The 69,359-nt window shown below is 44.0% G+C and overlaps 9 protein-coding genes and 1 pseudogene across 9 annotated transcripts in view; 5 read left to right on the top strand and 5 right to left on the bottom strand.

Annotated features, from left to right (window-relative positions):
* The first annotated feature begins 2,787 nt into the window (after positions 1-2,787).
* Positions 2,788-7,693, top strand: LOC101784281 (ribulose-1,5 bisphosphate carboxylase/oxygenase large subunit N-methyltransferase, chloroplastic). Its single transcript, XM_004960664.4, has 13 exons — positions 2,788-3,232; positions 3,322-3,397; positions 4,358-4,563; positions 4,681-4,767; positions 4,856-4,948; positions 5,598-5,752; positions 5,897-5,981; positions 6,057-6,143; positions 6,216-6,335; positions 6,679-6,780; positions 6,870-7,038; positions 7,116-7,301; positions 7,408-7,693. Exons 1-11 carry the CDS (start codon positions 2,867-2,869, stop codon positions 7,035-7,037), a joined length of 1,545 nt encoding a protein of 514 aa, XP_004960721.1. The 5' UTR covers positions 2,788-2,866; the 3' UTR covers position 7,038; positions 7,116-7,301; positions 7,408-7,693.
* A 613-nt stretch (positions 7,694-8,306) lies between these two features.
* Positions 8,307-9,543, bottom strand: LOC101783872 (thioredoxin H2-2). Its single transcript, XM_004960663.3, has 3 exons — positions 9,127-9,543; positions 8,814-8,954; positions 8,307-8,723 (listed from the first exon to the last, which is right to left on the bottom strand). Exons 1-3 carry the CDS (start codon positions 9,205-9,207, stop codon positions 8,589-8,591), a joined length of 357 nt encoding a protein of 118 aa, XP_004960720.1. The 5' UTR covers positions 9,208-9,543; the 3' UTR covers positions 8,307-8,588.
* Positions 9,544-13,919: 4,376 nt separating this feature from the next.
* On the bottom strand, positions 13,920-16,702 carry LOC111256718. The gene is made up of 2 exons (XM_022825192.1): positions 14,619-16,702; positions 13,920-13,956 (listed from the first exon to the last, which is right to left on the bottom strand). Exons 1-2 carry the CDS (start codon positions 16,700-16,702, stop codon positions 13,920-13,922), a joined length of 2,121 nt encoding a protein of 706 aa, XP_022680927.1.
* Positions 16,703-20,666: 3,964 nt separating this feature from the next.
* On the top strand, positions 20,667-26,374 carry LOC101783471 (protein ZINC INDUCED FACILITATOR-LIKE 1). The gene is made up of 17 exons (XM_004960662.2): positions 20,667-20,878; positions 21,426-21,466; positions 22,219-22,279; positions 22,389-22,491; positions 22,582-22,684; positions 22,780-22,833; positions 22,938-23,000; positions 23,108-23,157; positions 23,254-23,329; positions 23,820-23,996; positions 24,108-24,195; positions 24,542-24,627; positions 24,703-24,810; positions 25,275-25,319; positions 25,397-25,485; positions 25,848-25,891; positions 26,009-26,374. The coding sequence occupies exons 1-17, from the start codon at positions 20,707-20,709 to the stop codon at positions 26,110-26,112; spliced, it is 1,464 nt and encodes a 487-aa protein (XP_004960719.1). The 5' UTR covers positions 20,667-20,706; the 3' UTR covers positions 26,113-26,374.
* Positions 26,375-27,371: 997 nt separating this feature from the next.
* On the top strand, positions 27,372-28,727 carry LOC101783070 (mugineic-acid 3-dioxygenase). The gene is made up of 3 exons (XM_004960661.2): positions 27,372-27,569; positions 27,676-28,245; positions 28,373-28,727. The coding sequence occupies exons 1-3, from the start codon at positions 27,375-27,377 to the stop codon at positions 28,631-28,633; spliced, it is 1,026 nt and encodes a 341-aa protein (XP_004960718.2). The 5' UTR covers positions 27,372-27,374; the 3' UTR covers positions 28,634-28,727.
* Positions 28,728-33,350: 4,623 nt separating this feature from the next.
* LOC101776184 (mugineic-acid 3-dioxygenase-like) lies at positions 33,351-39,278 on the top strand. Its single transcript, XM_022825191.1, is given in 3 exon segments — positions 33,351-33,514; positions 33,517-33,970; positions 38,896-39,278. Coding segments are annotated over 3 exon segments (771 nt in total). The 5' UTR covers positions 33,351-33,375; the 3' UTR covers positions 39,074-39,278.
* A 2,314-nt stretch (positions 39,279-41,592) lies between these two features.
* Positions 41,593-43,190, bottom strand: LOC101782653 (annotated as a pseudogene).
* Positions 43,191-45,553: 2,363 nt separating this feature from the next.
* On the top strand, positions 45,554-46,662 carry LOC101782246 (mugineic-acid 3-dioxygenase). Its single transcript, XM_004960660.2, has one exon. It carries the CDS (start codon positions 45,554-45,556, stop codon positions 46,574-46,576), a length of 1,023 nt encoding a protein of 340 aa, XP_004960717.1. The 3' UTR covers positions 46,577-46,662.
* Positions 46,663-50,024: 3,362 nt separating this feature from the next.
* On the bottom strand, positions 50,025-52,686 carry LOC101775785 (putative receptor protein kinase ZmPK1). Its single transcript, XM_004963435.2, has one exon. The coding sequence runs from the start codon at positions 52,682-52,684 to the stop codon at positions 50,219-50,221; it is 2,466 nt and encodes an 821-aa protein (XP_004963492.1). The 5' UTR covers positions 52,685-52,686; the 3' UTR covers positions 50,025-50,218.
* Positions 52,687-60,408: 7,722 nt separating this feature from the next.
* The window catches only part of LOC101781848 (exocyst complex component 5), a 9,612-nt gene continuing 661 nt past the window's right edge, over positions 60,409-69,359 (bottom strand). The window contains exons 3-24 of the mRNA XM_004960659.4: positions 68,672-68,746; positions 67,653-67,754; positions 67,472-67,522; positions 67,274-67,379; positions 66,917-67,030; positions 66,750-66,841; positions 65,886-66,054; positions 65,714-65,790; positions 65,533-65,631; positions 65,353-65,443; positions 64,860-64,945; positions 64,582-64,758; positions 64,033-64,086; positions 63,823-63,951; positions 63,562-63,654; positions 63,317-63,463; positions 63,067-63,164; positions 62,913-62,997; positions 62,287-62,345; positions 61,083-61,181; positions 60,925-61,008; positions 60,409-60,827 (exon numbers count right to left, since the gene is read on the bottom strand). Of these exons, the coding sequence (XP_004960716.1) occupies positions 60,755-60,827; positions 60,925-61,008; positions 61,083-61,181; positions 62,287-62,345; positions 62,913-62,997; positions 63,067-63,164; positions 63,317-63,463; positions 63,562-63,654; positions 63,823-63,951; positions 64,033-64,086; positions 64,582-64,758; positions 64,860-64,945; positions 65,353-65,443; positions 65,533-65,631; positions 65,714-65,790; positions 65,886-66,054; positions 66,750-66,841; positions 66,917-67,030; positions 67,274-67,379; positions 67,472-67,522; positions 67,653-67,754; positions 68,672-68,746 (2,160 nt within the window). The 3' untranslated portion in view covers positions 60,409-60,754. The remainder of the gene's footprint in view (positions 60,828-60,924; positions 61,009-61,082; positions 61,182-62,286; positions 62,346-62,912; positions 62,998-63,066; positions 63,165-63,316; positions 63,464-63,561; positions 63,655-63,822; positions 63,952-64,032; positions 64,087-64,581; positions 64,759-64,859; positions 64,946-65,352; positions 65,444-65,532; positions 65,632-65,713; positions 65,791-65,885; positions 66,055-66,749; positions 66,842-66,916; positions 67,031-67,273; positions 67,380-67,471; positions 67,523-67,652; positions 67,755-68,671; positions 68,747-69,359) is intronic.

Here is a 69,359-nt window from a genome sequence, read left to right as displayed (position 1 = left end):
ATTGTCGGCGTTGGGTGCCGGGACGGCGGGGTCGTCGGGAAGGAAAAGATTTTTGGAGGTTCAACGGGCGAAAAGATTTTGAAACAAATTTTTAGCGGGTTATTTGAGTTAGTAATTTTTATGGATGTTACACTCTTGGAGTTGGGTGGAAATTACCCACTAATGCCACTGTTTACACACGTACCGCTTCGAGGGAAAAAAAACCAACACCTCCTTCGTGATATCCTGTTCCGCCGCCGCCCCCTCTCCCTCGCGACGCCTCTGCTTCCGCCGCCGCCGCCATCTCCCCTTCCTTCGATAGTTCCACCCGCCGGTGCCCATGGCCAGGCGCGGCCTGGCTGACGGCATGCACCCCCTGGCCGATGCTAAACCTGACCTCGAAGAGGTCGTGGCCGGAGGTCTGGTCGGGTTCTGCACTGCCACATCCCCTCCCGATATAGCTTCCCTGCCCTACCTCCCCGCGCTCCCGCTAGTCACCCCGTCCCCCGCCACCGATGAGCTCGCGCGCCTCCTCCTCGCGCACCACAACCCCTTCCACCTCGGCCGAGTTGCCGTTCCAGCTTATCTCCGGCGGCGGCGTTGCTCTCTCGGGGGACCTCCTTGTCCAGCTCCTCCTCCGCCTCCACGGCGCGTCCAAGCTCGCGCTCTCACTCCTCCACGCTGGATGCCTCCACCCGTCCATGGCCTCCGCGCAGGTCCCTACGACGCCGTTGTGGATGCGTTGGGCCGCGCGCGCCAGTTCGATGCCACATGGCGGGTCGTTGTGGATGCCTCAGCCGATGGCGCTGCCTCTCCACGCATGGTCGTGGTGCTGGAAACGAGGTACGTTACCGCGGGTATGACGCGACAGGCCATTCGAACCTTCGACAACATGGAGGCATTCGTCGGGAGGGAGCTCGACGCCAGTGAGTTCGCCACACTGCTTGAGACACTCTGCAAGTACAAGTCCCCCAAGGTTCGTGATGATGAAACCTGTAGTTGCATGCTTGCTGATAAGATTATTATTTGATTGATTTGCACTTGCTTCATTGTTGTGTTTGGACTTTGGAAAAACCTGAAGGTAAACCACTCCTGGTTGCTTCTCTTTAAATATTCCTTGGAGTACTGCAGGACCAGCTCTGAACCATTTCATCAGTCTTTTGCAGGAATAAGTTAGCTTGGGAGGCTAGATTTTACTGAACAGGTGAAGATTATTCTGCAGTGTTGTTAGGAATGCAATCCTACAAATAAAAGTTTTCCTTCCAATTGTGCAATATAACTTTGGTGTTTCCACTTTAGCCGATGTTGCTGGCATGACATGAAGCTTTGTAAAGGCAATGCTGGATCAAACATGTCCAAACTTTATGTTTCATTTTTTTAATATGTAGGCCTTTGATTGTGATACCTGTTTTATTGGAGAATTGAGAAAGGCACTAGAATTTGCTTTATGGGAGGATTCATGTTCTTTTCAATCAGACCGTTTGCCCGTTCATTCCCTCACGCATATGTGCAATGGTACAGCAAACTGAGATAACATATTGGAACGACGGGTACTGTCTAGCTGTAGCAACGGGTAATGTAGCAGCGCGGGAAAAAACCACCCAAGGGCAAGAGTGAATGTTCCCATTAGGTCCTACAATTCCTGGAGCTGAATTTGCATCCGGTAGCCAAACAGGTACATAGCTCCCTATTTTCCTGGAGTTGGTGGAGTGGAGCTAAAAAGGTGAAGCTAGTGGAGTGAAGCTGTTTTTTTAGCGGAGTAGTCGCAAACAGGCCCTTAAAAGAAGACATGAGTCGAATATTGATTCTCTCGAATTGGTGCGTATTTGAAACTTTATTTGGGTTTAAAACAGCTCTACATCAACTTCCATCTGTTCCAAATTATAAGTTGCTTTGGATTTTACATCTAGATATAATATATTACATTTATGTACATAGTAAAATCTATAAGCCGGTCTCAGTGCACAGTTTCATAGCGCAGTTATCAAAGCTGGGAACTTGTAACTGTGTCTGCTGGGTTTTATGGTGATGAAAGTCCTCTCATGTATGATGAAACTTCCTCTCCTCTTTCATCATAATGACTTTATCACGTCACCAAAATTGTTGATATGGTATTTTATTTAATGTCATGAATTTTTTTATGAAACCTCTACTGAGACTTTATGAAACCTCTACTGAGACTGGCCTAACTTTAAAAAAGTCAAAATGACTTATAATTTGAATAATTTGAGATGGAGACATTATCCATATGACAAGCACATCTATTTGCTCAAATTAGTTTGAGAATATTTATATTCCTTTCTCATTTCTGTTTGTAATTTGAGATGTGTGTTGTCTTGCTTATTGCTGATGTCTTCGTGCATATAGAGATGTAAAATATTTATAAATTAAACTAGATTCCGTAGCCCTCTATTTACAAGGCAGGATGGATGTCGTTCGATTGAGATAGTAGCACTCTCTTATACGAACATGTAGCATCGAATTAAGTGCATTCGTATTTTCGCACTTTATTACGTGGCATTCATCATAGCTTGTAACTTATTTCTTATTTTTTTTGCGAAGCTTGTAATTTATTTCTTGTGATTTTGCTAGAAATACAATATACATGTACGACCTATTTTTATAATTATCACTATTAGTTAGGTTTTTATCGTTTAACATTTCGCCATGAGCACAAATCACATCACAATCAAACTTCGGATACAAACATTTTTTCGAGAGAAATACAATCGACATGAAACCTACGACAAAAAATATCTGTCCACCTGGCCCAATCGTGGCCCTCCCCTCATCCGCACGGCCGCGCACCACCAAACCTCCGCCCCGCCACTCCTCTCCCCCATCCCAACCGTCGCCTCGCCGCTCCACGCCCGAATCCCTAACGCCCATGGCCTCCGTCTCCCCGGCCGCCGCCGCCGCCGCCGTCTCCGGCCCTCACCACGGCCGCCTCCTCCTCCCCTCCTCCCCACGCCGCCTCCCCCGGCCCCGCCGGCGCCCCCGCGCGCGTCTCCGCCTCGCCGCCTGCCACGCCGACACCCTGCTCCCCTCCTCCTCCTCCCCAGCGGAGGCCCGCGCTCCGCCGGCACCCGCGGTGGGGCCCTCCGCCGAATCTGCCACCGACTGTTTCGTCGACTGGCTGCGCGCGAGCGGGCTGCCCGGGGCCAAAGTGGATATCCGGGAGCGGCCGGTCCCCTGCCTGCGCGAGGGCAAGGATCGCCCGCTGCGCTACGTCGCCGCCGGCGACGCCCTCCAGGTTAGTGTGGCAGGGCGTGGGTTTTGATTCCGGTAGCAATGACGCGATCATGACCTGGATTTGGTTGGGCTGGCTCGTTCGTTACGCAGGCGGGGGATGTGGCGTTCGAGGTGCCCATGTCATTCGTCGTCACGCTGGAGCGGGTGCTTGGGGACGAATCAGTCGGTGAGATAGCCTCTTGCTCTACTCTAATACTCTCTGTGTGTGGTTGTATTGAGCTCTGCAACGCCCTAGGAATGGGGGAATTCCAATTCTTAGATGTACATTTGGCTATAATAATTGATTTAGCATCTCAGTAAATTGATACATGCGCTTTTAGACAATTATATGCTGATGGCAGGCTTACTTTGCTCCAAAGACTATATGCCCCTCTCATTCCGGTCTTGACTCTTGAGTAGATATCCTGAACACGGGTCTGTTGTATCTCTCTACATTCAGAGGCATGCTTAGAATAATCAAATATAAGAGAGACTGGGTTAGATTTTTAGGGCTTCCCCCCAAAATGTTGGCTGCTCATCTGATTGTTATGTTTTTTATTACTTAACATTCTAGTTTGCAGCCGCTGGTATTTTACATTTATCATATTTCCAAAAAAATAGGTTTGCATTTTTTTACCTTGACTTGGAAGCTGATTAGAAATGCAAAACGGCTTTAGCTCCTTTTGACCTGTTTCTTCTTTCATAGATCTTTTCATGACATTGCATTTGTTATCTGCCACTTTCACTAATGTTTTGTTGTGTAGTCAGGGTTGCAGAAAATTGATGTGATAGTTCTGTTTCATCTGTATTAATGCATTGTGTGCTCTTTGTATATTTTGCTGTGTGATATGCAAATCCACTACTGATTCTGGCTTGGCAATTCTTCTTGGCTTTTTATGTTCATGATGTTTCTCTATTTAACCTGGGTATCCCTAAAAGGGAACAGCTACTTAGAAAGGGTAACAATTGCTCACCCTTTTACCACAGTGGGGGCCTCCCCCGCTGTACAGTTTTTTTTTAAAACAATTACTCACCCACGGCATTACATTATAGTAATGCTGTTTTTGCACAGACATGAAGATATAAGTAATTAATCTATATGTTATAGATATGCTTTTCAGTTTGTTGATACTTCTGCATCATGCAGCTGAGTTGTTGACAAACAACAAGTTGTCTGAGCTAGCATGCTTGGCATTATATCTCATGTATGAGAAAAAGCAAGGAAAGGATTCCATTTGGTACCCCTACATTAAGGAGCTCGACCGACACCGAGGAAGGGGGCAGCTAGCTGTTGAATCACCACTTTTATGGACTGAAAGTGAACTTGATTACCTGACTGGAAGCCCCTTAAAGGTTTGTGATTTTACTCCTTTGTATCTCAATATGCATGATTACCTTTTTGCTGTGGAAAGGATTAATCAATATTCTGTAAGAAAAATTAATACCCTAACATAGATGATATCTGTTTAGGATGAAGTTATTGCTAGAGATGAGGCAGTAAGGAGAGAGTATAATGAGCTTGACACATTGTGGTTCATGGCAGGTTCACTGTTTCAGGTATTCTTTAATCTTCCAAACATATTTTCTTTCCAGGACAGTCTAATTGGTAAATTGATTTTTTTTCACACTGATTCTTGTTGTGCAGCAATACCCTTTTGATATACCTACTGAGGCTTTTCCATTTGAGATATTCAAGCAAGCTTTTGTTGCAGTACAGTCTTGTGTGGTCCATTTGCAGGTAATGTGTTGTGTTATGGACTTAGGTATTATCTAAACAAGTATTGTTCTGGAACCTGTTTACTGTGCATTTATTTTATTTCTTCCTTATTGTTAAACTCAACGCTTTAAGTGTGGGAAAATTTAGTGCTGATGAACTGCTGAGCATCCTGGCCACACTGATACTGTCAGTTGTAAAAACCTGACACTGAAATCGTCGGTTGTAAAAACCTGACAATGTTTTTATACCACTCACTACTTTCTTAATGTGCTTCTCTGGTTTCTGTAGACATGTTCTTCGCATGCATTCTATTTGTACCCATAGATTTTATAGACTGAAAATACAGGTCATTTAGCTTTGGGCCCAAAAATTATGGTCTAACCTACAATGACCTTGGTGCGCAATATAATTTCAAATTTTATCATTTATGTTGGAAGAAGGGAGCCTTGGAAAGATGCTTCATCTGCTGTTAGTGTAGTATACATATCATTTAAGAACTGTCTAATAGGAAGAAGTGAGATGATGCACTGCAAAGTTTAGAGGAAAGTTCATAGGGCTTATTCAACTTATAACACCATTAACACGAGAAAGTAGTATGTGTATATTTAACATTTTTTGTATGAGATCAGCAGTGTTTCCTATTGACGTATTTGTTCTTATTCAAGGACAGAAAGTTAGTTTAGCTCGAAGATTTGCGCTAGTTCCTTTGGGGCCACCACTATTGACCTACAAAAGCAACTGCAAAGCAATGTTGACAGCTGATGGTGATTCTGTTCGGTTGGTGGTGGATCGGCCTTATAAGGCTGGGGAGCCAATAATTGTCTGGTACTATGTTTTCTTCAGCGTTTATTAACATTCGTGTTCTTCCTCATGATATTTTGCAATCTGAGATGCTTATCGCTTAGCACAGATTTTGTGCATTGTTTTGATACATGCATTCAAGAACCTCAAATTATGTAGATTATACAGGTGTGGACCACAAACAAACTCCAGGCTGGTTCTGAACTATGGTTTTGTTGATGAAGACAATCCCTTTGATCGCATATCAATTGAGGTAAACAATCTTTATCATCCGCCTTTCTTCTTTATGCTTCGGTTGGTGTAACTCTTAACTGAATCACTGTTACAGGCATCCTTAAATACAGAAGATCCTCAATTCCAAGAAAAGAGAATGGTTGCTCAGAGGAATGGAAAGCTTGCTATCCAAAATTTTAATGTTAGTTTTCTTCCCACTTCCTTTTGTAGTGTAACCAGAAGTTTTGTATATTGATTTGCCTCGTTGAATCAGGTCTATGTAGGTAAAGAGAAAGAAACTGTTGCAGAAATGCTGCCTTACCTGAGATTAGGATACATTTCAGATCCGGATGAAATGCGGTCCATACTCTCATCTGATGGAGAAACATGTCCAGTAAGTCTGCCTACCCTTCCTCGATCTAGCTGCTTATTGCTTTATTGATTTGCCTGGGTGCTTCTAAAATATGATGGATACAATCATAAGAACCTTTGCCTCAATACTTTATTTATACTGGCCTTCTGTCTAACTGACCTGGGTCATGGTTGAGTGCCTGTGCGCTGTTACTTGCTGTAGATGTTAGCTTGGGTTTGTTGAGTACCTATGTATTATTTATTTCCTTTTGTCAAATGAAGCAAGATGTTTAATGAAAATTTCCGCACATTAATCTTACTGCATGATTTTTTTTGTCTAGAATATAAGCAACATTTTGCTTACACCTGCTGTATATATTCTCTAGGTTAGTCCATGTACAGAGCGAGCTGTACTTGATCAACTTGTTGGTTACTTGGAATCTCGATTGGCTGGTTATCCAACAACTCTGGATCAGGATGAAGCTATGGTAATGAGCTTTGTGGATTTTTATAAAGTGTTTCTTGACTAACTCTATGAACTTGCTGAATCATTTATCGTTGCTTTGGTCGTCGCCAGTTGGCAGATGGCAGTTTGGAACCAAAGAAGGAAGTTGCTACTAGGCTTGTAAGGTTGGAGAAGAAGATGCTCCATGCCTGTCTCCAGGCAGCTAAGGAGTTCATAAACGACTTGCCTGACCACACAGTATCACCTTGCCCTGCTCCATATGCCCCTGAATTGAAATGAGGTACCACCGTCAACGCTCTACATGCCAGTTTTTCAAGTATAATATTTTAGAACGTAACTTCATCATCTATCTTGTAGGTTGCCTGTTGTTTTCTTTTCCCTGGTGGTCATATCATCAAGACTGTCAGAATTTGGCCAATGCGCAGAGAAGCATGCTCTATATGAGACCATTATATGTTGCAAGGTGGAAATGATATTTGAAAAGAGTCTGCTACATGTTTTCTGTAGAGATCACAGATATGTTAATTGCATCGCCGCTAGAAGGTAAATGAGATCTCTTTCAGCAAATCAAAGTTATTTTTCACTAATATGTTACACCAGAGAATTCATCTAAGGTACGCCGCTTATAGTCACAACTTTCTTGTTGCAGGGATTCACAAATCTGGCTGTTCAAGTGTAATAAGGATATCGGTCTGGCCTTGAGCGGATGTGGTAGCTAATTGCAATGCATAGAAGCGTGCATGGATTTCTTTTGTTAATCAAGCAGGGATTGTATTCATAATGTAGATTCTTTATCTCTATTCTGATAATCATGGGTTAGGAGTGCCAATCATGAATCTTGTACATTGACTGCTGACTCACTTCCTTTGGTCCTGAGACATGGCTTTCTGTCTTCAGGATTTACTGAAAACAGTGAATCTTCGCCTGGTTTAACATGGTAGGCTCTCCTCATGTAGCACCTAAGGGAATTTACTCTTGTGAGAGTCATTTCATCGCACCTCATCTATCAACTAAACACATGGAAAAATGGGGTGGGATGATCCCATCCTACCGCATGCATGAACCAAACACTTAGGAGTATGTTCCTGGTGCTTGTACCCAGCTGATACTGATAGAGTTGATAATAAAAAAGCCTTCGGAGAAATAGGAGCCCCTCCCTCAAAACAAAGGACCAAGGCGATCCTGGAAAGAATTGGGGAGTGGCTAATAAGCAACTTCAAGCCAAACACTATCTACAGTTTCTTTTGTGGACTCGCTTGGTTAAGCTGGTGTTCCAAGCCGGTCGTGACTTGCAGCAGAAAGAGAAATAGGAGTATGGGGATGAAGTTAATAATGGCATGATTGGAGGAACTTGATTTTTTTGATGACGTGGATTAGTGATACTGTGCGAGCTCGAGGTTAATAAGTGATTACGACTCATGCCGACGTCGTTACAGATTATATAAGCACATCAATGTTAATGACTGCACACAGGGAAGTATATATTCTGCAAAATATATGATATATATATATATATATATATATATATATATATATATATATTCGAAATACTCCAAACCGTCATTTTTGTATTCCATTTCTCCATGGCATCAAGGTGGGACCATCGATCTTGTACTGTTGCCCGAAGAAATCAAAGAGAGGTACGCACACGGACCGTATATATGACCCCACATGAACTAGGCATATACATGCAGGTAGATATAGGTGTGTGTAAACTCAAACTTACATGTACAATAATGTGTCATGCATGCATGTGTGTGTGTGTGTGTGTGTGTCATGCTTTAATTTGTGTCTGGATCGTCACGCCGACTGATCTGATCAATATCAATTTTAGGGTTCAAAGGCTGCGTTGATGGCGGTCATGAGCTCGTCTTTATCGGTTGTGACGAGGCGGTTCACCTGCTTGCCGTTCTTCACCATCACGAAGTCCGGCAGCGCCTGGACCTTCCACTTCGTCTTGAAACCCTGCAATGCATGCACGCACGCACGCACGCACGTTAATTGTCAATCCCAGCCATATGCCAACGTCCACATATGTTTATCAGCTATACATACCTTGAACTCGTGGTTGTCGACGTCGAGCTTATAGAAGTAGGCACTGCCTCCGAACGCGGGGACGATCTTACCATCCAGAATCGGCCTCATGAACTCGCACGTCGTGGTGTAGTTCACCGATCCCATAAGCTCCAGCACCAGCTGAGAGAGAGATCGAGAGGAAGAGAGAGACTTAATTAGTATCACATTTTATTTGCTTTGAGTAAACAAAATGAAGTAATTAATTAGCAGCCTGTTCTAAACATCATATATATATATATATATATATATATATATATATATATATATTAAGAAAATGAAGAGATCAGTATACCAGCTTGGAGTCCTTCTTAGCCATGGCCAGAACCTCCTGCAGGTGATTCATATCTTTGACGGCCATCACGGACGAACTCATGGTGCCTTGATCACTTGTTCAGAAAGTTGCTGTGGATCGGAGGCCAGTCGGGGCGTAATAAGTTGCTATGTGTAATTTACGAGGAATGAAGAAAGAACTGTTACCCACAAGCTGCTGTTGTGGTGAGCACAGACCTGTGGGGAAGGCCGTGCAACGGGTTGGCTTTTTATAGCTGGACTGGACGCTGGTGGCCTGAGCCGATGTCTTAGCTTACTTGCAACAATGGGTGCTTGCCAGTTTCTCGGAAATTGTGGGAAAGCCGGTGGCGCAGTGCAAGCGAAAGGCAGTAGTGCCCTGTCGAAAGAATAGATGCGCTTGCCGATTTCTCAGAAGTTTCTACAGTTTTAATTTTCTATTCGATATGGCAGTTCAGTTTTTGCAATAAGGTGACTCCAAGCTTTGTTTTGCTCAACATTATTGTAGCTAAAAAAAAGGAGAACGGCAAGTATATATGAACATTTGTTATCTATATATCTTCACTCTTATTAATTTTTGAATTTTAGAGTTTATAAAGTCGGTATGCATCCTAATATTTTTAACACATACTGAGCCTCCTTTTGTTCAATTTATCTTACAGTACTTTACCATAGGAATTCTCCAAGAACTTGACGGCTTGGCCAACCGCATCCTCAAAAGAAGGGCTGTAAACGCAAAGGCTTTAAAACCATCAATCTGATTTGTGTTTCTTTAGTTCAGCTTTCGTTGACTCCAAGTAGTCCCTCGCAAGATCAACGCCTAAAGCTCCCAGGGCGGTCCTGTATCCAGCTGTAAACGTAAATAAAGGCAGTTAACACACCAATCTGATTGGTTTCTTTAACTCAACTTTCGGCGGCTCCAATTTGTCCCTGGCAAGATGAACGGCAAAGTAAGTATCCCAGCTGGTTGGCCGATCGATGTGAACACGACGAGTATGCAGCACGTTGGTCAACAGAGCCAAAACAGTGCTACAATCGTCGTCGAGACTTGCACGGATGCACACCTTTATTTTTGCGGAGAGGATCTCGGAGAAACAGAGGCAAGTGGCGTAGTTTTTGATCTAGCTGCGATTCTGATCATTTCGAGTAGGCAGTAGCCACGGTCGTGTAAAAAGTGGCCAAGACAAGGATGAAGGATCTGGCTAATGCGGCGTCAGTAGGGCACCGGAATAATTGTGCTTAGAACTGCACAATACATGAATTGTAAGATGTTTTAGTTTGGTCGTAAATTAAAATCTTTTAATTCTAACTAATATTATAGAAAAATGCACAAATATTTATAACACCGGACTAGTTTCATTATAGACACTGTGAAATATATTTATTTGATGTTGTAGATGCTAATATATGTTTCTACAAATTTAGCTAAATTTAGATAAATTTGAATTATGACAAAACTAAACAATTTATAATTTGGAAGGAGGGAGCAGAAGCAAAGCACTTTACCATGTGGCACTGATGGAAAACTCACATTTAGTCCGGGTTGGATATGGTCACAGATCCCGAAAATCCAACCGAGACTATCTATTCGGGATAAAAGGGGCTATCTTTAGTCCGGGTCATTCACCAACCGGGACTAAAGGGGCCTCCAGCAGGCGCTAGCACGTGCCCCATGCACGTACCCCCTTTAGTCGTGGTTGGTATTTCGAACCGGGACTAAAGAATTTTTTTTTTAAATTCTTTTCTATGTTAATACTAATTGTTGCTTCACATGTATATATATATATGTATACATCCTTAGCGTACACTACTTACACGTATACACTCGTATTGTATGCAAGTCATATATATATAATTCTTAGTATATTATACACATCAAACTAGTATTTATACAATTACTATATATACAATAATTTGCCCTCTTCATTCATAGGATCCTCCCGTTGTGGTGTTGCTCCGTTCGACTACTGAATATCCGTCGTAATAAAATTCTTCTTCAGAATTTATCACCTCGTCCACCAGAAATCCTATGAGACCTTCTTGGATTGCCAAAAGGCTCTCCTTCTCCAAGAGTTTTTCTTTAATCTGCAACATCTGTAATCTGAAAATATGTGAATGTTACACGAACAATGCAGCGGGCACTACTAGATACAAAATGATTATTTTTTAGAGGCAGCTAAATAGCATTTGTATAAGGTGGCTATATGAGCCCGTCTCTGAGCAAAAGCATGTGGAATCGACACATTTCCACAAGGAGCATGTGGAAATGTATTTTTAGAGGCAGTTCTATTATCATAGACTCCTCTATAAATATATTTTTAGAGGCGACTAGGTTAAGAGAATCACATCTACAAATGCATTTTAAAATTTGAATGTTTCCTGGTAATTTTAAATATTTATTTTCACCGCATATTTAATATTTATTTCCTACAAAAAACTAAAATGTTTGTTCATCCTATATTTCAATTAGTTTAGATACTTCTGGGATGTAGGATTAATCATGTGAATTTACCCGACTGAAGTAAGATTGGTCATAAATTTGAGTTAGTTTGATGTCTAAATGGACAAAACGCTATGCCCTTTGTGCATCACATCAAACATTAATTAAGCCATAAATTTTGATAGAAACTTCAAAAAAGGATACGGGAATGCCATAAGTTTACCTGAGCCAATTCCCCCAAGGAATTTAAGATTCAAATCTCCCATTGCATTTTGGCATGCATTTTCTGTCCGCTTCAAAGCTGTTAGCCTAACTTTGTATATATAATATGGAAGTACTTGTAGAGGGGGATGCTGAAGACGCCGTCTCTGGAAGTACCCTATAGTTTTAGATGCAGGCCTCTTGGGCGGTCGCCTATGAAACCTGTGGGTATCCCTGGCCTATTGTACAAGCGGTTGCTTGTGCGGATTGCTTGTGTAAAAGAGGTGGTGTGTTGGTGTCTAAACTAGAGGTTGGGTGATTTGCCATGGCTAAATTGACCTAAAACACTGGAATGTCTGTAAGCACAAGATTTTGTTTTTCTCAAAAGATCAGAACGACATTGATTCCAACATGTATTAACAAGAAGAGAAATGGCTTACCAATTTATAAGGAAACCAAGCTTGAAATCCGTACAAACATTATCTACTAACTACAACTCCACTGCGTATAATTTTTTTAGATAATGGATAGTAGTTCCGGCTTCAGTCCCGTCCGGAGAGGAGCTTCAGTCCAAATTTATTATAGAATGTAACACACTGCTACTTGTCACAACAAGTTCAAACAAATACAAACTATTCAAAAACTAATTCTTGAAGGACCATCCATTAGAACTAAAGAAACGCAACGCCGCCATTTCCAAAGAATGGCATTCAGAAATAATAAATTCTTGGTCGCTCTCACTTTGCTGCAACTTTGCCTAGAGACAGAGCCAGTGTGTTACCATGAATAGTACGTGCAAAAAAAATTTCGGTCGACATTTGTCAAAAACCACCTCATTTCTAGTTAACCATATCGCCTAGCAAAAAGTTGCACTCCACGTGCATAAATAATGATTTGGCTTGGATCCCCCTTGTTTAGCCCATTGATTAAACATATCACTTATATTAATTGGTGGAGATAAGCCAAATACCATATGAACAGCACGTCAGAGAAATTTGGCACAATGACACTCGAAGAACTTTAAAGATGGTCGATGGACTCCACTGAACTACAAAAAGATATAATGTTTATCCCCATTCCAATTTCTCCAAGCAAGGTTATCTTTTGTTAAAATAACACCATTTTTTAGATACCACATGAAGATCAGATTAAAGGTATTCTCATATGCCAAATTTCCTATGTGACTCTAACCCCATTGCTGACGATGTGTTTATACATATAGAACATATGGTGAATTATAAAATAGAACATACAATGAATGAGCCATTTTTATGAAGGGACCAACGAAAAGCATCTCTCTTTGTCTAGGTTGACATGTATATTTTTGCCCTATCAGGTTGTGCTATTTAAGTAGCTTAATCCCCACTAGTGATCTCCTCAAGGAAATATCTAGTGGTGTAACACTGAAGGCATCAACAACTGTAGTGTGTTTCTTTCACGCTATGTGGTACAAGTTAGGATACCGAGACTTTAACATCACGTTTCCTAACCATGTGTCGTCCCAAATTCTAGTTTGTGCCGCAGCAATAACCTCAAAGCGCCCCTATTAAACCATCCAACGTTGTTAGAGCGTCGTAAGTCATCGTTAACGAACTTGCCACCCTTGCAACACAGCAGCTCCCACTCCAAAGCAACGGAAAATTTTATGGAAGATATATAGGAATTCTTGTTTGCGCACACAACCTTTCCTAAAACTTTCTGATCTGATCCCGGTCCAGCGCTCTTCGGCTGAGCTTAGTGCGTGGGCCGAGACGATGGGATTAGGCGTGTGGATGTTACGTGGGCTGCAGGTTGGGCCTCTGATGCCCGAGTCATTTCTCTTCCCATCCTCCTTTTTCTTCATATTTCCTTTATGCTCTTTTAACATTTCATGGTGGATGTTTGTTTATGTACTTGTTTGTGGCTGTGCCATGTATGTTTTCTTTGTTGTATTTGTAGCATTTTCCTATAAATAATGAATGACATTACCATCATTGTTGGACACAGTGAAGTTGTACATGCCGTTGTATTGTCAGACACAATGATGTTAGTCACCAGATGAAAGGGCGTGTAGAAGGCTGAGTGGGAGGCCATCAGCCACGTGGAGGATTTTGCACGCGCTGTATGATACGATGCAAAGCTCCACCCAAACTCTATTTCTTACCAACAATTACAACTCAAGTGTGGAACTGCGGAATGTAACCACAATTATGCCTGCACATATTGAACACTTGCAGTTATATATTGAATGATCTGGTCCAGCTTGATAAGAGCCCAACGTAGCATCAAATTTAATTATCATCACTGGACCAGAGCTAGATTTAAACAGTGAATTTACGGAAAATCTATCCATCTTCTGGAAGATGGATAGGTGTCCAACCTTCCAGTGTTGGAGATTTGTGCGGCCGCTGTGGGCCGTGTCTCCCTGATGCACGCGCCGCGGGGCCCAGGGGTGCGAGCTGGGTGGAGGGGTGGGTGGTGGGCAGGAGCGACTGGCGGGGGTGGATGGCGGGCGGCGGAGCTTACGGTTCGGGGTTTCCGGGGGCTTCAATGGCTGCCGGATTTAGAAAACGAGGGGGGGGGGGGGTTGGCAGATCCGGCGGTGGTGGTGGTGCGGTCGGCGGCGGAGGCAAGGTGGCGAGGGAGAGTCGTCGATCTGTGGATGGTGCCTGGCGGCGGTTGGTGGGAGGATGGCGCGGCGGCGCGGCAGTCGCCAGCCGGGGTGGAGGAGGAGATGGCGGCGGTGGAGAGCGCTGGGAAGAAGAAGAGGAGAATTTATCACCACAAGCAGCTTACACGTCCAACACAGGCAAGCAAACGGACAGGTAACACCCACCAGGGTAGTAGCAAACAAGCGACAAGTAAAAACAAACAACCGATCCACCCCGTCTTCTCCAGTCTCCGTGGCCCAGCTGCTAGCCGCTGGTCTTCCCTCTTCTTGCGCAGTCGTCGTCGTCGTCGTCTCCATCTCTTCTGGTTCCGGCTCCGGCATCTGAAGCTTGTCCGCCAAGGTCTTGCTCCCCGTGAGCGAGATGATGAGCCAGACGTAGGAGAGGAACTCCCCGCCTTCCCCCAAGCTCTTGGCGTGCAGGTATCCCCTGCACATGCTGGCGGAGTAGCAGAGCATGCCCACCCACACCCGGTACATCAAGTGCCACCGGGTCTCCTCCTCGATGCCCATCAGCTCCTCCGCGAGTTTGCAAGCGTCGTGTACAATAGTGTACCTTCCCTTCGGATCACTCGCGAGCTCCGCCGCTTCCTCCTTGATCCTCCGTAAGCTCGCGTCATCTAGCTTCTGCTCCTGCTCCTGCTTGTCTTCAAGCTTGTGCTTGATGCCATCTTTCGCGAGGATGCGCTCCATGTACTTCATGGCTTCAGTGAACAGGTGCTGCCGGCTTCCAGTCATCAGCATCTCCGGCTGGAAATTCAGAAGGTACGCCATGTAATTGGAGATCGCCTCCGTGCACACCTCGCGAACCACCTCGGCACGCGGGGGCCTTTCGCCGAAGTGCTTCGGAGGCCCGCAGCGGAAGCAGATGTCGGTGGCGATGTGCCAGAGGAGCACGCTCGCGTCGAACGGCGACCGGCGAAGGCTACGCCGTACCTCGCCCCTCCTCCGGCATTCGTCTCTGAGGGCTGTACGTGAAGCCCAGTAATCCTTGGTGAAGCTCCGGTAGCTTGAGAAGTCGACGTTCTCCACTTTACTGGAGGCGCTCACCAGCTCTGCTGTGATGAAGTCCGACACGCTGCTGTAGAGCCTGTCTTTGGGCTGGCGGAAGTAGCCTTCCTTGTAGCCCATGCGCTTGGCGATCTTGAGCAGCGGCCCCGTGCGAGGTCTCACTACCCGGAGCACCGAGTCGATGAGGTTATACCCCGGGAGGTTCTCGCACAATGCCGGGACTTTCGCTTGGGATGACATGAGCCAGTACATGAGCTCGCTGATCAGGAGCCCGAAGACGTCGAGCACCGCGGTGAAGCACAGGAGAGCATATGTTATCTTGACATCGGTGACGTAGTACTCGTGCTTGTGGCTCGTCGCGAAGAGCATGATGGCGGCGATGTACAGGGACGGGACCAGCAACACGTGGCAGGCCAAGTAGGCAGGGGTGAAGATGACGTTGGCTCTGGTGTAGATGAGCCCGAACGCCTGACGGAGCCAGGGCTTCATCTTGTGCTTGCCCATTGTCAGAGGCTCCAGAATCTTCTGGTCCGTCGTCCCCTTCTTTCGGATCTCCAGGGTAACTTCAGCAGCGTACAGCGACAGGTCCGACAGCATCATCTGGACCTTGTCTCCCTGTGACAGGATCGGTGCCGTACCCTGCGGCCTCGCTCTCCAGCACTTGTACCTGTCGTCCAGCTTGGTGAAGCACCATTGCCATCCGGTAGGGCTCCTCCTCTCCCCTTTCATCAGCGACGACATGGCGACGAGCCGGTTGATGCTGGCTCTCCGGAGGGACCACGGCTTCTCGCAGAAGCTGATGATCCCAACAATGAACAGCAGGATCGCCGACAGCAGCAGCTTCCTGTCGTTGTCGCCGGTCCAGGACTTGTAGAAGGCGTAGAGGGCGACGGTGACCTGCGAGACGAGGGTCACGGTGTGCCGCGTCCAGAGCTCGTTGTCCTCGATGTTGTAGGCGGTGATCTCCTCCCTCCCGCCGAGGTAGATGAGGAGGAGGGGAGCCCAGAGCACCTCCAGGGAGCTCAGCTTGGCCCCGTAGTAGTTGCAGGCGGTGCTCGTCGCCCTGGCGTGGCGGTTGAAGAGGGTGGCGAGGGCGTAGATGGCCAGGGCGTCGGCGGTGATGTACGCGAGCCAGATGCACGTCCTGAACCAGCGAGGGATGCTGTAGTTGCGCATGGGGGCGGCCAGGAGGAGGAACCACTGGAACCCCAGGCTGCCGATGACGAGGATGCGCAACTGCCAATCGTCCCACCATCGCACAGCGCTCCAGATGCCCGCCATCTCTCTTTCTCTCCACTGCGTGTGTGTGTGTGTGTGTTGTGTGTCTCGATATGCTGTTTGTGTGTCACGTACTGACACTGAAGTTAGAAGAAATACGAATGACTAATTGAGCTCACTTGTCAGTTAAGTAGTGTATGTGAATGATTTCCCCCAAACTAGAGTTTATAATGTTCACGTAGTTTCGATATTGTACCTTTCATTGGACCGTACAACAAACAGTCAAACATTATACTTAGTATATGAACGGTTAGGATTAGAGTTTGTTGGGAAGAAAAAGCAAAAGAAAAAGCAAAAAGGTAAAAGAAAAGAAAAAGAAAAATCCGTACGTCACACACTACTAAGTCACAACAACTTTGTCCTGCTGCTTGCTGCCCTTTAAGTGTCCATGGTAATATCCCAAGTGTCACGTACTCCCTGCTTTGTTTCTCTGCTGTTCATCCCTCTACCTTTTGATGCATGCCCCCCGGATTGTCACGGTATTGCATTGATTGTCCAGCCTCGTATAAAGCAGTGCCAACCTCGTATATGCATTTAGTTGATAGTTGAAATATATCTTTGCAGTTGTTGATGGAGTTGTCTTAGTGGTCGTTGTAGCTAAACGTTGTCAACGTTATTCCCATGCCACGGCACACACACGAGCTCTGTCAGCACTTGCATGCTGCCACGCCGCACGCTAGTCGTCGGCACCAGCCACCAGATCTGATTGTCATGGGCTGTGGCCATGCGAGTTGGGCCGATATAGAGGAGGACTAGAGGAGACAGTTTATTACAGGCTCGTGTAAAGAAACCATGCACTGCGTGATGCAGTTTCTAAAGGACTTGCCTTGTTGGCGTGGTAGCCATCAAAACTAGCTGATGGTTTCAGGGTTTCCCATTCTACTTAGTGTTACACATAGTCCAAAAAAAAAGATCAAAGACAAAAAGGAAAAAAAAAGCGCAAAGACAAAAAGTGTTGCATTATTCGCTGCCCCCTTTGCGTGCCATGGTAAATATTCCATGCCCTCACGCGTTAGCGATGATGTCTGTCCCCGGCAGCCCGGCTTTGTATTTCAGTTCTTCCTGTTCTTTACTTTTTTTCACACGTGCATGGTTGCACCCTTTCATGATGCGACGGTAGGTCGTCCAAACCACTTCACTGCACTCGATCTGAAATGGTACCTCTGTTTTGTGAATTGTGATGCCATCCATGTTCTTATAATTTGGGATGGAGGGAGTATATAATAAGTATCAACGATTCGTAGACCGACCGGTTAGCAAGCCTAAGACAGTATGGACGGTTTCCTCCGTGCTCCTTGACTTACGTGGGCATGAGTTTGCCGTATCTCACTAGCTTGTTTCTCCCAGAGAACACAACCAGATCGATCGAAGAACTTGATACATTAATTCTCCGGTGAGGTCTGATCCAAGTTCAATAGACCAATAGACCATCAGTCACTACCCCACAAGAATTTGCCTCGCTTCTTGCTGTTGCCGACGTCCAGTCCCAGGCCTGCTTCGACGCACCGTCGGAGCCTTGCGCCACGCCAGGATCCCTCCAGGCTCCAGCATCGCCAGAGGTTCCCTTGCCTTTGGCTCCAGCGTGAATCCACCACCCTGGCGACCTGCTCCCCTTGCACAATGACAGCCAGAGCCTCAACGTCTTCGCCACCTTGTTCAACAGCGGCCCTTGAACATCTCTCCACTGATTCCGCTGAAACCATAAACAGTTCCTTAGTGCGAATTGCACAAATATTAAGAGCACTAGTTAATCGATCCATACTGGCGAACTAGCTAGTAATTTTGAGAGATAAAAATATATATTAGAAAGTCATAAAAATTAAGGTCCATAACTAATTAATAATTAAAATTGCTTACCACTCTCTCATTTGTTAAATATTTCAACACAATATTCATATATATAGGTACATCCTTATCTTTATTCAGTTGTTATATATTTTATTAGTTAGCAAGTACTCTGTACATATACACCTTTTCATCCTCATTCATAATTTTTAACTTTGCATTGCATCTCTATATGTCTTTGATATATGTATCGAAATTGAATACTTTGAACTTTGTTTTTAGTTGCATTCTCATTGCTTCGTGCATATATGTATACATGGTCTATATGGTGACATACATCATACATGTATAAGTTAAGGTAGTATTTTCTACATTAATAATAGCAGAAGCAGGTAATTTAGATTAATATATAGTTGTCGTTTGGGTATTTTTTTTATAGTAATAGATGTAGACAATTCAGATGCAGATTTAGGACCACTTTAGTTTTTTCAACAATAGCACTTGTGGATAATTTAGATAAAAAATATAAGGTTATTTTAGGTTATTTTTCATAATTGCAAAGGTGAGTAACTTAAGACTATTTCTATGATTGCAGAGATATGGGTGTTTTTTTAAAAACATAATAGATCTAATGTCTATTATTATCATAAGTGATCATTAGTCTACTGAATTGATGGACGGAATATTCTAATTTTTGTGTGAATTTGTAGGATTTATTTTTTTCATTCTCGACTTTAGTACCGGTTGCATTTTGACCCAGTACTAATATTAGCATTAGTACTGGGTCCAAATTTGGGGCTCCCACCAAGGCCTTTTAGTACCGGGTCATAATACGACTCGGTACTAAAAGTGCCCCTTTAGTACTGGGTGGCGTTATGACCCGGTACTAAAGGTCCTCGTGGCTTTAGTACCGGGTCATGATACCACTCGGTACTAAATGGTAACTTTTAGTACCGGATAGTGCTATCACCCGGTATTAAAAGGTTTCTCCATAGTTACTTTAAAAGGAAAGTATATCTAACTCTATCACACGTGTTGTGTAGGCGGGATGGTAATGAAGCCTCGCGTGAGGCAGGAGGTCTGGGCGCAATACAAGTGTTATAAATAGTAAGATAGTGTTTTTTTATTGCTGTTGATCCTCCACTGAGCTAGCGACCGGTTCGAGATGAGAGACCACTGAAAAATTAAATAATGTTAAAAACAGAAGACGTTTCTTTGCGAATGCACTAGCTGCACAAACACTCAGAAAGCAAGCAACTGTTTCTGTATACGTGCATGCACACGGAAGAGACCAAACTTTAATTATTCTGAGAGGGGCCGGATGGACTATGGAATCCGACAGAGGTATAGCAATCTATGGGCTAGCAAACTTGTTTAATTAATTAGCTGCATGTTCTGGGGAGTTGGTTTTAGAGTGTCCCGTCCAATGAAAAGTCAAATAGTGTCTCTTTCATGTATGATATGATGCTGCAACACGCACACAGTGACGACACACATAGGTTGGTAGCCACTCCTGATCGATCGATCGATCGACGGCACATTTCATGTTGTCTCATGCAGACGGATCTTGCACGGAATGAACCTAGCAGCTATCTTACGTACTACGTTGACTCTGCAGCAGCAGGTAGTCCGTCTCTGCTGACAGCACCCATCAGCGCTGACACGCATCTTAACCATATGATAAATGACGACGGCCTCTCGTTACTCAGATATACTTGTTGCGTGCCCAACCAACCAAAACTAACCGTGTACGTATACAAACATAATAAAAAGATCTGCAGCTTCTTCATATTTGCTACTATTTAATTTGCTTGACATAAAAAAAAATGTGTGGCCTCAGTGATCTTCTGTCATTGTGCAGTGCCTGCTCACATATATGAAAAGATCATATCAGAATTCGTGCTGTGATTTGTCAGAGGGGGAAAAAATATGATACCCTAGCTATAGAGGCCGGCTGGCGGCAAGCTCGTTGCATGCTGCTCATCGGCCGACGCACGCCTGTATGGTGGCATGCGGGGTACAGAGACGTACAGACCCAGCTAGCTCTAGAACATGCATAGCTGACTAACAACAGTGATCGCCTCGCACCTGGCCGAGTAATACAGTCATCAGCATGGACTCTGATCTCCTATATAACCAGTTACCACTACACGCCTTGATCCTCTCACAAGGTAAGCGTGTAGTAAACGACCAACAAACCGAGGGCAAAGCCCTACTTGATCATGGGTGAGCAAATGCCTATCGGAACGGGTGAGGAGGCGCCCCCGACGCCGCCGGCGACGTCGCTGTACGTCTACGGCTGTCCCGGCTGCGCCATAGAGCGGAAGAAGGAGAGCAACAAGGGCATTCCCTACAAGGAGTTATTCTATGTCGCCATCACCACCATTGCCTCGGGTAGGACGAAGACCAAGTAGAGTATATATGTAGCGTTACCTAGCTAACTATGTAGATGGTAAACTGATCTCGTGCACGAAGGAACATAGACATTCCATGCCCTCTCTCTTTTGTTTTACTTCATGCATGCCCTGCCATAACCTCATTTTTCTTTCTTCAAACACATCCCATAACATGCCTTTAATTTATTCTAAACAACTCGAGCCAAGGCTATTTCTTCACTTTATAAGCAAAGAAGATTTTCTTAGTTATTTTTCAATTGTTTTGTACTGCATATATAGAAAGATTACAAGCCAGTCTAGCTACTCAATATTATTATTTCAATTCAACTGTTCGAATTAAAGATCTCATATAAACTTAATTACATTATAGTACATGATAGCATTATTTTTTGTTATACTTGTAATGATGCTTACAAGTACCATTATTTGCAATGCATGTACATTAGCTTTGTTCTAGCTGCTTAGGACTACTCTCTGTGTGTAATTAATATTATTCAATATGACTGATGTTTCATTTCCTGACACTGACAATATGTTCTTTTCAGCTTTACCAATATCATCTTTGTTTCCCTTCTTATACTACATGGTAGGTTCATCTCACTTCAATTTAAACATGTTTTTAATTAAGAGCAGCTTTAATTTATTCATAATTATAAGAATTAGGTTAATCGAGCACATGCCTCACTACCCTCTTATACTTGTCTGCACATTATTTAATCAATATATTAGTGCACGTGAAAGTTCAGACAATTGAGTGAACACTTACTGTAACAATTATCTCGATTTGAATATATCACGATCACAGCCATATGCATATAGCAATCAGGGTGTACATGCAGCTTATTTTCGAGAATAATACGCCCGAATAAGATCAAATAAACTAAATTAAGAGAGTTCATCTTACACAAACAAACTGAAACAACCATCCCCAGAAAACACAATGGAGTCTGTTGACCTAAATAGACAAACAATCAAGATGCAAGCTATCACATGGTACTCTTCCAGAACCGGTTATTTTTTTAATAGAGCTTACGCTATGAACAATTCTCGTCATCACTACACATGGATTTGTAAACTGTTTCTCAAGTATTCTACACACCTGAAATATATGGAACCAGACAATATAACCCACATAATATCGCATGCGCGCGCGCGCGCGCGCGTGTGTGTGTGTCCGCATGAGGTGTTGTCAAGTGCACATGTTCATCTCCCGAAAGAACAGAATAGGAGCAAGCAAAAATAAACAAAAGAATTGCTAGTCATGCTTCTTGCATCTTTTGCATATTGGAGCAGATATTCGCATATACAATTCAAGTTTGCCTTCTCTCCTGTTGATAGATCGAAGATCTGCATGTGGCAAAAACAGAACAAGATATTGGATTGTATGCTGGTTTTCTTGGTAAAAGAGTATTCCTGGTCATTTAAATAATGTAGTTATATACATCTTTTAGAAAATATACTTACACACAATTTGAAGCATATATGATGATGCTGTTTATGTTGTGTAGGTGCATCATACTTTGTTGGTAGATTTTTGTCCTCGCTCTTCTGGGGTTTAGTGGCTGATCGTATCGGGAGAAAACCGATCATTGTATTTTCTGTCCTCTCAGTGTGAGCAAAATCTTCTTGTTCTAGAAACTATCCTAATGCACTCCTATTTACATGAAAACTTTCGTAAGCATCGTAATAATGCTATTTTAGGGTTATATTTAACACTTTATTTGGAGTAAGTACAAAGTATTGGATGGCAATTACCACAAGATTGGTTCTCGGTGCTCTCAATGGCATGCTTGCGCCAATAAAGGTATTTGAGGATGCATATATGATCTGGCACCATTTATGTTGGCGACATTCTTCATATTATATGAATATAAGTGTGTTGTGGCTCATTGTTTGCAGGCTTATTCAATTGAGATTTGCCGTCCTGAACACCACGCTCTAGGGCTCTCAGTTGTAAATAAAAATAAACCCCACACTTTCATTATACATTTTATGTATCGGAAAAACTAGTTCTGTTCATTATTATTGCTCTATTTAACCTTGGTAACTGAACACAGGTAAGCACTGCTTGGGGCATAGGTCTTGTTGTGGGTCCATCCATTGGAGGCTACTTGGCACGGGTAGTGTTCTAGTATTTATTTTATTTCCCTTTTCTAGATGAAGATTTTGATTATTTTTGCAATAATGCAACAATATTCTGAAGTTTTTTCTCTCTTTCGTGTGTCAGCCTGCACAGCAGTATCCAAACATATTCTCTGATAATTCAATTTTTGGGAGGTATACCTTCTGTGTACGTAACTAATGAGATCAAGATATACTAAAAAATTCGAGCTATATAAATTATTGAAACTAACTGTATTTGCATTTTCTTAGGTTTCCATATCTCTTGCCATGCCTTTGTATTTCACTTTTCGCTGCTGTGGTTCTAGTAAGCTGCATATGGTTACCGGTATGTGATACTTGCTGTAATATTCACATGAAAGTTTAAAGAAAAATGACCCTTCTTGGTCGCTCAATAACTTAGTGACATAGCTTTCTGGTTGTTTCTAAACCAATCACTTCATTAAGACCCAGATATTAGTCAACAATAGGAGTATGGGAGCTTATAATCCTGTTGTCGATATGGTTGGATCTTAGAAGGGTTAGTATCCATTTGGAGCCAAACTTGAAACTTAAATGTTCAAAATAAAATTTGGAGGAGGCTTGTACAAAGAGCCTATCCTAAAATATGAAAGGATCAAATAAAAGAACTTTTCCATAAATGAATCAGTCACTGGCATGTCCTTATTGTTTTGTACATTCTGATAAGGAAACACAAAAGAAAAAAAAAGGAGATGACACTATACTATTTTTGCCTAGTTGATCTCAGGCTATATTGTTACATGACCAATGCAATTAATCATGAACAAGAAATTGTGCTTTTTTATATTGATTGCTAGGAGACACTTCATAAACACAAAAACATAGGCAGCAACGAGATAGAAATGTCCAGTGATCCAAGAACTCCACAGACAACTGATACACATGGGGGCAAAAGTTTATATAAGAATTGGCCATTGATGTCTTCTATCATTGCATACTGTGTTTTCACAGTTCACGACACAGCATACAGTGAGGTAATCTTTAAATATAGTTCATTTCTCCTCAAACTAACCAATGAATTGAATTAATCACAACATTACTATTATGGAACAACCTTTTTAATTTTTGTCAAATTTTTATATCAGATACTTTCATTGTGGACCATAAGTGACAGAAAGTACGGTGGACTAAGCTTTTCATCTAAAGAAGTTGGCCAACTTCTTGCAGTTGCTGGTATAACAATGACACTAACTGTACAGCTTTGTATTAGGACCATTTGTAAAATGCTGAAAAATGTTCCATTTATGTTAATGTTAATAAAAACTGTAATGAAATTCGGGAACACCCTGTGATGGAAAAAAGGAAAACATTTTTTTTGTTAACCATGCTACTTCACTAGATAGTACACAACCACCCATGCTACTTGACCATCAAACACACCACGCCATATATATTGCCTCTAAGATGTACATAGTTATATGTACTACAATATATGACTGTCCTATATTATACCTGGTATCAGGGGTTTGTTACTATTATTCTCTAAAACCTTGGATATTAATTACACATTCAATTATAGGTGCTGGACTTATGGTGTATCAACTATTCATCTACAGACCACTCCACAAATTTATGGGATGCGTCAATTCATGCCGTGCTTCATCTGTGAGTAACGTACCTGCAATAAAACAAAATGTATAATTCTCATATCCATTAACTATTTACTTTCACTCTCTGCAGGCCCTATCCATACCACTTCTTGCTGTGTTTCCTTTCATGACACACCTATCAGGGTATAGACTTGGACTAGCTCTTTATTTTGCTACCATTGTGAAAGCTGCTCTCGGTGTAAGTATTCAGACCTATTCCTCTATTCAATATTGATCTTGAATGCAAATAAAGAAAGAAGAAAAAGACTTACATTTCTAGTCCCCATACAATGGATAATATTATATACAACATGAAAAAATCAAAATGGATATGATATAATGCCCCATAAACAAAGTTAAATTTCTCAATATTACGACTGTTATGGGGAAAATATTTTCTTGAACTAATACAGTCTTTATACAATGAAATATATAGCATTATTTTCATTTTAAATTTTATATGTGCCCTCAATATAATGCATCGTATCCTTCATTGGTCCTTGAAATGCCTGAAAGTTATCTTGGAAATTATCATGGAAAATATTATGATCAAATATTTATATTTTTACTCTTTTGACAAATGCCTGAAAGTTATCTTCGAAATTATCATGGAAATTATGTCATGCTCCATGCTAACTTTACACATTTGACAAACGTGATCAGATAACTATCCTGACAGGCACTTCACTTCTGCAGAACTATGCCGTGGCAAGTATCAATTAATTTATTAGCTGAGTTATTTGAAATGCTACATATTTAGCTAATTTAATTATGTGCAAAAACAGCCACAAAGTCAAAGAGGCGCTGCAAATGGCATAGCTACAACCGCAATGTCCTTCTTCAAGGCTATTGGTCCCGCTGGAGCAGGCGCTTTGTGAGTATCTGTCATCAGCATATCCAGATTTCCTTTAAGACCAACTAATGTTTGAAAAAAATATAAAGTGCACAAGAAAAGTTAAGCCTCACAGTTAAACAGTATCTTCATGAAGGTGGCCTCCTGTAATCCTAGCAAATACATGACCTGAAAATATTATATTCATGGCAATTAATAAGAATGCTAATTAAGTTGACGACGGATAATAAAATATTATGTAGAGTCAAAATGGTACACGTCATCTTTAAGTGCGACAGTTCCTTTTTTCCCCCTAATACCACAAGAGTTTGTATTAGGTTCAGATGCATATGGTCGTGCATTATATTTAACAGAAATCTTATTTGCAAATTTTCTGAATGTAGATTCTCGTGGACCCAAAAGCGCCAACATGCTGCCTTCTTTCCGGGTACTTATATATGTAAATTTGTATAGTATATGGTTTAATTTCTTCTTTTTGCCACCACCACATCTTTTTATTCTTTCTGCAAATCCTGACAGAAGATTTGTTCCATTAATCATGCAGGGGATCAAATGTTGTTTTTGGTTCTCAACGTTGTCCAATGTATTGGGCTCGTGATGACCTTTAAGCCATTCCTAGCAGTACCACAACACTATGATCTGAAGTAGGTGCTAGAACTCCGAGCAACAGAATAATGGTGAATTTGCATTTTAGCTCCCAAAAACGAGCATGAGTGCCGTACAAGATAATTATGTAACACCAAAAGCTGTGTGTTGTACCAAGCAAAAATAGCCACATCAACTCTTATGATGTATATTGTCTTTTGTTATTCCAGTCCTAAGTTGGCGGTCATAGTTGTCTGTGCTCAAGTTAGAACTGGAATAGCGTTTGATCTTGAATTCCACGAAACATGAGATGCTTTGTGCAAAATTTCACTCTATTTTCTTGTCGTCCATTATACGAATAGCAAGAATTGTGCCCTGGCAAGAAATAACTAAACAGCTCCTTTTCTTTGACTTACTGAACTCCAATCCTACAGCTGTGCCTTGGTACGTGAATATATTAAAAATAACATGAACAATACTAAACTAAATTATGCAACGACTGCCAACTCTCGTGAAAAGTGTTTCATTTGACACCAACTTTAATTTCTGCGCAAGTCATTTGATACTGCAACTCATGTCCTTCACATCGTTTTGATGCTAAGCCCTGAAACAGAAATCAAAATCAACTTCATGGTTGGACTGGATATGAATGAACAGAGTTTATGTTTCAACGCCGACCATGCATCTTTTCTCTAGCTTTCCATAAAAACACAGGAGTAGAACGTGTACACGACAAAAAGCCTCTTGGCAGCAATAAGAACTGAAGAGTCCAACAAATTTTTGGGATGGCGGCATGGAGAGATTCAGAATTAAATAAGAGTTGGACGGTGTGAATGAATGAGATTAGTTCCTGGTTCTCCGGCCCATTATCGGCCCATCTCTATGGTTGGAAGGATGCCGTACTGGGGACGCGGGCCTGGCCCAAGATCTTAGCTTATTTCGCGGCCTAGTTGACGACTCTCCTCCATATAAATGTATTTTTTGTTCCATGTGACAAACAGCATTTTTCTTTAAAATTTTTAATTATTTTTGTTCGGACCAATAAACAGAAATTAGAGAGAACGAATCTACTAGGGAATGACATTTGGAACCAGGTACGTACTTGCCATAGTGTTCATACCTGATATGATAATATTGGTGTGATCAATAGCCAACTGCATGGATTGACGACTAATTATTAAATACCTTCAATTGACGAGACAGATAGATGGGCCAAAATACACTATGTATAGGGGAAAACAATTCCTTTTTCGCTCTCTGCCAACCTTCTTTTCTTTTCCCGGACTCTATCTCGACAGCAGCTCTGTGTCTTGGTACGAGCATCCATGGAGAACAAGAACATGCTCCAGCTGCTCCCAACCCACACGTCGGCGATCCCGGACTGCTTCGTCCTGCCGGCCGACCAGCTCAAGGCGGCCACCATCGCCGCTGTCTTGCTGCCCGTCATCGACATGTCCCGCGGCCGAGACGAGGTCCGCCGCGCCATCCTCGACGCCGGCAGGGAGCACGGCTTCTTCCAGGCAAGTTGCTCGATCGACCTCAAATCTCGATAACGTACAGAAACAAATCCCAGTTCGCATCACAATTATATATATTGACCAGCCGGTGGTACGCTATGTGCTGCAGGTGATCAACCACGGCGTCCCCGAGCAGGTGCTGCGGGACATGGAGGCGGTGTGCCACGAGTTCTTCCAGCTGCCGGCGGCGGACAAGGCGGAGTTCTACTCGGAGGACAAGAGCAAGCCCAACAGGCTCTTCTCCGGCACGAACTACGAGACCCTCGGCGAGAGGTACTGGCGCGACTGCCTCCGCCTCGTCTACCCCTTGCCCTCCGGTGACACCTCGGGCTGGCCCCACAAGCCACTGAGGCTCAGGGAGGTTGTTGGGAACTACACCGGGCTGGCAAGAGGCCTGGCCATGGAGATCCTGCAGCTGCTGTGCGAGGGCCTGGGCCTCCGCCCCGACTACTTCGTCGGGGACATCAGCGGCGGCCGCGTGGCCCTCGACATCAACAGCTACCCGCCGTGCCCGGACCCGAGCAGGACGCTGGGCCTGCCGCCGCACTGCGACCGGGACCTCATCACCGTTCTCCTCCCCGGCGCTGTCCCCGGCCTCGAGGTCGCCTACGAGGGCGACTGGATCAAGGTCCAGCCAGTCCCCAACTCCTTCGTCGTCAACTTCGGCCTGCAGCTCGAGGTAACTGATCATTCAGCTTTAATTTTTTAGTAAGACCACCTTTGCTTCAATGCAAATTGTTCATCATTCAGCTTATTGCTGCCTTGCTGATCGGTTGTTCTTTCTTTGCACGTACGTATACGCGCAGGTTGTGACCAACGGGATGCTGAAGAGCGTGGAGCACCGCGCGGCCACCAACTCGGCGGAGCCGCGGATGTCGGTGGCGACGTTCATCGTGCCGGCGGACGACTGCGTCGTCGGCCCTGCGGAGGAGTTCGTCGGCGAGGACAACCCACCGCGCTACCGCACCATGAGGGTCCGCGACTTCAAGCGCATGCACAACGTTGTCAATCTGGGGTCCTCGCTCAACCAGATCACTAACCTCAAGAACAACCAGAAGGGTATATGATGAAGCAAAACCGCAAGTCTTTCTCTTGTCATGCCAAGTTCCCATGCCTCTGAGGTGGCGTTGCATTGGCGGATGGGTCGTCTCAGTTACATCTAGCTGCGGCTGATGAGATGTGGTAATATGTTGTCATGCTACTGTAGTACTGTTTGAGGTATAACAGTAAAGGTGTTTGAACAAATAAACACGAATTAACAAAATGAGTTTATTGTCACATATGTACTTACATTCCTTTTTTACGGCGAAACAACACACACACACACACACACACACACACACACACACACACACACACACACACACACACACATATGGTTCTAGTTCAGACTACTTTGGCCAACTCAGTGACTGTACAGTGGCTCCAAAGCTTAACTAACATGACCAACTAACCCAACTTTAAAAGGACGACTTGGGTACAAGTGCGCAGCAGCTAGGCTTCTAAACATTCATCCATAGCTCCAAGTTTAATTCACTTTATATATGTGTGTGTGTGATACTCTGAAGTCGGCTTCATCTAGTTTGGAGTCTGGATGACAAAGTTATGATAATGGGAGATTATTCCAAAAAACCGTACCGACCGGTTTTACAAAACTCGGGCACCCAGTTTTCTCTTGGCAGATTTTGTTCAATTTAAAGCGCATATATACGGACTCTAGATAAGGCAAGACCTCCCACCCAATAAATATGAAGGATCATGACCGACTAAAAGGTATTCAATCACACGTATCAAACACTTTTTATCTTCTTTCCCTAATCCTTTTCCCACCCCCATGTGATTATTTCCTCTTGCCTTATTGCTTGCGCAGGCATTCTAGATGGCCTGCTGAGCCTAAGAGGGGTTCTACAAATTGATAAATGGTTGAGCTCCAAGTAGTGCGAAGAGAGGGACACCAGAATCATGCTTTCAAAGAAGTGGTGGCATTGATTGTACAAGTTCGTGGAGAGGGCTGGACGAGTAGAATGAGGGAAAGCGGCTCATCAAGAAAAAAACAAGATCTTGGACATAATACTCTAAGAAAAAAAGCTAGTCGATTTAAAACGTATTTCATAATATATACGGACTCTAAATAAGTCAAGACCTCCCAATAAATATGAAGGATCACGACCGACTAAAGATATCCAATCACACGTATAAAATACTTATATCCACTTATATATTTTTATCTTTTTTTCTCATGAAGGGTGAGTTCATTGAACTCTTTATTTGCCATTTGTCTATAGGCATGTTACCATGGGATTTTTGGGTGATTATGGTGGCCTGGCGCATGGGTGTCAAGTTGGGTGGACAAGCCGTGTTCCTGGACGACAGCGAGGATGTAGGGCGCAGGGATGAATGGTGGTTCTCGTCTCTCTGGACGTGCTCTCATCGCCATTGCTGCAGCAACAGGTGTTGCACGGCACCTGGGTGTGTCATGTCATCATGTCGAGGAAGGGAGGACAGGAAAGAGGAATCAGCCACATGGGTTGGGTGACCATTAGGGCTAGGGATGGCAAACAGGCCGCAGGGCAAGGAGCTGGTGGGCCTGGTCGACAAAAGAAAAAGGAAAAAGGTCCTATTCACCTTCCTTGATTATGGGTTGAGTTCATGTTTTTTCCCTCTACTCGAGAAACCGTATATTCTAACTCCTCGTACTTATGAAATCAGACAGGGGACCACCTTGACCCAAATGCACTTTGGTTTTGGCCGACGTGGTGACACATAATGCACACGTCATCAATCCTACATGTCCCGGACCCATATGTCAGTGCCTCTCCCTCTCTCCTTGCTCCCCCATTTATTTCTATCTCCTTTCAATAATGACATGAATTTAATCCTTAAACTATTGATCATACCTAATAAACCGGTTATTTTCACTCGTGCTTTGCATTTTGGATGATATTCTATTTTTACAAGAAATTGGACCTAAAGTAACATTTTTGGATAAAGCCTGAAGTGAGCAACGAGCCAGATGAAAACGAGAACCAAAGGGCCCAGAAAGGGCCTGGGCCGATCGGGCCAGGGCTCCCTGGCCTCCCCTGATGCTCAACTTTGGGAAGCAATCCTCCGAGGTGACTTAGGGGTTAAGAATTTGAAGATATGGCAAGGACTACTTTGGGATCAAGGATGAATCAAAGAGGATCAAGTGAAGATATGGAAAGTCAATGAAGATCAATCTCTCCCCGAAGCTACTGATGTGCCAGGCCCACATGCAAGTGAAAAGAAGACTCCAGAGTATCCAGGTAGACTTGGGGACAAAGCAGAGCGTGAGAGGGCAAAAGGAAGGTCCAGGACGATCGGCCTGGACCCTCCGTGGCCAATCGACCTTGGGGTTTCCTTCGCCCCATCGCCTTCCAATTTTTACCACGTGCCCTCTAGACTATAAATACCCCCAAAACTACCGAGCACCAAGGGGAAGTTGAGGTACACGGCGTGAAGCAGTAGAGAAGCAGAAGGAGCTTAAGGGACACCACTTCGGAGAGTCGATGGCCGTGCAGTTGTCAGGGGTTAGTGTAGGCGAGCCTCTGCCAGCGCGATCACCCTGCGAGGAAGATCACGCTGGAGTTTTGGAGCTAGGAGTCATCAAGATCAAGGTAGGATCCCGGTGGTGTTCTTGTTATGTACAATCATTCATGGTGAAGTAATAGATCTATTCATTTTCTCAACTATCTAAGTATCTTCTTCTATGATTTTATGCTCTATCGGGTTTGCTATTTTTTAATGTATGAATCGATGATAAATTTCTTAGGATGTTCTTGTGGTCATGGTGACCAAATTTGCATGCCTGACCTACCGATGAGTATGACATGTTCTTTTGATCGTGCCCTTAATCTACCTACGCTGATAGAGATGATGGTGACGGAGTCTTTCTTGTATAAGGTAGGGTTTTCGGGAGCTAGACCGAAGGTGTAGATTTAAATATGCTTTTTACTAAGATCGATCTATGTTGCTTTGCTATCTATGCTCGGAATTACAACATGCATAGTCTAGGTTACTCTAGATTGGTTACCTCTGCTCTATCTGTTATCTGTCTGTACATACCTAGTAGATTAGATCTCAATCTCTCATAAACAACTAAGTTCTACTAACAATGCTAGTTAAAATAGATCTATTGCTATGAGTTCCACGGATTGTTAAACCTTGGGGGAGTACTCTGAGGATAGAACTATAACATATCCGTGCGCTTGCAGTTCACAATTGGCATGCTAACAACCATCAACACGGTGTCACATACACCCTCCTCAAAGGACAAGACGACCTCGTCGGTTCAACTCACCTACACATGGTCAAATATGCAGGAAAGGTCCCTCTTAGCGCACGACCGTACATAAAGTGCCGGTGCCATATGCCATGTTGTGTGTCCCCTCCGGGCCCACACGCGCTATGCACCATATGGCCACACACTGACTTGTACACGCAACTGCGAGGGCAGGCCAAAGCCGCACTGTCCAGCCCTTCCGAGTGGTGGGCACGCATAGACATAGCACCCTAGTTACACTTTCGTCCTCGCTTCGTGTAAAAGGGTTAACCTGATACCCTTGCTCAACTAGCAAGGTGGTACTAAACGTGTGCATCTGTGCTCATGGGCCACTACTGGGCCATATCCAATTTGGGTCGGGTGTCACAAGCCATGATGAGCCGCTGTCGCACTAAGAGCGGATGATATTGTCCCGGGATCGGTATGGAGAATATAATAAATCTACAATATCAAATTTGTTTCATTGAATTCACTATGAAATATATTTTGAAATTACATATATTTGATAGTATCGATGTTATATTTTTCCGTAAATTTGGTCAAAATTGATAAGTTTGACTAAGGACAAATCAAATATGTCATGTAAAAATACAGAGGGAGTAATAAACAAATTTATAAATTATTTACGGCTTGCTGATATACTGATTAACGCACAAGACATGCACGCAAAACAATTTCTAGTTTTAAATTGGATGCATGCATGCAACAACATTACAACAATGAAGAAGCACATGTATGGATTATCCTTATGCATATTTTCTGTTCCATTGTCAAAATATTTACCTGCTCTGAAATATCAAACAAGGTTGGTAAGGTAGCTAATAAATTGAACAAGGTCGTAGAATATAACTAGCTTTCCATTTCAAACTGCGTGTATCAACTGGTACGTAGCAAAATCCGACAAGGACAGCCGACCTGCTGCCGGCTCCCATACACGACGAGGATTTATGCGGCAACTCTCTCTCTCTCTCTCTCTCTCTCGCGCGCGCGCGCGCTCGCATGCTTCTTGCTGCCCGGAGCATCGTCGTCCCACTCCGCGGCCACGCCTACAAAACACGGCTCGCCGGAGCGGCGAAATGATCGGATCAGAACACGAGCGAGCAATTCGATCGAGCACCTCTAGCAAGCAAGCTCCTCCGATCTGTCATCCATGGCGAGCACGCTGAACCTGACCCCGGTGCACGCGCCATCGATCCCGGACTGCTTCCTCTTGCCGGCCGATCAACTCCGCCCAGCCACCGCCGCTGTCTCCCTACCCGTCGTCGACATGTCCTGCGACCGCGACGAGGTCCGCCGCGCCATCCTCGACTCCGGGCTCCGGCAAGGAGTACTGCCTCATCCAGGCGAGTTGCTCGATCGATCGATCGAGATCGATCTCAACAATATAACCAATTAATCCCAATCCCATCCCAAATATCTGCAGTATATATCAGAATTGACCAGAACGTGCGTGCTGAATTATATTGCATTTGCATGCAGGTGGTGAACCATAGCATCTCTGAGCAGGCGATGCGGGACATGGAGGCGGTGTGCCACGAGTTCTTCCAGATGCCCGCGGAGGACAAGGCTGAGTTTTACTCTGAAGACGAGAGCATTCGCAACAGGCTCTTCTCGGGCTCCAGCTTCGAGACCCTCGGCGAGAAGTACTGGCTGACGTCCTCGAGCTCCTGTACCCCCTGCCCTCCGGCGACACCTCGGGCTGGCCCCACAAGCCGCAGAGGCTCAGGGAGGTTGTTGGGAACTACACTGGGCTGGCAAGAGGCCTGGCCATGGAGATCCTGCAGCTGCTGTGCGAGGGCCTGGGCCTCCGCCCCGACTTCTTCGTCGGCGACATCAGCGGCGGCCGCGTCGTCGTCGACATCAACTACTACCCGCCGTGCCCGGACCCGAGCAGGACGCTGGGCCTGCCGCCGCACTGCGACCGGGACCTCATGACCATCCTCCTCCCCGGCGCCGTCCCTGGCCTCGACATCGCCTACAAGGGCGGCTGGATCAAGGTCCTCCCCGTGCCAAACTCCATCATCATCAACTTCGGCCTGCAGCTCGAGGTCGTCACCAACGGGTTGCTCAGGGGCGTGGAACACCGCGCCAGCACCAACTCTGTGTTAAACGCTACGGTTGAGGAACAACGACGTAAACAAGATCAATCGTAGAGAGACACGAGATTTAATGTGGAAAACTTTCAGAGGAAAAAACCATGGGCGCCAGCCAGCAACAATCTTCACTATATCTGGGTGAGGTTACAAGAGCTGGAGATTTACAACTTGGGGATACCCTGCCTTCCCGTATAGAAGTCTATGATACATCTTTTCTACGAGGGAGGTGGTCCATATATATAGGGAGAAAATCCCCACAGCCTCGTCTATTAGCAATATGGTACTAATAGATGGTATAGTCACTCTAAACGCTAATGGGCTGCTTCGCTTCAGCCCGCTACACTTCAGCCCAAGAATTTGGATCATAACCCAACAAACTCCACCTTGAGATAAATTCCTTCTTGTAGCATAAAACGAACATTCACCCTGAAATAAACAAAGAAAACACCTTCGACGCCAAATAGCCTCTTGGGCTAAACAGTAATACCAAGTAAGCTTGAGCAAAGCTCAAACTTAGCAACATGAACTGGCTTTATGAACATATCAGCAAGATTTTCATGAGTGCTAATCTTAATCTTGCATACCTTCAGCTTGCCCTTTGCAACAATATCTCTAACCTAATTATATTTAATCTCAATGTGCTTTGTCCTCTCATGAAACATCTGATCTTTAGTGAGATAAATTGCACTTTGGCTATCACAAAATAGGTTAATGAAAGAATCAACTCCAACAATTTCAGCAAACAAACATTTTAGCCAAACTGACTCTTTACTTGCTTCACAAATAGCCATATATTCTGCTTCAGTGGTGGACAGCGCAACAACATCCTGCAAATGTGCCTTCCAGCTCACAGCACAACCTCCAATGGTAAAAACATAACCTGTGAGCGATCTTCGCTTATCCAAATCACCAGCATAATCTGAATCAACATAGCCAACGAGTCCTTTTTCAGTTCTGCCAAACTTCAAACAAGCATCCGATGTGCCTCGCAGGTACTTGAAAATCCACTGAACGGCCTTCCAATGCTCTTTACCAGGATTATCCAAATATCTACTGACCATACTCATAGCATAAGATAAATCCGGATGAGAGCAAACCATGGCATACATCAAAGAACCAACAGCACTAGCATACAGAACTCTGGACATGTACTCAACTTCCTCATCAGTGTTAGGACAGTGTAAAGCTGACAATTTAAAATGAGGTGCAATGGGAGTACTAACAGGCTTTGAATCATGCATGTTGAAACGATGAAGTACTTTCTGAATATAATTTTGCTGATTAAGAAATAATAAACCAAAAGCACGGTCTATAGTAATTTCCATACCTAGAATTTTCTTAGCAGCACCAAGATCCTTCATGTCAAATTCACTGCTCAACTGAGCCTTTAATGCAGTGATTTCTTTCTTACTCTTGGCAGCAGTCAGCATATCATCAACATATAACAACAAGTATACAGGTGATCCATCAACAAATTTAATGTAGATACAACTATCATAATCAGATCTCTTAAAGCTATTTGACAACATAAATGAATCAAACCTCTTATACCACTGACGAGGAGACTATTCCAAACCATATAAGGACTTCTTCAATTTGCAAACATGATCCTCCTTACCAGGTACTATGAACCCTTCTAGCTGGTCCATGTATATCTCCTCCTCAAGCTCTCCATGCAAGAATGTTGTCTTCACATCTAGCTGCTCAATCTCAAGATCACGCATAGCAACAATGCTAAAGAATGTACGGATTGAGCTATGCTTCACAACTGGGGAGAACACATCATTGTAATCAACACCTAAAATCTGTCTGAAACCTTTAGCTACTAACCTTGCCTTAAACCTCGGAGGCTCACTAGGAGATACACCCTCCTTCCTCTTGAAGATCCATTGCAACGCACGGTCTTCTTATTTTTAGGCAAACACACCACGTCCCATGTGCCATTTTTCTCCAGGGACTGCATCTCTTCTTGCATAGCTGAGATCCACTTCTCGCGGTCTCTAGAAATAATGGCTTCAGTGTACGTGGCCGGCTCATGAGTGTTCTCCACCTGTTCAGCACAACTAAAAGCATAATGAATCAAATTACACTCTTCAATCAATCGGGATCGAGGGCCACAACTCCTCTTTGCTCTGCAAACTGCAATAGGCTGATCGTCTTACTGCAAAACAAGAGGTGAGTGCTGAACAGTATCAATAGTGTCATCAACAAATTCATCTTCGTGATCATCCATGTGCTCCACCTGCGCGCTCACATTATGCTGCTCATCATCAGATCTGTTTGGTACAATATCTATGGTCAAACTGTCAGTAAACATCACAGATTCATTAAAAACTACACTCCTGCTCATGAAAGTCTTTCTTGTTTCAGGATTCCATAGCTTATATCCTTTTACTCCAGAACCATAACCAAGAAATAGACACTTAATAGCTTTAGGCACCAATTTTCCATTATCAACATGAGCATAAGCAGTGCAACCAAAAACTTTCAGCTGTGAATAATCAGCAGGCATACCAGACCATACCTCAATAGGAGTTTTCTTGTTGAGTGGAATAGAAGGCGACTTGTTGATCAAATAGCATGCAGTGTTGGCGGCCTCTGCCCAAAAACGCTTGCTCATCTTCGCGTTGGACAGCATGCAACGAGCCTTCGATATGATGGTTCTGTTCATGCCCTCAGCCACACCATTCTGCTACGGAGTGTACGGAAGGGTACGATGCCTCACAATGCCTTCCTTCCTGCAATAATCATTAAACTCATGCGAGCAAAATTCACCACCATTATCAGTACGAAGCAGCTTCACCTTCTTCTCAATTTGCCTTTCTATCATTACTTTCCACTCTTTAAAAGCAGCAAATGTATCATCTTTACCTTTCAGAAAATAAGGCCATACTTTTCTAGAGTAATCATCAATGATAGTTAGCATATAATTTGCACCACCATACGAGGTCTTACGAGAAGGTCCCTACAAAGTTGCATGTAAATACTCAAGTATACCTTTGGAGCGATGTACTGCGGCATTGAACTTTACCCTCTTGTGCTTACCAAAAATGCATTGCTCACAGAAGTTCATCTTACTTTGAGTGCAACTATCCAGCAGGTTTCTCTTCATTAATTCTGCCATACCAAGTTCACTCATGTGCCCAAGACGCTTATGCCAAAGGTTAGTATTATTATCAGTGACAGTAGCAGTCGTAGCGGAACCATGCAAAGTACTTACTCTAAGCACATATAAGTTGGCAGAATTCATATCACCAACCATGTAAACGAGAGCACCTCTTAATACCTTTAAAACTCCATCTGAAGCGGAGTATTTGTACCCATCATCATTAAGTGTGCTGAGGGAGATGAGATTTCTTGCCATCCTTAGTATATGTCGCACATTGTCTAGCGTGCGAACCATGCCATCATGTGACCTGATCTGAACAGATCCAATGCCCACGATCTCACATGGGTTGTCATCTCCCATGTGTACGACATCTCCACTCTGCACAGGCTTATAAGAACTAAACCATTCTCTGTTAATGCAGATATGAAACGAACATGCTGAATTGAGTATCCATTCATCATAACTAGGAACACAACCAGCAAATGTGACAAGGCAATCTCCCGAATCAATACTATCAGCACCGGAGACCACAGAGGCATTACCTTCAGATTTATTTTTCTATTGATATGCGGCATTCCTCTTCTCCTTATTCTTTACCTTATAACAGTCCTCAATGAAGTGGTTGGTTCTTATTCTTTACCTTATAACAGTCCTCAATGAAGTGGTTGGTTCGTTTTCTTGCAGTACTTGCAGAACTTCTTATCCCTAGACTTTGAACATCCTCTACCATGCTGGCTCTTGTCGCGATTATTGTTGTCGTAGGACTTCTGCTCAGATCTGCCCCTGACCTGCAACGCTTCGCCCTTGGAGGACGACGACTCACCCTGCACCATACCTTTTATCTTCTCCTTACTTTGGAGCACCTCATGAACCTCTGCTAGGGTTAGTTCATCACGGTTTAACAATATGGTGTCACGAAAATTTGAATATGAACTGGGCAGTGAGCATAGTAACAAAAGATCTAAATCCTCATCATCAAATTTTACCTCCATGGACAACAAATTGGCCACGATCTCCTTAAAGACCAATATGTGGTTCATCACCAATCCACCTTCCTGCAACTTGTGCGAGAACAACTTCATCTGCATCTGCATCTTACTGGTAAGATCTTTTGACATGCAGATCGATTCCGGTATCAAGCAAAGTTCTGCAGCAGTTTGCACCTGCAGCACTTCTTGCAAGATATCATTAGAAATATGAAGTTGAATGAGCGACAGAGTCTAACGATCTTGACGTTTCTCCTCAGGAGTCCATTCTTCCTTCTTCTTCCCGAAGCAAACAAGCGCCTCATCCAGATCCTGTGATTGGGCGAGTATCGCCCTCATCTTCACTTGCCACAACGAGAATCTCATCTTGTAGTCGAGTAGCGGTAGATCAAACTTCATCGACGCCATTGCGTTGCCCCGATCTAAAAAACTCAACTCTGATGCCACTTGTTAAACGCTACGGCGGAGGAACGACGAAGTAAACAAGATCAATCGCAAAGAGACACGAGATTTAACGTGGAAAACCCTCCCAATGCGAGAGGAAAAAACCACGGGCGCCAGCCAGCAACAATCTTCACTGGGTGAGGTTACAAGAGCCAGAGATTTACAACTTGGGGATACCCTAACTTGGGGTCTTCCCGTATAGAAGTCTATGATACATCTTTTATACGAGGGAGGTGGTCCATATATACAGGGAGGAAAAACCCCCACAGCCTCGTCTATTAGCAATATGGTACTAATAGATGGTGTAGTCCCTCTAAACGCTAATGGACTGCTTCACTTCGGCCCGCTTCACTTCAGCCCAAGAATTTGGATCATAACCCAACACTCGGCCAAGCCGCGTTCCGACGAACGATTGCGTCGTCGGCCCCGCGGAAGAGTTCGTCAGCGAGGACAACCATCCGCGCTACCGCACCCTCACCGTCGGCGAGTTCAAGCGCAAGCACATCGTCGTCAACCTGGGGTCCTCCATCAACCAGGTCGCCGACCTCGAGAACATCCAGAAGGTGATGTGAGAGCTAGCAGAACCGCAACAAGTTTTATTTCCATGTATCAGTTACTACATGATCTATCAGCTGAGATGTACACATGTGACCCCATCGTACGGTCGCGTGCCGTGTTCGTGATACGTACGAACCAATAAAAGCCACAAGTGATAAATTATATATTGGTGTTGTAACAGTGACGAAAGTGAGGGTGTTTGAACTAAATAAACAAGAATTATTGTCGATGTGGATTATGCTAAAAAATCATGTCCTACTTACACTTTTTTTGTACGGTCGCAACAAAATATAGCTAGGGCCTACGGGGCTACTGAATGTGGTTCCAGTTCAGACTACTTTGGTCAACTCGATCGGTCTGAGCTGCTAGTGGTGTTGGTCTGTTGGATTGGAAATGGTTTCTCACTGCAAGTGATAATAGCAAGGCTTCTCGATACGCCGCCCGGCCGCGATGAGGAGAGCCTCCCACACACTGGACCTTCGACACTCTCAGTTCCTTCCTGCGAACTAGATCTTATTACAGCTCGAGGCACTCGCTCATGCTCATGTGGCCTCTGCACGCCACCGCCGCTCTCGCGCCAGCTGCACATACCGTTGCAGCCTCCTCGAATCCACTGCACGTTGTCACTGCCTATCCCTCCAACACAAGGATATAGCTAGCGGTATTTGGTTCATGATATTTGCCACCGTTACATGAGGATAGTATACTATATTATATAGAGTGGGAAATTGCTCTTTGTGAGTGGTGTAGAGTGTACTCATGTATCCTCCCAGAATCTAGTTTGGAAACCATCTTTAATCTTGAAGGTCCCACAACCTAAAAAATATTCCCTAACCTTAAACAATCCTTCCAAAAGTGTGAATCGCTAGGTTTAATTTTAACCTGGATAGGCAGTTTGAACTCAGATATTTATTTCTAAGTAAGGTCCGCCATGTGTCATCTTCATTTAGCAAATAAAATAGCCATTTGCTAATGAGACATTTATTTTTAATATATAAGTCTGCTATTCGTAGACCCCCTTGATCTTTCGTACGGCACAAGATATTCCATTTAGATAGATCATATTTTTGTTTATCACTATTGCCTTGCCAAAAAAATCTGGATCGATAGACATCCAGTCTTTTCTTTCAGGACATCTTTAGGGATTTCAAAGAAAGACATCATGAACATAGAAAGGCTACTAAGGACGAAATTTAATAAAATTAGCCGACCCCCATAGGACAAGTCTTTTATACAGGCTATTTTCAGGGAAGCACATTAGCTGCGATATTGGTCCCTACTGCAGCGTGAGGAAGCAAGGGAGACCATTTGTTTGGCAAGCAAGGCATTAGATCGTCGTCCTAGATATCTTTGCCAAGAATGGATGAAGAAGCAATAATAGACTTTGCTTTTGATTTCTTCCTGTCGTTTGCGTACTATTTCACTTATTTAATCGAATACTGTAAAACTTGGCTGTGTGCGATCGATCGCAGAAGCTAGATATTTATCCATTTTCTAAAAGAATAACTATAGAGCTAGGACTTGATTGCTAAATCCTATGCTCCTAATTGTATGAATGAGGATATTGAAGGGGTCTATATAAACAAAGGCGTGGAGACCATGGGGACTAATCGACCTAATAGCCAACGCAAGGTATCATCCAAACCTGCAAAAGGAGCAAGTAGGAGCGCTCAAGAGAAATAGGCTACACACAGTTATATAGCAAATGCTCTCTATATAGGGCAAGAATATGAGTGTCCTAGAGCATCAAGTAGGGTTGTAAGAGAGCGACAATCCCTTCTACTCTTTTGGACTTGTACTTACAAACTTTGCGGTCACCTTCGTAAGAATGTGCATTTCTTGAATATGAGATCATGTAGTCAGCCACACCAATAAGCGCAAGCTTGAAGTTTCTCTTAAATAGCTACAATTAGAGCTTGAGGCTGAGAAACAAGAAGCACAACTACGACAACATAGTATTGATCACGAGCAAGTTTGAATGACTTGAAGACAATTACAAAAGCTTCAGATGCAGCAATAAAAATACAATTTGAGAAGATTAAGAGTTTGAAAAAAGCAACACGAGAACCAAGTTCCTTCTTCGTCAACTGCTAAACTTTAGAGGGAAAGGTCAATGCTTTTCTTTTTAGACATGTGGTCATGTCCTTGCAATTGTTAGACTAGCTTTGTTATTGGTGAGAGAATTATCATGTGCTGATTTGTGATTTCTGATGTGCTTGATTTGTAGAGATGAAAAAAAAATTGTGATGTGTGATGAGAAAATTTTATTTGGATGTGGGTTGTATACCAATCAGAGCTATCAATTGAAATGCTTTAGTTACGAAAGGAGCCTCTAGCCTAGTGGTTAGAGCACTTGAGTAGCATACAGCGGGCCTAGGTTCCACTCCCCGTGAAAGCGAATTAAATTGGTTTGAAATAAAAAATTAGAAAAATGTAGGTTGGGGCTTCCGCTTCTAACCTCGGTTACAAAAATTTGAAATGCTTTAGTTCAAAAATCAATTTGTATGTAATATAAAATTGTATTAAAATTTAATTAAGGGTTACCTAGGCTTTGCCTGCATATAATTAAGCTTAAAATGGGTTCTGCAAAATATAAATCTAGCTTATTATTACATGGGCAAACATTCTGCTCGGCCCAACACAGGTACAGTATTATAACCAGGAACAAAAAGAACACAGGTACGGTATTACAACCAGAAGCCAAAAGAACACAAAGGTTCTTGATTCATATCTCCTTCTGGACATTCTTGAGATCTGTGGTGAGGTTCATGGACGACCCCAATTTGACGACATTGTAGATGCACATGAAGTCGCGGAACTTGACGGTGCGGTAGCACGGTGGTTTGTCCTCGGTGATGAACTCCTTTGCAGGGCCGATGAGGCAGTCCGGTGTTGGCATGATGAAAGTTGCCATCGCCGTCCGCGGCAGCGTGGAGCTGGTCACCACGCGGTGCTCGATGCTCTTGAGCAATCCATTGGTCACCACCTGCGCCGAGAGAGACCAACGTGCTTAATAATCGGGTGATAGATCTTTGATGATGCAACCGAGAGAGAGAGAGAGAGAGGGAGAGGGAGGGAGGGAGGGAGGGATCACCTCGAGTTGCTGGCCGAAGTTGACGATGAAGGTGCCAGGCACGGGCTAAACCTTTATCCAGTCTCCCTTGTAGGCGACGTCGAGGCCGTAGACCTTGCCGTGGAGGAGGAGGGTGATGAGGTTGCGGTCGCAGTGCGGCGGCAGGCCCAGTGTCTTGCTCGGGTTGGGGCATGTAGGGTAGTGGTTGATGTTGAGGATAACGTCGCCGCCGCTGATGTCGCCCTCGAAGTAGTCAGGCCGGAGCCCCATGGCCTCGCACAGCAGCTGCAGCAGCTCCATCCCGACTCCCCTCGTCAGTGTGGTGAAGTTCTCGATAACCCCACTGCAGGCATGTTAGGTTTTGGTGGGGTCAAAGAATGAAGCTAGCTAGGTTACACACACATATACACACTGATGGTGACAGAGCATGTATTTATATATATATGTATACATGAATCGTGAATTGTCTAATTGGTATACGTACCGGAGCCTCTGGGGCGTGTGGGGCCAGTCCTTTGTGCCGTCGCCGATGGGGAAGGGGCAGGCAAGGCGGAGGCAGTCCCGCCAGGTCTCGTAGGTGGTGCCGGAGAAGATCCGGTTGGGCTTGTGCCTATCCTCCGAGTACATGTACGCCTTGTCCGCCGCCGGCAGCTGGAAGAACTCCTCGCACACGTCCTCCATGTCCCGGGTCACCTCCTCAGGGATACCGTGGTTCACCACCTGCAGTTAGTTATTGTCTCGTGTCGCGGTTAGTGCAAATAAATCAGGGATCAATGCTGGACAATTGGGCTCATGCTCATCACCATGAAGAAGCCGAACTCCATGCCGGCATCGAGGATGGCGCGGCGGACCTCGCTGCGGCCACGGGACATGTCGATGACGGGCAGGGACGCGGTGGCGGAGATGGCTTGCGGCAGCTGATGCTCGGACGAGAAGATGCAGCGGTCCAAGGGCAACGCCTGGGACGGCGCGAGGTGGAGCATGTTCTCCATGGATGATGAATGCCGTATCTCTGGCGAGTTTGGGAGGCACTGCAAGCTTGTGTGGTGTGCTCTTGTTTGTTCCTCTTCTTTGCACTGCTAATGGTGGCGCTACATTTTATAGGCGCCAAGAGAGGGAGAGGAGAGCTTTCGGCGGCGGCAAGAAGCTTGCTGCCCTGCATGCATTCCTGATGATCAGGATGTATGTTCAAACAAGCTTGCTCTACCGGCTAGTAGTAATTACTTGTTAACTAGCTAATACAATTAAACAATTTGTAAACTAGGATTGTATGCTGTTCCATCCAGATCATTAGGTCGGCAATAGATTTAAACTATTAGGATTGAATAAATTAGGATAAATGCATGCTGTTCTCTATCCTGTGATTTGGGTGCGAGAGTGACAACGTGAAAGTCGCCGCCAGGCTTCTGGGCTCGCGCCATGACCCGGCCCCCGGCCATACCTAATATGAAATTTGAATGCAAAATCCCCCTGTTTTCGGCTAAACATATATACAGCCGCACGTACGGTAAGCTTCAGGCTAGCTATGCACGTAAGTTAATTTCCACAACTATTTACCGGTTAAAGCCAAATTACCAGTGGTGACCCGAATAGGTCAAAAATCCTGTAGATCAAGGCATCAAGCTAGCTCAGTTAATTTGGAAATAATAACAAATCAATACCTTGTTTAATAAACTGAAATAAAGGCCCTGGGGAAATCATTAGCAGTTGCAATTGCTTCACAAGTTACCGCGATCGATTTTCTTGATTAAAGAGTCATTTGCTAATAATAAATTGCTAAAACTAGCCGAGAACACGCAGGAGCTAATTTGTAAATAATTTAAAAATCAATAAAAGCAACTGGGAGCGATGGGAGAGGGATGAGTGTCTGTGTGTGTGGGCCGTGCTCGAGGCTGTGCCAACGGGCCGTTGCCAGGCCAGTCTTGTGGCGCAGGCCGAACGGGTGAGATAGACCGGGCCGAAAAGGATGCTGGGCCGAAATGAGATAGAGGGAAGAAGAAAGAGAACATAGATGGTGCTGTTGGGTTGGGCTGGAGAGGAAGTGGGCTTTCGGCCCAATCGAAGGATAGGTTTGGTATTTGTTTGAATGCTTTTAATGGGAGGGATTATTTCTAGGGTTTTAGAAGAGGCCACAAACAAATGAACACACATGATTATATTTTATGCATGTTTATTTTATAAAAATATTTTAAATTTTTTCTACCTAATAAAATAAAATATATTAGTTGTTGGAAAATTATAAATTTTTAGTGAAATTTAAAATGCTTCAAGAAAAAGGGAAGTTACAAACTTCCTCTAGTATTTAACCTGTTTGTCCCATACATTCATCTGATGGTCATCGGATATTCCGGTGGCATGTACATCTCACTAACAATAGGTTTTCCTCTTTGTTGAGTAAAGCACCGGTGAAAGCTCAGATGCATCATCCGTCAGTGCATCATCAGAATATCCGGTGGTTTTATCTCCTTCCATTTGAATGCCTTGGGTACTCTTCCCATTATTTGATGCCATCATTTAGATTTTGACTATTATTTGAATCCATGACTTGGATACTACGACTTGTATACCATGGAATGATTCTAAGTTCTTTGTTTTACCATGGCTTGGATCACATGATTTGGATCTTTCCATAATTTGGACTCCATCTTAGGATCTAAAATGATTCAAGCTAAGGCACATGCTTATTGTTTATGGTTTTGGTGCTTGTCTCTCCTCCAGCTCAGCCAAAAGATTGAGTCATATCATCGCCCGTTGAACCGACACCCTCCTCTTTGTGCCGCTGCCACTCCTAGACCGCACGTCAGAGCCTACTTCAGTCCCTTCGCCTGGTCGAGCCGAACAAGAGTTGGGCTCAAACTCATGCGCTGCCACCACATCAAATCCTTGCAAAAATCCCACCTTCTAAGTGCTATATAAGGTGAGCCCGAGCGCCGTAATTTTACCCTTTTTGCTATACCCCGGGATGAGGATCGAAGAAATTGATGTGTAATAACGACGGCAAATCCTGAATGAAAGTGACAGCTTATCAGTGGAAAATCAGCTGTATACTCGGAGGGACAAGATAATCTGGTACCAGCTACAGAACGAAAACGGCAGCACATAACAAATATCCAACAAGGCGATCGACAAGGGCAGCCGAGCCGCCCGCTCCCACACTACACGAGTACACGACAAACAAATCAATCACACAGGACGGGATATCGACGAGATCAATGCAACCGCGAGCTTGAGCGGCGACACCTTGTCACTCACTCACGCAACCACGCTTCTCGATCGCTGGCGCACTCAGACTCCTCGACCTGTCATGCATCGTATCATCGGGGTGACGCACACGCCTACAAAACGGCACGCCGGAGTGGCCAAAGGAACACGAAAGCACTGTTTCTTTGCCCCGATCCCTCCTTAGATCGTCCGATCATCCATGGAGAACATGCTCCACCTGACCCCGTCCCACGCGTCGTCGATCCCGGACTCCTTCGTCCTGCCGGCCGACCACCTCCGGCCGGCGACGACCGCCGACGTTTCTGTCTCCCTGCCAGTCATCGACATGTCCCGCGGCCGCGACGAGGTCCGCCGTGCCATCCTCGACGCCGCCAAGGAGCACGGCTTCTTCCAGGTGGTGAACCACGGCGTCCCCGAGCAGGTGCTGCGCGACATGGAGGCGGTGTGCCACGACTTTTTCAAGATGCCCGCGGAGGAAAAGGCGGAGTTCTACTCGGAGGACAAATCCAAGCCTAACAGGCTCTTCTCCGGCTCCGTCTACGAGACCCTCGGCGAGAGGTACTGGCGCGACTGCCTCTGCCTCGTCTACCCCTTGCCCGCCGGCGACACCTCGGACTGGCCCCACAAGCCACAGAGGCTCAGAGAGTTCGTTGAGAATTACACCGTGCTGACAAGAGGCCTGGCCATGGAGACCCTTCGCCTGCTGTGCGAGGGCATGGGCCTCCGGCCAGACTACTTCGTCGGCGACATCAGCGGCGGCGTGGCCGTCGACATCAACCACTACCCGCCGTGCCCGGAGCCGGGCAGGACGCTGGGCCTGCCGCCACACTGCGACCGGGAGCTCATCACGGTCCTCCTCCCCGGCGCCGTCCCAGGCCTCGAGGTCGCCTACAAGGGCGACTGGATCAAGGTCCAGCCAGTCCCCAACTCCTTCGTCGTCAACTTCGGCCTGCAGCTCGAGGTCGTGACCAACGGGACGCTCAAGAGCGTGGAGCACCGCGTGGTCACCAACTCGGCGGCGCCGCGGATGTCGGTGGCCACGTTCGTCGCGCCGGCGGACGACTGCGTCGTCGGCCCCGCCGAGGAGTTCGTCGGCGAGGGCAACCCGCCGCGCTACCGCACCGTCAGGTTCAGGGACTTCAAGCGCATGTATAACGTTGTGAATCTGGGGTCCTCGCTCAACCAGATTACTAGCGTCAAGAACAACCGGAAGGAGATGTGAAGCAGAAGAGCCAGGACAAGCCCACAGGTTTTGCTTTCCAAGTCTCTGAAGTGGCCACAGCAGACAGCCGACAGGTGTCAGTTACATCTAGCAGCTGAGATGTAATCCGGGAGAGATCTGTCGTACGTGTTGGTGATATGAAGCAATATAATAAAAACGACGAATAAGTTGTCGTGTGCTACTGTTTGAGAGTTATAACAGTGTAAAAGCGTTTGAACTAAATTAATAAACACGAATAATCGATATTGATTGTCGTCGGAGGTTACACCGTTCCTTTGGTAGGTTAGGCAAAGTCAAGATTTTATAGGAGTTTCATGAGCATCAAATTGTATGCCACATTAGTAATTTTGATGATTTAGTAAGATCATTACGAGATGTGAGAAGGAAGAGCTTTATCGGATGTGAGAGGAGTTTTAACTTCATGACGCTCATCAAGCACAGCATAGTTACTAAGTTCTTAATTTGATAACTGTGACTTTACAGTGGCTACAAAATCCGCTTTCAAAAGGACGACTTTGAGTACACAAAAGCGCAGTTAGCTAGGCTTTTAAATATCCATCCATAGCTCCAAATTTATGATTCTTTAATAAACCTTGAAAACGACTATAAATCGCTCTAAATATAATTCCCTTAAAAAAGCTAGGCTAGCAACACGGAGGGAGAATCAATCAATTGCTGTCTTCCTCTCTGCTGCACGGGTGGTAGGCCTACTGGCCCAAGTCACCTAGTAGCAGGGCCCAAAGCAAGGAAGCGACGGAAAATGGCAGCAGGGGTGGCCGGGTGGGCCTAGCACTTGGGCTACTCGGGGCATCGCCCAAATCTCAGGCCCGGTAGCGAGAAACAAACGGCCTGTTCGCTTCAGCTTATTCATTCGGCTTATCAGCCACCAAACAGTGTTTTTCTCTCACAACAAATCAGCCGTTTCAGCTTTTCAGCCAGCTTATAAGCTGAAGCGAACAGGTCCAAAGTTTCTTATTCTCCTTTCTTACTAGGCTGCAGCATGCTCAAAAAATAAATAAATAAAAACTACAGCACTGCGATGTTTGGGAAGGTTTCCTTTTCTTTTCACTAGCTGTTAGACCTTCCCACCATATTCACTAGTGGTAGTACTTTGTCGCTCCGTCAGTGGTCCTACTCTTAGTTCATAGCATTTCCCCCATAGTCCTTATCTGCAGCAGGTTCAGTCAAAACCTTTTTTTTGCCCCAATGACCATGATGAAGTTCATTGGAGGTAATCATGACAGTAAAGTACATCCGAAAGTCGTTGATGACTGACAGCTGACTACCGATGCGATAATTGTATAAGCATCAAGTGGAGTGAATCCTTGTCTCGAGTCGCAATGCATGGCGGTTGGTTGGCGCGCAGTGCTTTGTTTCGCAAGTCTGAAAACCCCAAGTGTAGTTTGAGATGCAACAAGAATGCATGGATTCCATGTTCACGCCACACTTGCCGACAATAGCTCAGCTCTATGAGTACAAAACTTGATTTTTACTTCAAGTCAACTCTTCTGCTCTTCCATTTTGCTCATCTATAGGCCTGACTTTGTAAACAAATGGCAGTGCATTGGTGTACGTGCTGCATGATCACAATGAGGTGCCTTGACCTTGAGGTCCCGGCACACTTGGTACAAACTTTTGAGAAACCCGAGTACTTTTGTTTAGGTAGGCAAGTGGTAATTTTTTAAGCATTGACTCATGAGTCATGAGAATAATCTTTTTTCCTTCAACCATAAAATGATAAGTGTTCAGTTCGAAACCATTTTGTGATTGCAATGCCAAAGAAACAGAAGCATCTATTATCTTAATACAATAGTGTTAAAAGAAGTTACCACTTTTGCCGAGAGGATCTAAAAATTCCCACGTTAATAAAAAAAATAATATACACTGTTGGATTTTATGATGATCTAACGGTCTATAGAGATTCCATACAAAATATAATTACTAAATTCCTCAATTTGGAATTTAAAAGGAATACCAATATGGCAATAGGACTGGACTCCCGTTGCCGCCGGCTGAGGAGGCCAACCCTGCCCCGGCGCCCAGGCCCAGCATGCGCGTGCACAGCGCCAGGGAAGTTGGTGAGGCCTTCGAGCATGGCTTGCAACTGGCTGAGCAAGCTCCCCTTCACCGGTTCACCCTTCAGTTTGAACCAACTCTTCTATTTGAATTGACCGAGATCCTTCCAAGTTCCAACACGAATTCTCTACGGATTACCTTGGCTTGGCAAATGCGTGGCACTTGTGGGTGCACATTCGCACGATAACAACATGTATGGCTGGCTGGGTGCCTGGGTGATCCGATGGCAATCTGACAACCATCGCCAAGGACGGGGCCGGGAGCCCGGGATGGGTCGTCCTGCAAGTAGAGCTCAAGCTTGCTTGTACGATAGATGTCAATCGGAGCAACTTCTATAGATGAAAGGAAATCTAACTGAAAAATTTAAACTATTATAATAGATATGGCAATAGAGAAGAAGATTTCATCGGCTCATCAGCTCAGCCGAGGAAAGAAGAAATCAATGTTTGAACTAGAAAAACTCATTTTGGTTCCCATAATTTCTCCTCGATGAGGCCGAGATAAAATAAGAGATTAAATTTTTATCTAAAGGTGCAACTAAGACACAATTGGCGTGGTTTTGCTACGGTAAAGATTTAACTGCCTTGGATAGGCAAATTGTTGTTAGAATCAATTCCCTCACCATGGTGATTGAGCCCCTCACCACGAGCACAACAGGAGCAGTGTAATATGGTTTCATATACATGAATTCGATAGCACCGGCGGATGGTTTCATCCATGAGGTCGATAGTAATGATGGATAGTTTTGTGCAAGAGCTCAACGATGGCAGCAACGTAATCCAATTTCGCTCGGCTTATATATTTACTGAGAGAGAGATGGCAGCAACGTAATCCAATTTCGCTCAGCTTATATATTTACTGAGAGAGAGATGGCAGCAACGTAATCCAAGAGAAGACGAAAGTCAATTGCATATTTATTTACTATCATTGGCTGGCCAGTTGCTTTTGGTTTGCTTGCAACACGCAGGGGCAGCAGAGACGATATATAGGAAAAACGATTTCGGATTCCGACTAGCTTTGACTAAACGATTGAAATCAAGGAGAGAGATAAGGGATGTTAAGGGAAAAAATACACACCGTTAGAATTTATTATGATCTAATGGTCTAGACTAATTCGATCAAAAAGTTCATATCAATTCGATTAATAATTATGTGATTTTGGAATCTAAAATAATAATATTTTCTAAAAAAATTGTATGGGATGGAAATAAAACATGTTTGAATCTTTCATGAACTCCATATTAATAAGATATAGTATGGGATGAAAAAAATGTTTGGAAATTGATCTTTTTCTCAACTAAAGTATGTAACTTTTATGATGTGATCAAAATTCATCCATTTAAAGTCCGATTAGTTTTTGAAACGAGACCAAACTTAGCATTCTGATAGACTTCGGTTGGCCACAATGTAATGTTAGCCACCTAAAGAATTGTAGTAATCTAACATAATAATTGCAGTGCATAAGCTAACCAACATCAGAGTACTGTTGTGATAAAATATTTCTGTTTAACCAAAAACCGGCCAGCAGCAACAGTGACATGTCTTCCCTTGAGGAGAACAGACCGATCACCTTGCTTCATCTTCAACTGACATGAGTGCCTGCAAAACTGAGCTCATGTTGGGCCGCTTGCTCCTATCTTCTTCCAGGCATGAAACGGCGATCTTAAGCATCGCCTTCGCTTGCACAGGATTGAATTCACCATTAAGTCGACTGTCGATAAGTTCCTTCACCCATCTTTCATGATCGCTGGTTTCCATCTCATCATGGATTGCCTTAACAACCATCCTAGTATCCATGTCAGAAAATCTAACCCCATGAATCACCCAATCTGAAATCCTAACCCCCTTCACTAGCTCAAGTAGCACAACTCCGTAGCTATACACATCAACCTTTTCTGTGATCGGTAAGCTAGACACCCACTCTGGGGCCATGTACCCTCTGGTTCCCCTAATCCGAGACAGATTCGCATCAGAACCATCTCGGTTTAGAAGTTTCGCCAACCCGAAATCGGTTATTTTAGGCTCCAAATCCTTGTCCAGAAGTATGTTCTCAGGCTTCATGTCACAGTGGATGATCCATTCCAAGCACTCACTATGGAGGTAGGCCAATCCTTTCGCAACGCCTAAAGCGATCTGAAAACGTTGATTCCATCCAAGAACAGCATCCGATGGTTCCCTGTCAAACAGCATCTTCGCAAGTGACCCATTTTCGATGTGTTCAGAGACCAGAATCCTGCGTTTCCCTTCAGAGCAGCAACCCCACATCCTGACCAGGTTCATGTGGTAGATCCTTCCTATCACACTCAGCTCCGACTGGAACTCCTGCTCACTCTGGCTCACGTTCTTGAGCACCTTGACGGCCACTACCCTGTCATCCTCAAGGATCCCCTTGTAAACTACTCCCGAGCCGCCGCTGCCGATCATGTCGGTGAAGTTGCCGGTGGCTCGCTTGATCTCCGAGTAGGTGTACCTCTGGAAGTTGTTGGTGATCAGCTTGTAACCTTCCTCGATCGCCCACACCCTTGATGGCCTGAAGAGCCCCCTGCTAGAGAAGAGCCAGCAGCCGAACCCGATGACGACCGCCTCGATGACGAGCAACGCCGATAAGAATCCGTACAAGTACGGCCACACTGCCTTCCCCACGTCTCTCGGGCCATTATGGGTGGAGAAATTAAGGAGAACCTCTTCGCCGCCATTGGCGACGTCGCACCTGGGGATGTCCTCGTCGATGGCGAGGCCGCCGCCGTGCTCCCGCCATTGACGCACGTGGAACTCTGGCATGTCGAAGTCGGCCGGGACCTTGATGTACACGGTCCCCGGCAAGCCCGGGAAGGTCCTGCCGTTGAAGAGGACGCTCTTGAGGTAGCACTCCATGTTCTGCTTGTGCTGGAACGCGACGCACGCGCAGGTGGCGAGGCACCTCTGCGCGCACGCGTGGAACGGGACGATCTCGCCGTCGTTGAGATCGTAGCCCCAGAAGTCGGTGTGCGGCAGCGCCGCCAGCTTCGTCGGCCGCGAGCAGTCGCGGCGGAACACCGGACGGCAACCCCTGGTCCAGTCGCCTGCGTCGGCACGCTCGTGGCCCGGCGCGCAGACGCACGCCGGCGCCGGCGCGTAGAGGCACACGGCGTTGGCGCCGCAGACGCCGTGGATGATGCAGGGGTTGCCGAACGCCATCCACGCCACCGTCCACGCCCCCGTCGCCGCGTCGAGGCTGTAGAGCCTGAGGTCGCCGTCGGAGTCCAGCGTCAGGCGCCTCCTGACGCCGGCGCCGAGGTCGGCGGCGACGAAGCCGGCGGCGTCGCTGGAGAAGAACTGACCGAGCGCATCGAGCGCGGCCTCGCGGGTGAAGTTGTAGATCTTGCGCTTGTTGGCGACGTAGTTGTTGTAGGGGTTAGGCCAGTAGATGCTGGAGAAGTTGTGGTTGTCGTAGAAGAGGGAGAGCATGGCGTAATCGCTGAAGCCCAGGCTGTAGTAGCCGGCGGCGAGCAGCCTGCCCCGGCCGCCGCGCGACACCAGGTGCCTCGCCGCCGTGAACCGCTGCACGGGCAGCAGCGTGTCCGTGGGGCTGTCGAAGCTCTGCCACAGCGCGCGGCCGTGGCCGTCCTCGAGCACGAGGTTGCCCGTGTCGTGGAGCCGGGCGCGCGACGCCGACGCCGCCTGGGCGGTGGAGTTCCAGACCACCGCGCCGTCGTAGTCCGTGAGGACGAGCGCGCCGCCGCGCCGGTCGAGGGCGAGGCGGGCGCCCCGGCTGTGCACGGGGCGCCCGGGCGCGGCGGTCCAGACCACGGTGCGGCCGGCGGCGCGCGCGAACCAGACGGAGACGGTGAAGACGGTGGGGGAGACGTTGTAGAACCCGCAGGCGAACGTGCCGTCCGGGGAGACCAAGAAGTCGGTGGCGTGGTCCTCGACGGCGATGTCAGCGCCCCGGGTGAGGCTGCCGCGAGCCGCTCCGGCGGGCGGCAGTGGGAGGAGCAAGCCGACAGCGATCGGCAGCAGCAGTGTGGACGCGACGGCGAGGGCGGAGCTCATTGCTCATTGATTGGGGCGTTGATCCTTAGGACAGGATGGCAGCATAGTTATTAGGACCGGACCGACCATCAAATTAGTGAGGGCGTCGGTTCATTGGTTCAACCGTTATGAACCGTTGAACCACCGGTTCATTAGTTTTGAACCAGTGGACTGAACCAGTCAAAAAACCTTAGAACCGGTGTTATATATAGTTGATATATCAACAATATACAATGAAAATAAGCTTATAAATATCACAATTTAATTATGTTTCACAGGTTCTCAAATCTCAAGTTCACAAATCACAAGTAAAGCAAGTGTTAAATTGCAAATAAAGGCTCAAGTGCACAACCATACAGTCACAGTTCACAAACCGAGTAGGAATAGGTACAAGTTCAAAAGCAAGCAATTAGCATCCTGCTTCCTGCATACTATATTCTGAAATTGGTTGTATGCGGTAATGCACATAGGCACAATCACAATTGCAAACTTAACAGCAAAGAGGGATGCGCATTTGCAACTTAAATTGCTTACACATTTACACTGACTGCATATCGAAACGTACGGAATACTGAAACATTCAGACGAACGAAGCACTTGTTGGCCAAATCGAGCATACGGAAGTAAAATTGAATCAATCAGTGAACACTCGCCTGCGTGCGAAGTTAGCTGAAGGGCAGCGGCGCTCCCGTCAGCAAGGTCGCCAACTTCAGCGACCTTACACCTTAGTACTCCGCCCGGCGCCGGAGGCCGGAGCAGCGACGATAGCCAACTCGAAGAATCGATTCCAAGCAAGAAAGGGAAGGGGATGAATCGAAGAAAGGGAAGGACATGAAATAGAGGAGGCCATGGGGGACGAGTTACGAGAGCTGGAGGTGGAAGAGGCAGTATCCACCGCACCGCCGCCATAGGAGGCGGCCACACAGGGCAGCGGCGGCGCTTTCTGTGGGAACTGATGAGTGGAAGGGTGATGAGAGGAAGCGAAAGGTGTTGGCCTTTAGTTGGGCTAGTTTTTTGACGCGGGCGAGTACGCGAGGGACAGGAAGCAAAAATCGTCCGGTTCCTATAAAACCGTCCGGTTCAGGGGTTTCATAAAAAACCGACAGGTTCGTCCAATTTTTACCGGTCCGATTGCATGGACGTTTTACGGGTCCAATTGCATGGACGGTCTTTTAAGTGAACCGAACTGTTAGGATCTTTTACGGTCAAACTGCCGGTCTGATCCGGTTCGCTTCTAATAACTATGGACGGTAGTTGCAGGTGATCTTGCTCTATCGATGTCACGTAGCTTGCTTATCTAAAGAAGGTCAAGTCAAAGGTTTACGTTGTTGCGTGGCACTCTGATTAGAAGAGAATTCATTGCAGTAAACTATAGCTGATGGTGTTAAGTTGTTGGTTTGGATCATCAGCTGGCCATTTATAGTTGTATATGCATGGCGAGGTGGGAAGGCACGTCTCGGCACGTGGTTGGTTCAGTGCATCCGGTGATGTCTGTCAGTCTGAGACTGACAGTCTAACAGGAATTTGCGCACCGCTTTGTCGTGACTCTAGCTTCGTTCCAAAGCTAGAACCGGGACTAGATTTCTTAACTTGACATGGAGTAACAATTTTGTTTTAGAGTTATATAATGATGATCTATCACACAAATGGCTAGCCGGCAAGGATGAATAAAAGCATTTTATTTATTCTGAAAATAGAATTTTTGTTCATGCATTTTTTATCTTGTTCAACCGATGCCATCTAGTTATAGCTTATCTGAACAAGTTCAGGTCAATGTCAACGTTGTTGCGTGCCAAAATGATCATCAGAAGAAAATTCTTTACAGGTAAGGATTGCAGTAAACTATTGTTTTCTATGTTCTTAGTTCTGATCTGACCGGAGATCATGGCATTGTATACACGCACCACGAGGGACCAACACACATCTCGGCACGTACGTGATTGCCTGATTGGTTCAGTGCTTTTGTTGTATCTCATGTCTGAAACACTGAAGCTGACAGTTTAACGAAAATTCGAAAGTGCCGTGACTTTGTTTTTCCAAAGGAAAAAAAAATAATGGCATGGCTTTCGGGTTCGCCTACCACCTGTCGTGGCTGTAATTTGTTGACAACACTGATGGCTGCAAAGTTAACTTTAATGTTTATGCTGCAAAGTCATGATGGAAGATGATGATTGTGAACTGGGAAAATAGGGACTCATTTTCCTGGTCTAGCCTTATGAAGGTAAAATGAGGATTTCTCCATTGGGGACGATTCATAGTTAAGATGGATCACAAATTAGATATAAATCGTTGGGGGATACAACCCTTTCATCCCTTATTTGTATAACATATAAAGACAAGAATAGGTCAATGTAGCATAAGTCCTTATCACCTCACCTCCTAATCTCTCTTAGGGCAGAGATCTTATGGGTGCAAATTAGTTTCATGGAATAATTTTCTTCCACGCTTGCTATATATCATGAGCTTGGAGCAAGACGAGTTTATTCAGGACTTACAACTAAGGGAACAGTTCTCACTGAAAGCTCATTATCTAGAAAATGATGATCCACATCGAGGTCCCAAACATTAACAACGACCGAGGAATCTAAAAGGATCTTTCCTACTCCATCAAATTCAATGGCCGTGCAACAAAAGTTCCAGAGACAGCGGTTGGCAAGCTAGGAGACCTCCGGGTCACGAGAGATGGTGAGCGGCCAGGCGACCTCCGGGTCCCCCTCCCGCCGGAGACCACTTGGTCCCGGCGTCCCGCTCTTCATCACAGGGTTCCTCAGCTTCTGCGAGAAGCCATGGGCTCTCTACAGAGCCAGGATCAACAGGCTGGCCGCCGTGGCAGCCATGCTAGAAGATCAAAGCAAGAACAAATGGTGGAGCTTCTGCTTCACCGAGTTGGACAAGCTAGTGGCATCCTCCGGTGGCGATGATGAGGAACTAACTCCTGTCAGAAAGGGTCAAAGTCCACATGATACTCTCAGACATGTCACTGTACGCTGCTGCAGATGATCTGAACCAACGTCTTAAGCCTCTTGATCCAGGCGCGGACGTTTCGTGGTGGCTCCGCAACGCATTTGGGCTTATCTACACAAGAGCCAATGTGGTGACCACACCTGTGTACATGGCTTACCATCTGCTGCTGCTCCCGTCCCTGCACACCACTGCCATCGCCCTCTTTGCAACCATCCCCAAGCACGGGTACGAGGGCACGGACGTCAGGATGACGTACATCCTGATGTGCCTCACCGCCGCGCTGGATCTCCTCGCGGCGTTCATCCGTGTCCTGCTGCATTTGATCCTGTTCTGTGCAGGTGTCCCGGCGTTGTGCGAGACGATTCCCGAGTACAACTTCGTCACCTCGGTGCTACGGAGGATGCGGCCACGCACCGGGTGGCTCCTCAAGTGTGCCACGAAGATCAACTTGATCAGTGAAGAATTCTTTGAGTTCAGGCGTCCTGAGTTGTATGGCATGGTTATCGGATTCTTTGCCATAGATCTGGTGAAGGTTGCATTGGGAAAGTGAAGGGCCTCGACCTTTCCACCTACAGAAGCTTCTCCGAAGGCAGCACAAACTGGGCTCTAGGCGACGATCTCACAAGGGAATGCGGGACCATGATAAAGCGCAGCCTCCGGGCATCGTTCGACAGGAGCGTACTCATCTGGCACATCGCCACAGATCTCTGCTTCCGCAGGTTGACGACGTCCCAGCGCCTGTCTGAGGAGCAGCATGACGAATTATCAGAGGAGCAGCGGCTGCGCCAACTGTGCACACAGGCAATCTCCAACTACATGGCCCACCTGCTCAACTTTCGCGCCGATATGCTGATGACCAGCAGCAGGCAGCATCTCTTTTCTCGAGCCAGCCAGCACATGGAGCGCATCCTCGAAGCCGCCAAAGACGTCAGGCACAAACTGCTCCAAGGCAAGCAGCAGCCCGAGGACGGAGACCTACGCAAGATCAAGGACGAGGCGGCCAAGCTCGCGGATGAGTCGGGCGGAAGATACACTCTCATCCACGACGCTTGCAATGCAAGCTCGCGGAGGAGCTGATAGGCATCCAGGAGGACGATACCCGGTGGCGTTTGATGTACCGTGTGTGGGTGGGCATGCTCTGCTACTCCGCCAGCATGTGCAGGGGCTACCTTGCATGCCAAGAGCTTGGGTGAGGGAGGCGAGTTCCTCTCCGTCGTCTGGCTCATCCTCTCCCTAAAGGGGGGCAGGACCTTCAGATGTTTATTTGGGGTCTGACATCTGGAGGCGTGTTAATTAATTAGTGTGAGTCAGGGAGAGTGTTAATTAGTTGATGATCGAGCTTTATGTACCCTTAGCTTGTTTAATTTGCTCTCTTGGTTTCTGTTTGCTCCTCTTATGTGGTTGGTTGTACCTGTGGTTTGTTTTGTTTTGCTTCTGCTGCAAGCATGCACTCGCTGTAATTCCAGTGCTCCGCTGGAGTGCTAATTTATTTGATGCTACAATATAATGGCCACTTATTATGTTTGATATCTACTCCCTCCGTTCCAAATTACAAGTCGTTTTGACTTTATTAGATTCAGAGATTTTATTATGCATTTAGATATACCCTACGTCTAGATCTAGATGCATAATAATATATGCATCTAAAAATATCAAAACAGCATATAATTTGAAACGGAGAGAGTAGCTCATATGTAGCATGCCTACGATCAGTAGTGTTGTTTCGTGCTGATTAGCCATGTGATAAAGAGGCGAGGATCCCGTACGTGTTGTACTTCGTTACTTAGCTTGTTCATTCTTCTCTTAGTGAAAAACGTGCACCACGCATTTTCCTCAAAAAAATAAAGTGCGGAAGAGCACAGACATGCGAAGCTGGGAACAGGAAACACCACAAAAAAATAAAGCGCGCAGCACAGAATATATACCATTTCGCTAACGCGCAAGGACATAGAATATTATCATGGGGCACACAAAGGGCTGCGACAGTAACAGTAATGAAGCCCTCAAGTACGTCTTTAGTGTCACAACTTTATCCTTTTTTTTCTCTTTTTCTTTTTTTAGCTTTGATAAAGGTGACAACCATACCAAGCAGAATTTTAACAGTGGAACTGAATGTCGCGTAGACTGTTCTAAACTGAGGCCTTGGCACGGAGTATTGGTGATACAAAATGTAAGCACATTATTACAGGAATAAAATCCTCTCTTACGGATCTCTTTAGTTAAGCCATTGGCATATATGATCAAAATGCATGCGCTGAGTAAAGTCTCTGTCCACTACACTAGAAACGATTTATGCTGACATGTAGTTTTTACATGCTAGCAGGCACGATGATTGTCAGTTGCTAGCACAAAAGGCCTAGGGGGCTTAGCCCATAAAGAACCGTCACCACAAATAGAATTTGTGCTGGTGGTCATTTAAGCGTACACCGGCGCAAATGACCTACATCTGTGCTTGCGGGCATTTACATCACTCGCCAGCACAAACATTCTTTTGAATTTATACGTCACGAAGGGCCAAAAGTTTATAATTAGCCAAAAACTTTATCTTATCCCAATATATTTTTAACGTATATTAGACTACGTATATTTTGTTGTATATGATTTTCAAATATTATAGAAGTGGTTTACTATTTTCTAATATTTAAAGGATTTTAAAAATGAATTGGTATTTGAACTAACTTTTTCACAAATAAGATCCAAAAAAATTGGAAAAATTATGTTAATTAAGGACACATGTTCCACTTTAGCTCATATCATGAAAGATTCACATGTTTGTTAGATATAATTGTCCCTTCTAATGAAACTTTTGGTGAAAAGAATTCTAATTATATCAAAATGTGATCCTAAAATTATATACATTGGTATGGAATCATTTTATTAGTGCACAAACTTGACATAAATTTTTTAATATATTTTAAGAAAATTGGACTATGCATTGTTCACAAATGTATACTTTACTTACAAAGTTTAATATAACTCAAGTCAAACTTTCAAGATAGAGTAACTTGCCAAAACAAATCCATGTATATCCCAATATAATTTTTACATGTATGAGACTATATATATGTTTTTGTGTAGCATTTTCAAAAAAACAATTAACTGATTTACTTGCATTGGAAAAATTGGAAGCAAAACGAAAATTTGTAGATAGATTTGTGTTGGCGGGCCTAGACGTCACCAACCAACATAGATGCATCTCTGATGGTGGGTGTGCTCTTTTCAATTTATGGCCCTCCAAAGGGCTAAAAGTTTCTAACTAGACAACAACGTTATCTTACATATTTCAATATACTTTTAACATGTATTAGACTATGTGTATGTCGTTACACAGTAGCTTCAAAAATTTTAGAAGTGATTTACTATTTTTCTAAGGTTTAAATGATTATAAGTATGTTTATTGAAATCAATTGATATTTGAAATATTTTGTTCACAAATAAGATTCAAAAGTTTCAGAAAAATGGCGTTTAAGACACATGTTCCATTTTAGCTCAAATCATGAAAATATATGAAAGATTAACTTTGACATAAAAAATACCAATATTAAGAAAAATTTGACTATATATTGTTCACAAACGGATATATTACTTACAATGTTTGAGATAACTCAAGTCAAACTTTCATGCTTCTAAGCTAACTTACCAAAAAAATTATCTTATATATCCCAATATAATTTTACATGTATTAGACTGCATACATGTTCTTGCGTAGGATTTTTAATAATTTTTGAACTTATTTACTTGGTTTCAAAATTTTGAAAGAAAAAATATAGATAGATTTTTGAACTTATTTACTTGGATTTGGAAACAGCCCGGAATCATGTGCCAGCACAAATAGTGATTTGTGCGGGCGGGCTGCCCGTGCAAATTAATTTTCACGATCCTCATAATTGAATGCCAGAAAAATATGGTTTGAGATAGAAGTGCCTTTAGATATCTACCACCTGAGAGAACCGCAATCTTTGAAATTCAACATGCACACACTGCTCAAGTGCATACAACCCAAAGGTTCAAGTGCATGCATACAAATACAAATATTCAAGTGCATACACCGTATTATTTAAAGTGCATAAGTTAGTTTCCACTGCGCTTTTTTAGATATTAGACATAGTTAAGATCTCCAATCTTGTATCTAGCACTTCATCAATATAAATTAGAGTATAAATTAGTGCGTTCTCTCTCGCTTCACATCAGCGTTAGATGCTAATAAGCCGGTGATTTTTGAGCGGAAAACACTCGCTTCTCTCCTCATCCACACCTTTGCAGGCACTTTAGAGAGCTAGTTTAACAGCCTTTTGGCCCTGTCATCAATGATCCCTTGTTAAGAATTCCATCCAATTTTCCAGACAATTATTATATAAGTGGGAACAGTTTTAAGTAGAGCTTAGCATTTTTCTTTTAATGTTAGTGAGGTGCCATTACTATTGTGGCAGACTTCGCCTAAACACACCAGTGTCAAGGATGTTCGAACTCACACATCATAAGATCCGAATGTCAAACAGGCCACATTGCCGTCCTTTTCCTCACATTTTCTGGTGGTATTCGCGTAAAATTCATCAGAGCTTGTTTGGATAACCAATTCCCTCAATCCATGTGAGTTGGAGCCATTCCAATACGTATGGATTAGAGGGGATTATCATGTTCCCAAACAGAGGCCCTCAGGTAACTTTTTTTTCACCTAAAATGAAGCTCAAAAGGTAGTGGTGGGTTCCTTCAAGGAAAAATTTAGCTGATGCTCGCCAAGTTATTTGCACCCTGCGGTAGACGAGACAACCACACAACAGTGAACACAAACCATAAACTGGCCAGGACGATAATTTGACTGGCTGGCTAGCTGCAATGACCATAGCGTTTGTAGCAACCCAAGTAAATTTCTCTACATAATTAATGCTTTACACAGGTAACATAAGTCTTGGGGACCTGATCCACATGTACAGCTCAAATTGAGCAAGCCCAAAATGAAATGAAAAGATAATAGATAATGGGAAGCCAAAGAATTAAAGTAATTTCGAAGCTCAGCTATACAGGCGGTACCAACTGTCAGAAACCATTTGCCAGAACCAACGAGCATTTGACAGCCGCTAGACAAACAGCAACAAAGTGTATGCCGCTCATGCACCCCCCGTACAATCATTCAGCTGTGATATTGTTAAGCATTGATGCAATTTTTGACGTCTTATAATCATCCCTGAGCTGAATGAACCTGAAATGTAATACAAACACCCAAAGTCAATTCTGAAGTCCTAACAAAACCGTGACTGATTCTGGAAATATCATTAAATGTTCTATACAGACACAACCTCAAGGCATCCTTCCGGATGCTCGGGGTTCCTTCGAACAACGATGCTAAACTTTCTGGAGCAACAATAAAGACATTTGCCACGCTGCAGGATACGAGTAAAGATTAGTGACAAATTTGCACAAACTTCATGACAGAAACCACAAATACAACACTTACATTCCCAGCTGTTCAAACTTCTCGTCTATGGAGGGGGCATTGAAGCTACGAACAAAGTCCCCATATTCAGTTATGTCACGTTTCAACCGCAGGCCACCACTACAATAAAACAAAAATGGCACTGTAAAGTAAGGCTCTGCCAAGATAATCACTTTGCAATGGCTGGCGTCCACAACAATTATAGCAGTTCATGGACTCATGGCCATTACTGCATTGCACGTTCTTAGTCTTGATGTTCCTTAACTCAAACTAGATATGACCACTCCAATCAAAACTTGGCAAACATGCACTTTCACATAATCCATGCAGCGTCATGAACTAAAATGGTAACCTGGACCTAACCATGGGGTGCCCACTTTCATCCATAACACCATAAATCTGTCAAAGAACAGCAATATAAAAAGCAACCAGATAGAAGGAGCACAAACATCTTTTAAACGTTCTTTGAAAAAAATTAGGTCTCTTCCATTGCGCCAATTAAGGTTTCAATATTTGCCTTTGCTTTTATGATATTTACACTCATGTCATCATCACTCAGTAAAACTTGCTCCATTTATGCCACTACCCCCACCAATTTTAATGCCAAAACTCGATTGATTCACACCACTCAAAATGATATGGCAGTGGCATAAACGGAACAATTTTCACACAGTGGTGGCATGAGTCTAAATATTACAAAAGTAATGGCAAATATTGATACTGTAATTGACACATAATTCTCAACAGGGTGAACTATTTGGTCTTGCATTTTTTTTAGCTTAATATTGAGAATGGTGAAGTTGAATATCCTATTTATCAATCAGGTTAAAGGGTAAATGCCATGGGATACTGAAGTAATCAATACTGGACAGCTTATAATATAATAATATGGCAGACTGTTGAGTGGTTGACAAAACATTTTCTTATTAAATTACGTTGCCAAATTTCCATAAATCACAAAAGCAAATGAAGAGAAACTATCCAATAAATTTATAATCTGATCAATTCAAGGTTGTTTACTTGATTCGTTTGCTCAATTTATCATTTAGAAAGATACTTGATGAATCTAATATTATCCACTCCAGCCAATAAAATATGGAGGCAAAATATCACAGGACCAATAAAGTAATGCTCCAGAAAAGAACTGAACTGAAGACAGTTACAAGCCAGAAAGCCAAAAAAAAATGACACATAAATTATTTATTTGGAAATGGAAGAAGAGTACCTGGGACTAAATGTGAACTTCTGCCAATGATTAAGCAGCCCCTTATGCAAGCGATTTCCCTAAAGGCACAGATCAGGTTATCTAAAGTACATAATGGACATGACAATAAAATTTTGCATAGAATATCAGAACCAGCAGTCACCATTACCAATATGAATATCAGCAATAGCACCCATGTAAGCAGCATTTTGCTCAACATATTTCTCTAGTAAACTGAATAGTAGGTCCTCAACTTGCAGATCAAGCCAGTAAACTTGCAAAACTAGGATTTTTGCTCCTCAAACTCATACAAATGTGTTTGAGGCCTAATTTTCAAGTACAGTTTCATTTTGTCACAAGTCTAGGGTTTAGGGTTTCACAAGTCTCCCCCATTGCATTCTGCCAAAGTGCCATCCATCTAGTTTCTGTATTTTCCTACTTGCAATAAAAAACACAAGGAAAACTTAATGACAAAAGCAGTCATGAGAAGGAATAACAGATATTTGCATGATCACTGTACTACGGTGCAAAAATGGACCATCCAACATGTATCTCGTAGGATAATGATGTCCCACAACCCTATTCTTGCATTGCTCTAATTCACCCCCCAAAAAAATGAAAATCAAGGTCCTCTATTGTGAACTTACCAGCTCAGTCAAAAAGGACTGCTTGTTGAGACCTTCAAGGGCATTGAATGCAACCTCAAGAACACGAGAGAGATAGGCTACAATTCTGGAATAACCAAGAAACATAAGTTAGTTATATTGGACCATGCTAAATATTAAACATAGAACAGATCACCTTATGCAAGCGTTAGTTGGCCGATGATCTGGTGCAGCTCCATCATCTGGTGTCCGATAATCTGTAGCCTTCTGTTCTGAAGACAACAATCTTTCGACCTACAAGGCCAAGCCACAAGTATCACGCTTATGCATCACCAAACATACAGAATGACTAGTGACAGGAAAAGTGACTGCTGTGGTTCAACCATTTAGTAACAAGTAATGTGGTCCCACAAAATTCATATTTGGAAAGGATAAAAGATGCACACCTCAGACATAACTGTATCAATACATTGTAGCAGTCCTTTGTGTGCAGCCGCCTCGACCACTGATACAGCTGACCCCATATCTTCACAAGCAGATGGATGAGCACCATCGACAGGCAGGAGTAGTCGAGATATGGTATTTGAGAAGTACTGCAAAGAACGAATAGAAAAAATCAAGCATGGTTCATTGACTTCACCTGCTAGCAGCCAAGGATGCAAGTTTAAAAATAGTTATCAGCACAGATTACCTGCTGAAGAATAGATACGCTACTGGCACAACGCTGCACGGCAATCATGAAGGATCTAAAGCTACTCTCACCAGCAGAAGCTGCCGCCTCAGCCTGCGAATATTTCAAGTGCTGATAAGTCTCCCATACAATAATAACTTTTGGACAGAGCCGTATTTGACTGCCAAAAATGAACAGTAAACGGAAAGATAAATTTCGGATAGAGCCATTTTTGACTGCCAAAAATGGACAGTAGACTGAAGAAAAGGAAAGAAGACTTACCGCAGAAGCAGCAGCAGCAGCCACTCTTCTACTAACACTTGACCCGATGACATATCTGTCCCGCATAGCAGCAGCATCATTTAAACTGTCTCTAGCACGATCAAGCCCTTCAGTTAAGTATTGGCTCACCTATAGAAACAAACCTTGTCATCTGACAGGCATTAACTTCTATATCATTCAAACGATAATAGCTCGTGGTTATTTACTTACTTGATCAAGCAAGCATGCAAATATGGATCTCACATTAGCTGCAACAGTAGTAGGCTGCAAAGATATTACTTATAATTAGTCCAGCCAGAACAACGGTTAACAAGGTACATGGACTTAGAATTTCACATAAGAAACAAATTCAGTGGTTTTTTTCCTCAAACAGGCAGGATGGCTGTCTGTGCCATCATTATATTAAGGAGAAACAAAGAAGCATGTACCATCCAAAGAAAAAAAAACAGAAAACAGAAGAAAAACACTAGCCGGTTCAGATCAACACACCTACTGCTTAAAATTCCTAAACAACTTTAGGATTAATGGGGGGAAATAGTTGGGTGAAGGACCTTCTGAGCTTTAAATAACATGTTTATTTATGCTGGTGGCACCTATTTATCATACAAGATATTCATGTTTAACAAATAAATAACATTTTTGACAGGTAACATAGTTAAAATCAGCAACAAAACTATAGATGGAATCAAACATGAGAAATCAATATACATAAACACAAATAATGAATCAGGAAAGAAATAGTTAGGCGGATGGTTTAACCTGAGAAAACAACAGTGTGCATCTGGCTATGGCTTCCTCATTCCAACGAACAAATTCCGTAACTACAGTGACAGATATCAGTTGCTGTGGTGATGTAGTCAAAGATGCGCCTTTTGCACGTCCGATTGAGCCAGTTGACTCAGATTGTTGCTTAGCCTCAGCTTTCAGTTCAGCCATCTGCACAGCAGCTCAATTTTACAATAGTGGTACTTGAAATGATTTTTTACAGAGAAACAATACTTGAAATGGCTAAATTTTATAATACATAAATTTATAACCTTTGACTGATATAGCTGCCTGAGTGATGCCTGCTCAAATTCTGTGTACTCGTCTTTGTGAGCAACATATATGGATTCAGTGAGACCTAAAAAAACAAAAAAAAAGAGAATCATAATGACAACCAACAAACATGCAACTGCCTTACAAAATATTAATGGATGGTACTCAGACCTATGATTTGAACTAATTAAGGTGATGAACCAATAGGCCATCCAAACCAAATGATTACTGTCTCAGAACTCAGAAGTAATCGAAACTGTCAATCACACTACAAATAGTAATGCTACAAGTATGTATTATCTAAATGCATCACCCGGTATTCAGATCCATTATACAAATAGAATGTGGTAAAGAGATGTATCCCTTTGTCAAGGATCAAAATTAGCACTATAACCATATGAAATGTACAATGATCAAAAGTTTGTGTGGATTTATAGCATGGAACAACAAAAGATGAAAAGAAGAGAAAAATGTATGAAATACAAGAGATACCTTCGATATCCAAATCCCCACAACCAATAGACTGCAAATCTTTGGCCAATTCTTTTGTTTTGTTGTATGCAACTGCCAGAATTCTTAGATACTGCCATTTTAATTTGATATCAGCAGTGCATCACACTTGCATGATGTGGCAAAAAGCACGATGGAAATATTATAGAGCATAACACTTACTTGTAGAAGGCCTCCTTCTTCTAGAGGAGGCAAACTAGCAAGAGACGGCTTTATCAGAATTCTATCAAGGATAGTTGTTACCCTTTGTTCTAGCACTCGCTGAAAAGCAAATTATAATAGTCAATCTATTTATAAATCACAGCATTCACACGGACTCAAGAGTGCCATTTAAAATACATACCTGCACAAGTATTGCCATGACCTCATTCGGAGAAGGAAAGACAGCCATTATTGTAGTTGCCTCTCTCCTCACAGTATCTGAACAGAAGCATGACATATTAGAGTGCTGAAAGTAAAAATCATTAAAGTATAGCTCTTGAACAAAAATTGTAAAGAATGTAGCCTTTAAACACCTGCAATTTCCTTGTACAATGTAGATAAACCATCCGCAATATAATTGGAATCAGCTTGCAGCCCCTCATCGCCCAGAACAACTTGAATATCAGTGTTCATTATATCCACATCAATAAACATTGGCCGTGTTGCAACATAGTGTTGCATAGCACTGGTTCCCCGATTGAACTATAATCAATGTACCATGAAAAAATATTAAAAAAAAGTAAACCCTAGAAGTTAATAGAGAAAATTAAATGGTACTATATGCCTACATAGACTAGCACCTAAAACAGGACCAAAAGTAAGTATATATTTGGCCTCAAATAATAAGCTCAAGTTCCTTTCTACAGAAGAAGTTACTCATGTGGTTCTTGGGCTTGCAGAGGTTAATAGTTTAGTTTTATCCAATTAGCCTTTTAGACATATCCACAAGTTGTCTAAGCTACACATTCAAGCCCAAACATAAATTCTTCCCCACTTCTATTGCACAAATGCTCACAATTTTCTTACTGACAAGTCCTAGCTCACCATCATATATGTAAGGTTGCTAAAAAACTCAGACCCAGGTCTTCAGCCACATTTTTTATGTTATATTTTTGCAGTAAAAAAACTAAAAGCTCAAAAATTTGAAAACAAGCGGGCTATTACATTAATCCCCTCAGATAGTCAGTCCAAGAACTTAACTTCAAAATATGAACCAGGTGGTTTTTTCATCTATTCTACAATTCATGGAATTCTACAATAATGACCATGAGAAGGATTTGTTGTTGCTGCTGCTAAAAATAATGGAGTACAGCTAAAATGTACTCCATTGGAATCTTTCCCTTCAACCAAGCAATCTCAGCATGCTGCAGTACCCTGTTCCTTGCATAAATGCATACCTGTGACAATATTTTAGCACATTCTGCCATTGTAGACAATTCCCGTCTCTGTGATGCAGCATCAAACCGAGCCAATAATCTATTCTCCAGTTCTGCACAAAAAATAATAATTCACCATCACATACTAAGAGAACCTCTATAGAAAAGCTGAAAGGAAGCAAACTGACCATTACAATATTCTTGGAGATTCGCGACAGCAACCTCCAAACCACGGCTTGCATTAGCAGAGCCTACAGCTGGTGTTACACCATGTCTACCAACATCCTCCTCGGCAAATGATCCTACATTATCATAGCATGCAACTACTTGAGGCAACATGAATACACTAGAGTTCATTGACATCATGGGAAATGATAATACTACTACTTTGCTTGAAGGAGTCCTGCTTAGATATTAGAAAAATACATGCATACATCAAATTAGCCTGGTATTTTCCTATTTAATATTGATCAACTAATGAGTGCCAACCAGCAGAAGGAAAGAAAAACAGCATACGAATATGTCACGGCTCAGTTAGAGCTTACGCAATTTCTGTGCAATTGAAGCAGCCTCAGCAACACGGCTGTCGTCAGAAAATAAAGGAGAAAGTTCCATAAGGTCCCCAGGTGTGCTGTTGAACTCCATTAGATACTACAATAGAAGCATATTTCAATTTCAGTTAAATGAGGTCATGCAAAAACATCATCCCATGGAAATAGGTAACATACAAACAAGTATGTTACCTTGATGAGATCTATCGTCTGACTAGCAGTTTCCCTCTGGGATTCTGCACTCTGAAAGACAAGAGAAGCAGATATTAAACATAAGTCAACAAAAAAACTAAACCAAAGAGTAAAGTCACAACCTCGGAATCATCTAATATGTACAGTAATTACAGGCATAGATCCTGCACAGAAGAATTACCTGTAAATGATCACCAATTTTTGCAGCTGTTTGACCAACACTGGATATGCGGGAATCCAACCTAGCAAAGCTATCAAATAGTCCATCCACACCTTTCTCAAGCTGAAGAGAACAATAAAACAATGAATATGAAAAGAAACATGAACCATTAGTTCAACACCATCTTTTAACTCAGTATCAATGGTCATTCTAAGTTGAATTTCATTCAGACTTCTGGCCTATTTGAATTGATGTATCTTGAATTCTTGACCACTGAACATCAATAGCTTGCTGCATGGGACAGCAGAAGAACAGCCAAGAGCTGATAGCATTTACAAGACTCCCTAGAATTTCCTTGGGTGGTCTATTGGATCATAAGCATGTGGGGACAAGAAATCAATGGACTGGTGTATTATCCACCACCACTAGCCACAAAATGCCAATTGAAGTCAAAAGAGGCTCAAACAAAAGAAAAAAATGCTGGATCCATACCGGATAACCAAATGCATGGCAACCAAAACACAAACTGTAGATGCTATGAACCTGGCCGCTGGATCCTTAGCCAACTCAGACTCCGCTGGATCTTTAAAGAATGCCAGTTCTATTGGTTATCTAAAACATAAACGAATGGTCTCCCTAGTCTTAACTCTATTTCTCAACCAGAAAGGTGGACAGTTAGATGTGACTCATTGAATATGGTAAAGGCTAGGGACAGTTTATCGATTTTCCTTTGCGGAAAGGGGTGAACAGAGTGTGTCAAGCCATCAAGTTATTGACACAAGCGAATCAGAGGATCCCATATGAGGGAAGAAATAAACAAGACGTATACGTCAAACAACTCTGTCAGGTCTGCAACTGTCATCATAGCTGTAACTGAAAGGAATTTGAGCTTTTCTTTCTGAGCAAATAGGTTTCATATGATTCTTTCTGGTGTCATCTACACGTATTCATTTACTTACCATTAATTATTTTCCTAGAACAATGCATATACTGCACTAAACATGGACGACTATAAAAACCCTGCAAGCATGGTAACTAACCTCCCCTAGCGTCTTGCGATGCTTGGAGTCCTGCACCGCCACCTCCTTCTTCAGATTCTGGAGCCTCTTATCAATCTGTCGACCAAAAACCAGAAAACATCGCACCATCAGTGCACACAACAACAATCACCAACCAACCGCTCACTACAGGCAGGCAGGCCACAGCCAGCATTCATCGCCACCGGCAGGAGGGGGGGGGGGGGGGGGGGGGGGGGGGGGGAAAGCAGACAGAAACTAGAGATATTGTTCTGTCTGCTAGATTAATTTGGTTAAGGCCCGATTCGCGTCTTAACTTTTGATCAAGTGATAAGAATCGGATGGCTTACCGGGTATGGGACCGGGGAAGCCCAGTAGATTAGTAAATTCTATGATCAGGAATACTTCGTACCCGCGCTTGACGTGCTTGAGATTGGAAGGGGTGTAGCCTGAAACTCACATGGAGATCGGGCCACACCTGGGGTCCCATGTGGGGGTGCATCCCTGGGTCCGGGTAGTCGTATTCCTGATCATTGACTTTGCTAATCGAGAGGTTGTTGGATACGACCTGAACAGTTGTATAATGCTGGTGATCAGGGTACTCTCCTGCAGGATGTAATTAGATCCGGGATCGCCGCAATTCTCGGTTATGATTGCACTTGATCACTTGTTGAGCATCGTAGTATCAATTCATGCAATATATAATCTCCTG

This window comes from Setaria italica, chromosome III, assembly GCF_000263155.2.
Source record: "Setaria italica strain Yugu1 chromosome III, Setaria_italica_v2.0, whole genome shotgun sequence".
NCBI lineage: Eukaryota > Viridiplantae > Streptophyta > Magnoliopsida > Poales > Poaceae > Setaria > Setaria italica.
Note: the sequence above shows the minus strand (reverse complement) of the source record. Positions and strands in the feature narration are given on the sequence as shown.

Coding starts and splice junctions, on each gene's coding strand:
- LOC101784281 (XM_004960664.4), top strand. CDS start 2,867: ATGGCCTCCGTCTCCCCGGCCGCCGCCGCCGCCGCCGTCTCCGGCCCT. Junction 3,398..4,357: donor GCTTGGGGACGAATCAGTCG/GTGAGATAGCCT, acceptor TGCATCATGCAG/CTGAGTTGTTGACAAACAAC. Junction 6,144..6,215: donor TTGCTATCCAAAATTTTAAT/GTTAGTTTTCTT, acceptor TCGTTGAATCAG/GTCTATGTAGGTAAAGAGAA.
- LOC101783872 (XM_004960663.3), bottom strand. CDS start 9,207: ATGAGTTCGTCCGTGATGGCCGTCAAAGATATGAATCACCTGCAGGAG. Junction 8,955..9,126: donor CTAAGAAGGACTCCAAGCTG/GTATACTGATCT, acceptor TCTCTCTCTCAG/CTGGTGCTGGAGCTTATGGG. Junction 8,724..8,813: donor TCGACAACCACGAGTTCAAG/GTATGTATAGCT, acceptor CATGCATTGCAG/GGTTTCAAGACGAAGTGGAA.
- LOC111256718 (XM_022825192.1), bottom strand. CDS start 16,702: ATGGCGGGCATCTGGAGCGCTGTGCGATGGTGGGACGATTGGCAGTTG. Junction 13,957..14,618: donor GGAGAAGACGGGGTGGATCG/GTTGTTTGTTTT, acceptor CAATATGTGCAG/GCATAATTGTGGTTACATTC.
- LOC101783471 (XM_004960662.2), top strand. CDS start 20,707: ATGGGTGAGCAAATGCCTATCGGAACGGGTGAGGAGGCGCCCCCGACG. Junction 22,834..22,937: donor ACGCTCTAGGGCTCTCAGTT/GTAAATAAAAAT, acceptor AACTGAACACAG/GTAAGCACTGCTTGGGGCAT. Junction 24,196..24,541: donor CCAACTTCTTGCAGTTGCTG/GTATAACAATGA, acceptor ATTCAATTATAG/GTGCTGGACTTATGGTGTAT.
- LOC101783070 (XM_004960661.2), top strand. CDS start 27,375: ATGGAGAACAAGAACATGCTCCAGCTGCTCCCAACCCACACGTCGGCG. Junction 27,570..27,675: donor GGGAGCACGGCTTCTTCCAG/GCAAGTTGCTCG, acceptor TATGTGCTGCAG/GTGATCAACCACGGCGTCCC. Junction 28,246..28,372: donor ACTTCGGCCTGCAGCTCGAG/GTAACTGATCAT, acceptor GTATACGCGCAG/GTTGTGACCAACGGGATGCT.
- LOC101782246 (XM_004960660.2), top strand. CDS start 45,554: ATGGAGAACATGCTCCACCTGACCCCGTCCCACGCGTCGTCGATCCCG.
- LOC101775785 (XM_004963435.2), bottom strand. CDS start 52,684: ATGAGCTCCGCCCTCGCCGTCGCGTCCACACTGCTGCTGCCGATCGCT.